The 60948-nt window shown below is 42.1% G+C and overlaps 2 protein-coding genes across 2 annotated transcripts; one reads left to right on the top strand and one right to left on the bottom strand.

Annotated features, from left to right (window-relative positions):
• The first annotated feature begins 8141 nt into the window (after positions 1-8141).
• On the top strand, positions 8142-13966 carry NUDT15 (nudix hydrolase 15). Its single transcript, XM_075850223.1, has 4 exons — positions 8142-8251; positions 9031-9240; positions 12064-12260; positions 13284-13966. Exons 2-4 carry the CDS (start codon positions 9083-9085, stop codon positions 13412-13414), a joined length of 486 nt encoding a protein of 161 aa, XP_075706338.1. The 5' UTR covers positions 8142-8251; positions 9031-9082; the 3' UTR covers positions 13415-13966.
• A 10250-nt stretch (positions 13967-24216) lies between these two features.
• Positions 24217-58346, bottom strand: MED4 (mediator complex subunit 4). The gene is made up of 7 exons (XM_075850222.1): positions 58242-58346; positions 43355-43421; positions 41118-41288; positions 38693-38750; positions 32469-32555; positions 28905-29036; positions 24217-26289 (listed from the first exon to the last, which is right to left on the bottom strand). The coding sequence occupies exons 1-7, from the start codon at positions 58310-58312 to the stop codon at positions 26117-26119; spliced, it is 759 nt and encodes a 252-aa protein (XP_075706337.1). The 5' UTR covers positions 58313-58346; the 3' UTR covers positions 24217-26116.
• Between the last annotated feature and the right edge of the window lie 2602 nt (positions 58347-60948).

The following is a 60948-nucleotide window of genomic DNA, read 5'->3' as shown; positions in this document are numbered from 1 at the left end:
CTAAAATAATATGTTGCAATAAGTTAATTTAACAGTAAAAAAACACATGTTTTATGCAATATGACTGCACAGCGTGTTAGTGCTGTGTTAATTTCCTCTTGCAGGTTTTACTGTCACAACATTGCCTTTGTTAACAAACATTATCCATACTGCTTGATGTCTCAGGTCAGTGTATTAATGTGCATATGTTTCATCGAGCGACCACTGCTTGTATAAAAAGTACGATAAGATCTCTGCATAATGCAGAATGGATTCATGAATGTAATATGGTCACAGAAAAATATAATGCATTTTTTTTATCAGAACATTTATAAAACAAGGATCTGGCAAATCATTTGACTGGAACAAATACTGTAAAAGTACAAATACAGAACAGTATAATATTAATTTCCTGCTGTTTATCCAGGTTAGTTTTCCATAACAGCGCCCACTCTTTCACGTAAATCAAAAGTTAGCTCATACTTCCACATTTATTTAATTAAAGCCCTTTTACATGGGCCAATTATAGGGCAAATGAGTGTTCATGTGTGCCTTCCAGAACGTCCTGCAGAGTTAGCAGGATTGACGCTCTCCGGCGACATTTAGCTCCATGATACAGCTGTCTCTGGACAGCTGTATCATGGAACTTCAACCGGAGACCACTCAGTGTGGTCTCTGGTCATGTGATCGTTGTGACAACATGTCACAACGATCCCATTGCTCCTAACAGCAGCGCTTAAGCGCCGACTGTGAGGACCAGTCGCGTAGCTATAGTGGTCGCAGTGGTCGCAGTTGCGACCAGGCCCCGAAGCCCCCCGCACCAAATCAATAAAAAGTTACTATAATAACTCGGGCCGCGGGCCCCTGTTACGATAGTAACTGACAGTACTTACCTTCCTGGTTCCGGAGCGCAGCGGAAGTCCTGACGTCACAGCATTGTGCGCAGCGCATGACGTCACAACGCTATGCGCCGCGCACAACATCATGATGAATGGAGTCAGGAAAGAGCTCCCGTCGCTGCTGAAGAAGAGGGTAAGATTAATATCCCTGTCTGCTGAAGCTGATTGGCGGGGTCAACTCCCGGGAGCCGGCCAATCAGCTGTTTTAAAGGGGCCGCAGCACTCGTACGAGAGCTGCTTACCCTTCATTCCGGTCACTTCATTCCGGTCACACTGTGAATCCGTGTCGGCGATTCACAGTGTGAGCGAGTAAGTGAAATGAAGGGGAAGCAGCTCTCGTACGAGTGCTGCAGCCCCTTCAAAACAGCTTATTGGCGGGTCCCGGGAGACGGACCCGACACATCAGCTATTGATGGCCTATCCTGAGGATAGGCCATCAATGTTTAGGGACTGGACAAGTCCTTTAAGCCTACGATGTAGCAGTCTTAGAGGGCCCATGAGACAGGATCACAGCTTGTGTGATACTGTCTGCTGGGTCCTGTATCTAAGCCAATCACATGGTAGGCTTAGATACATGGCCCATGTGTAATCCTGTGTGATGGGCCCTGTATTACTGTATGATATTACTCTCTGCTGGACACTGTATCTAAGCCTGTTGGACTACGTTGGATTCCAGGACAACTTCGATGAGGTTTTTTTTTACTATCAATAAAATGGTTAATGAGGGTTGTGTGTTTTTTTTTTAAATTTCAATAAAATATTTTTTCTATGTCTTTGTGGTTTTTTTTTAAACTTTATTACTACCGCCTTAGTAATGGCCGCCGGCTGATTGACAGCGTCCATTGCTAAGGCGGGGCTTAGTGTTAGTCGCTGCAGAGGCTAACACTAACCCCCTTTATTACCCCAGTACCCACCGCCACCAGGGGTGCTGGGAGGAGCCGGGTACAATCCAGTACTTGACCATCTGTAGTGATAGTCGGGCAATGGGGTGGCCGCAGGGTGGTATTAACAGGCTGGGAAAGGCCAGATACAGTGACCCTTCCCATCCTGGTAATGCTGCCTGCTGCTGCTTTATTGTATCTGGCTGGTTATGAAAAATGGGGGGACCCCACGTCATTTAAAAAAAATAAAATAAAAAAGAATTGGAAAGAACGATGTGGGGTCCCCCCCATTTTTCATAACCAGCCAGATACAACACAGCAGCAGCAGGCAGCATTACCAGGGTGGAAGGAGCCACTGTTTTTGGCCTTCCCCAGCCTAATACTACCAGCCTGCGGCCGCCCCGGTGCCTAACCGTCACTGCAGATGGTCGGGTACTGGTTCGTACCCGGCTCTTCCCGGCACCCTTGGTGGCGGTGGGTACCGGGGTAATAATGGGGGTTAGTGTTCGCCTCTGCACCTGCTAACATTATGCCCCGCCTTAGTAATGGAGGTTGTCAATCAGCCAGCGGCCATTACTAAGGCGGTAATAATAAAGTTTAAAAAAATGCAAGCACATAGAAAAAATATTTTATTGAAATAAAAAAACACAACCCCCATTAACCATTTTAATGAGAATAAAAAAACGCTGTCATTGAAGTCGTCCTCGAACCCGACGTAGTCCAAAAACCGAACTTGTAAAAAAACACAAACACACAAAAATAATTAGTAACACATAAAAAAGCAAAACAATTATTATTCTTACCTTTCCTGGGTCCAGCGCTGGAGCCGCAATGTCAGAGAGCTGAGCCCTGTATCTAATCCTATCATATGTGATATTGTCTGCTGAGCCACTGTATCTAATCCTATCATGTGTGATACTGTCTGCTGAGCTGCTGTATCTAATCCAATCATGTGTGATACTGTCTGCTGAGCCACTGTATCTAATCCTATCATGTGTGATACTGTCTGCTGAGCTGCTGTATTTAATCCAATCATGTGTGATACTGTCTGCTGAGCCACTGTATCTAATCCTATCATGTGTGATACAGTCTACTAAGCGACTGTATCTAATCCTATCATGTGTGATACTGTCTGCTGAGCCACTGTATCTAATCCTATCATGTATGATACTGTCTGCTGAGCTGCTGTATCTAATCCAATCATGTGGGATACTGTCTGCTGAGCCACTGTATCTAATCCTATCATGTGTGATACTGTCAGCTGAGCCACTGTATCTAATCCTATCATGTGTGATACTGTCTGCAGAGCTGCTGTATCTAATCCAATCATGCGTGATACTGTCTGCTGAGCCACTGTATCTAATTCTATCATGTGTGATACTGTCTGCTGAGCTGCTGTATTTAATCCAATCATGTGTGATACTGTCTGCTGAGCCACTGTATCTAATCCTATCATGTGTGATACTGTCTGCTGAGTCACTGTATATAATCCTATCATGTGTGATACTGTCTGCAGAGCTGCTGTATCTAATCCAATCATGCGTGATACTGTCTGCTGAGCCACTGTATCTAATTCTATCATGTGTGATACTGTCTGCTGAGCTGCTGTATTTAATCCAATCATGTGTAATACTGTCTGCTGAGCCACTGTATCTAATCCTATCATGTGTAATACTGTCTGCTGAGCCACTGTATCTAATCCTATCATGTGTGATACTGTCTGCTGAGCTGCTGTATCTAATCCTATCATGTGTGATACTGTCTGCTGAGCCACTGTATCTAATCCTATCATGTGTGATACTGTCTGCTGAGCAACTGTATATAATCCTATCATGTGTGATACTGTCTGCTGAGCTGCTGTATCGAATCCAATCATGTGTGATACTGTCTGCTGAGCCACTGTATCTAATCCTATCATGTGTGATACTGTCTGCTGAGCCACTGTATCTAATCCTATCATGTGTGATACTGTCTTCTGAGGTACTGTATCTAATCCCATCATGTGTGATACTGTCTGCTGAGCCACTGTATCTAATCCTATCATGCGTGATACGGTCTGCTGAGCTACTGTATCTAATCCCATCATGTGTGATACTGTCTGCTGGGCCCTATCTCTAATCCTATCATGTGTAATACTGACTTCTGAGCCACTGTATCTAATCCTATCATGTGTGATACTGTCTTCTGAGGTACTGTATCTAATCCCATCATGTGTGAAACTGTCTGCTGGGCCTTATATCTAATCCTATCATGTGTGATACTGTCTGCTGAGCCACTGTATCTAATCCTATCATGTGTGATACTGTCTTCTGGGCCACTGTATCTAATCCTATCATGTGTGATACTGTCTGCTGAGCCAATGTATCTAATCCTATCATGTGTGATACTGTCTGCTGGGCCTTATATCTAATCCTATCATGTGTGATACTGTCTGCTGAGCCACTGTATCTAATCCTATCATGTGTGATACTGTCTGCTGAGCCACTGTATCTAATCCTATCATGTGTGATACTGTCTGCTGAGCCACTGTATCTAATCCTATCATGTGTGATACTGTCTGCTGAGCCACTGTATCTAATCCTATCATGTGTGATACTGTCTGCTGAGCCACTGTATATAATCCTATCATGTGTGATACTGTCTGCTGAGCCACTGTATCTAATCCTATCAATAGTTTATAGGGTCGTAGTGCTATAGATATGCTATGCTGTCTCCTATACACACACACACACACACACATACACACATTTTTTTTGGGCGGACACATATGTATTGGGGCTATTTCCCCTGACATTTTAAGTCCTTAGTGACGCCCCTGGCTGCTAGTGCTGCATTGTTAGGTCACTTAAGAGACCCAGCGATGCAGTTGGAAGCTACGGACCGTCGGCCGTGAGAAGTATGCGGGGGGGGGGGGGGGGGGATAAGAACTTTTGCATCGGGGCCCATGAGCCTTTAGCTACGCCCCTGGTGAGGACCTCTGTGATACAGTTGACAGCATGTCACAGCGATCACATTGCGCCTCCCAGCAGCGCTTACGCGCTGACGGTAAGGGGCTCAGCTATGTGAACGCTGTGACAGCCGGTCACAGCGATCACATGCGTGCCGACCGTAAGGAGCACCATGATACAGCTGTCTAGAGACAGCTGTATCACCGAGCTTCAGAGTGGTCTCTGGTCAGAGCCTGTCACAGCGATCAGCAGTTGCATCTTCTCCCTCTCTGTCAGACTGACAGAAAGGGAGAAGAATAATGTAATGTAAAAAAAAAAAAAACACACACGCACACTTTTTTTTTTGTCAATAAAATTTTTCTCTATAAATACATTTTGGCCACGCACGACACCGGTCGACCGACCAAAGATCGATATGTCCTGTAGTCTACATTGTATGTAATAAAAGTCAATGTGGTTGTGTTGCAACGCGCAAGTTGCCACGACATGACAGTTGCAAGAAATCCAAACTGTCGTGTTGCAGATATTTGCAGGTCGCAACTCAACCACATTGACTTTCATTACTTGCGGTGTAGGATATGGGACATAGCGATCTTTGGTCGGACGACCTGTGTCGTGGCCAAAGTCACCATGTAACTAAACACGGAGTATTTTGCAGGCAGAAAAAAATCTGACTCAAAATTTCTGAAGGAATTATGAGGCAGATTTTGACCTGCCTGCATTTTTTTCAAACACTTTTTCTGCCTCCCAGCTGCCCGGGAAAAAAACAACAATTTCGGCCGTATATTGGCACTGATTCCGACGCTGTTTTATACGTCCAAATCAGCCCCAAAAAACTCTGTTTGAACTGAGCCTTAGGGTGACGTAAGATGTGGTGAATTCACTGCAAATTTTACCTGTGGATTTGCGCAGGCAAAGTCTGCAGCGGATTACAGTACAAGGCAAGTAGATGAGATTTTCCAAAACTCATCTGCATGCTGAAGACATTTTACACGGCAGATTTTAAAATCTTTGATATGTCGTTAAATTAATACCCTGGGGTCTACTTTCCATAAAATAATCATTTTTGGGGTGTCAAAGGGGTTTTCCAGTCCACAAAAATTGATGGCTTATCCTCAGGATAAGTGATGCCCCAACTCCCTGCAGCCCCGCCGATCAGCTGTTTTGAAGGGGCCGCGATGCTCGTACGATCGTCGCTTGCCCTTCATTTCCTTTACTGTGCACACTGCGAATCGCGGACACACTTGTAGCGGTGGTTCACAGTATTACAGTATACACTTGAATGGGAGAAGGCTGTAAAACTGTGAACCGCCGCTACAAGTGTGTCCGTAATTCGCAGTGTGAGCAGTAAAGGAAATGGTGGGGAAGCAGCGCTCGTACAAGCATCGCAGCCCCTTCAACAGCCAATCAACTGGGGAGCCGAGTGTTGGACCCTGACCGATCAGATTTTGATAGCCTATCCTGAGGATAGGCCATCAGTTTTTGTGGACTGGAAACGCCACAACATCTGTAATGTTCGTAAGGTGTCAGCAAACCAGCTTTGGAAATGTTTTCTCTAAAAGCCAGTTTGCCCGTTATTCATTGTAAGCGCCACCTTGCGCCCAGCGTGTAAGAAATGCGCACATATATGGTATCGTTGAAGTCGGCAGAAGTGGCCAAATATGTATTCATGTGTGTTTACCCAGTGGCATGCACCAGATGTAAAAAAAAATCACCTAAAATCACACATTCACATTTTTTTATATTTTTTTTTCCATTTTGCCTTCCATATTTTAAAAAAAAAGTAAAATATGTCTGCGAAAAACAAGACCAAATACATGTGGGTTGGAAAAATAATAGAACAATTTCCTTTTAAATTGGCACATGGCTAAAACGTAAAAATGGGCCTGGTCAGGAAGTGGTTAATTGGCTGACTATCGTTTATGCAGCCAGAAATATTATTGTTGCCGGCAGCACATTGCACTGTGTAAACAAGGAGATGTGCCGCTCATATGATGGAGGCATGACCTAGCAGATGCCTGTCGGTTTTACACGGACAGGCATAATACACTGCAATACAGAAGTATTGCAGTGTATTATAATAGTGATCGGATTATCGCATAGTGAAGTCCCCTAGTGGGACTAGTAAAAAAGTGAAAAAAAAGTTTAATAAAAAGTGAAAAAATAAATAAATAAATAAATGAAAAACCCACTTTTTCCCCCTTACGAACTGCTTTATTATTAACAAAAAAAATAAAGTAAAAAAGTTACACATATTTGGTATCGCTGCGTCCTTAACGACCCCAACTATAAACTTATTACATCATTTAACCCGCACGGTGAACGTCGTAAAAAATAAAATAAAAAACATGCAAATATTGCTGTTTTCTTTGAATCCAGACTTAAAAAAATTTGATAAAAAGTGATCAAAAAGTCGCATCCACTCCAAAATGGTACCGATAAAAACTACAAGTCTTCCCGCAAAAAAAAAGACTCTTCAAATATGGAGACACAAAAACAAATAATTTTGAAAAAAAAGTGTTGTCACTGTGTAAAAGTAGTAAAACATCCAAAAACTATACAAATTTGGTATCGTTGCAATCGCGACAATCCGCTGAATAAAGTTATTGTGTTATTTATAACACACGGTAAACGGCGTAAATTTAGGATGCAAAAAAGTGTGGCGAAATTGCTGTTTTTTTTCTATTCCCCCCCAAAAAAAAGTTAAGAAAAGATAATCAATAAATTCTATGAACCCCAAAATGGTGCTATTAAAAATTACAACTTGTCCCGCAAAAAACAAGACCTTATACAGCTATGTCGACGGAAAAATAAAAAGTGTATAGCTCTTTGAATGAGACGATGGAAAAACGTAAAAAATGTTTTGGTCATTAACGTCTAAAATAGGCTGGTCATTAAGGGGTTAAAGGGTTAATAAAATAATAGGGCAACAACAAACACGCACTCAAAAAATAAAGATGAAACTATTATTTTTAACAAAAGGTTTTTAATAAATAAAAGTCATAAAACAAAAAATGACATATCTTATACAACCTATAACATTTAAAACATCATTTAAAAAAAAAGATAATTTGTTTTTATATTTTTCAAATTTGTATTATTTTTATATACCGAAAAATTATATATATATCTGTCCGTTGTCTGTAGGCGGTATAGCTCTTCTGTCAGGCCAGGTCTTCATGGCTGTGGTTTATTTGGTAGGAATGGAGCTTTTTTCCCTCCAGTATCTCATAGATAAACTATATTCTGTATCCCTGCCATAACTATGACATAGAGACATGCTGTATATAGCGCGGGCTAGTGACTGGAATGGACACATGGGCGCCCTCCCCTGGGTACATGACACCACACCGTACACCACGCACTGTTCCCCGCGCATACACTGCCTGCTCCATGATGCTAGTGATGTCACATGCACCGCCCCCTAGAGCCGGACGAGCGCCATGCAGCTCAGAGAACCGGCTTTATTTCACAAGGAGTCTGTGGAGTAGTTGCCGCCTGTGATGTGGAGCGAGATCGATATTTCTTCGGGGATAAAGTGCAGGTATGTGGAAGGGGCGGGAAATCCCTCATTCCTGGCACTGGAGTCCATTCTCGTTTGCTGCATTCTGTTGTAGTCTGCCGCTGGCATTGGGTATCATACAGCCCGGTGTTCACACCTTATTATAAACCACTGCTTCTCAAACACATGCTGGCAAAGCTGTACTCAATATTTTGTACCCAAAATGGGTGGAGTTATATGGAGTAGTCACCGAGGTTGGGGAGATTTGCAATATAAATATAATACAATATTAACCCCTGCAGAGGCGGCAGAATTCTCTAGGCTGCAGTCACTTGTGCCGTTTTTGCCTAGTAAAACCTTACATTCTATTCCTACGGGGAAAATATTCTGCAGATTTCTCAATTGCTGTCGACTACGGTATTGAATCCCTCAAAACGACGGAACCCTTTCACAACGGTGACAAACAGAAACCATTTGCAGCGGATCCGTCACCATTGAAATCAATGGTGATGCAAACGGAAACCTCTGGTTTCCATTTGTTTCAGTTTGGATTCTCTTCATGGGTTCCCCTGACGGAAAGCTCCTACGGGGCCCACGAACGGAGTCCCAACGCAGACGTGAACGAAGCCTTACCTATACATTTTATGAAAGTATTCCGCTGGATGTAAAAATAGAACCTCCAGCGTTGGACGTGGCGGGTCCATATCTCTGCCATGGCGGTCTTTCATTTCTAGTGGGCATGGGAATCCTATTGAAGAAGCAGTCTGAACTCATCTTGTGCTATCACTCCTATGGTTTACATTCACATGTTTTTGTTACAGAAGCTTTTCGACAGCCCACAGAAGAAATATTCCATTACTTTTCTGAAGGACAATGTCGGAGTCCTCCGCAAACAGTAGACCCGGAGTTGGAGTTGGTGTTGTTATCACGCACCCTTCCTATCCAGGCTGTGTTTTACTCGGACAAAGGAAAGCAAAAGGATCGCCAGGGGCAGGCATGTATCAACTTCCAGGAGGACACCTAGAGTTTGGGTATGAGTAACCTTTATTAGCAGTACATTAGTAGGTAGCCACCCTTTACAGTGGCATGGAGATCCAGTATTGTCACCCACTGTCTGTGGCATCTGCTGCCAAGCATCAGTCCAAGCATATTAGAGGTGTGCTAAGCAAATAATGCTGGCGGAATTATTTATTAGGAATGCTTTAAAATTAATAACTTGAATTGGAAGATTATAAAGGGGTTTTCCGATCCCTAGAAATATGTTCTTACAGGTTCACAATAATAAAAAATTGTAATGTCGCTGTTCCCACACTAGGGGTCACCAGGGTGCTAGTTCACAGTGATATCATCATAGCGACCATCGATTGCCTACCACGATTACGTGACAAGTTTATTTTTTTAAATATTGTGGGAGTGCCGGTATATATTGTTAGGGGGTCACAGAACCATGTTAAAGGTACTCCTCTTACACATAGTGGAGACAGCCATGTGTATCCCGATTCCCGACCAAGGTATTCAGACTACAAAGCCGATCATAGTTTGAGTGATTGATATAATACCTTGTCTAGGAAATGCCTGTGGTTTCTACTGACCGAATAGAATGCATTTGTGGGAATAATGATTAAACTATAGAAGGGAACTTTAAAAACAAAACAAAACAAAAAAAACGTTTAAAGAGGCTCTGTCACCACATTATAAGTGCCCTGTCTCCTACATAAGGAGATCAGCGCTGTAATGTAGGGGACAGTAAGGCTTTTTATTTAGGAAAACTATCTATTTTTACCACGTTATGAGCGATTTTAGCTTTATGCTATGTACAGAGGAGTGTATGACGCTGACCAATCAGCATCATTCACTTCTCTCCATTAATTTACTCCGCGTTGTTCGTTATGTGCTGTCTTATACTGACACATTAACGTTACTGAAGTGTTTAGACAGTGAATAGACATTCCTTCCAGACAGGACGGGATGCCTATTCACAATCCCGACACTTTGCTAACGTTTGTGTGGTATTTATAGCAGAGAAAGTGTAATCTCGCGAGATCACGCTGTAAATGACAGGTTACAGCGAGATTACGCTTGCTCTGCTGAAAGTCCCACACAAACGTTAACGAAGTGCAGGGATTGTGAATAGACATCCCGTCCTGGCTGGAAGGAATGTCTTTTCACTGTCTAAACACTTCAGTAACATTAATATGTCAGTATAAGACAGCACATAGCGAACAATGCAGGGTCACTATGCGCTGACTAAATGAATGGAGAGACGTGCATGATGCTGATTGGTCACTGATTGGTCAGCGTCATACACTCCTCTGTACAACGCCCACTTGGTCAAAAAGTAAAACACACCCACTTGGGCATTAAGAAACTAATTAGCATAAAGCTAAAATCACTAATAACGTGGTGAAAATAGATCGTTTTTCTAAATAAAAAGCACTGCTGTCACCTACATTATAGCGCCCATCTCCTTATGTAGGGGATAGGCCACTTATAATGTGGTGACAGAGCCTCTTTAAGTGGAAAATTATCATTGTATTTACTCTATATGGACAAAAGTATTGGGACACACCTCTTAATCCTTTAGTCTAATTGCCACAGGTGTATACAATTAATCACCTAGCCATGCAGTCTGCCTCTACTAACATTGGAGAAAGAATGGTTCATCCTAAAGAGCTCACTGCTACTGTAATAGGATGTCACCATTGCAACAAGTTAGTTTGTGACATTTCTTCCCTCCTAGATATTCCACAATCAACTGTAATAGTATTATTGCAAAGTGGAAGCGTTTAGGAACTACAGCAACTCAGCCACGAAGCCATAAAGTTACAGAGTGGGGCCACTGAGTGCTCAGGCGCATAGTGCGTAAAAGTCGCCAACGCTCTGCTGACTCAGTAACTGCAGAGCTCCAAACTTCCTCTGACATTAACATCAGGACAAAAACTGTGCACCTAGAGCCTTATGTAGTGGGTTTCCATGGCGAGCAGCTGCATACAAGGCTTACATCACCAAGCACAATGCCCAGTGTCGGATAGAGGGGTGTAAATCACGCCGACTCTGGAGCAGTGGAAACGTGCTCTGTGGAGTGATGAATCACGCTTCTCTATCTGGCAGTCTTATGGACAAGTCTGGGATTGGCAAATGGCAGGAGAACATTACCTGCCTGACTCCATTGTGCCAACTGTAACGTTTGCTGGAAGAGAGATAATGCTAAGGGGTAGTGTTTCATTGGTTGCCCTAGGCCTCTTCATTCCAGTGAAGGGAAATCGTAATACTTCAGCATACTAAGACAATATGGACAATTTTATGCTTCAACTTTGTGGGATCAGTTTGAGGTTCGGCCCTTTCTTGTTCCAGCATGACTGTGCCCCAGTACACAAAGCAAGGTCCATAAAGTCATGGTTGGCTGAGTTTGGTATGGAAGAACATGACTGGGCCCATACAGAGCCCTGACCTCAGACACATCAAACACCTTTGGGATAAACTAGGACAGAGATTATGAGCCAGTCCCTCTCATCCAACATCAGTGTCTGACCTCACAAATTGTCTTCTGGATCAATATAAAAAATTCCCACAGACACTCTCCATAATCTTGTAAAAAGCCTTCCCAGAAAAGAAGAAGCTGCTTAAGCTGCAAAGGGGGGACCAAGTCCATATTAATGCCAATGGATTTAGAATGGGATGTCATAAAACACCTGTAGGTGTGGCATAATGCTTTTGTCCATATGGTGTATGTGAACGTCCTTTGTATTAGTATTTTTTGGTCCTCGGGGTATACTCTAGAACTATTAGCCATCAGTAGTCAATGCTTGTCACCTCATTTGTATTATGTTATGTTCCACATCTTTATTCTGTAGTGAAAGCTGGGAGGCTTGTGCGGAGCGTGAAACTCTTGAAGAATCTGGACTTCACCTGAATAATGTCCGCTTTGCTTCAGTGGTAAATTCAATCAGTATTGAACATAATTACCACTACATTACAATACTAATGAAAGGAGAAGTAGACCTGAATTATCCATCAGAACCTACAAACATAGAGCCTGAAAAAAATGAAGGTAAGAAATGTTACCATCTGTACATTATACACAAGAAATAATAATAACCAAATTACATATCCGAGTAACTGCAATAATTATGGCACGGTGCCGTCCGGGTGGATAATACAAAATCCCAGACATATCCAGCACACACTAGGATAAAAGAATTATATAACAAGTTTATTTAAATAATGTAATAACTTAAAAATAAAAAATTTCCGGTCACTGACTAAGTACAAAGCCCTATAAGAAAATGGAGTCATTTGCATGCTGCACTATTATCGCTCCTTTATATATCTGGCCCGGTTCCTTTCGTGAGCTCCATTTTATTATGGGGCTTTGTACTTACGGCCATTAACCGGAATAAAAATATTTTTAAACTATTACATTATTTAAATAAACTTGTTATATAATTCTTTTATCCTCGTGTGTGCTGGATATGTCCAGGATTTAGTTTTTTTTTCTTTATTCATCTGTACATTATAGTATAGGCTATAATCCAAATATAAGATCTGAATATTAGGGCCCATGCATAGCAAAGCTGTGCGCACGACCACAGCACACAAAGTCTATGGGTCTTTACAGGACCTGCATACACTCTATGCTGCCGTATTATAGATCCATACAACACGGGTCTGTAATACAGCCATGTGCATGAGCCCTTAGATGAGTGTAGAGCATCCCTTTAAGAAAGAAGTACATACATGTTGTATACTATAGAAATTCAAAATGTCATCAACACCACACGGAGGATATTTGTAGCGGATTCCACCTCTCATTAATTTCAATGTGAGCTAAACGCTTCTTTTTTCCACTAGCTGATTATTTTTTTCAGCTAGCGGGAAAAGAAGTGTCCTGCTTGACCTAAGGGCGGATTCCACCCGAACCTCCCATTGAAGTCAATGAGAGGAGGAACCTTCCTGCCAACAGCAGGAATAATTCCGCAGCAGATTTTGCAGCAAGACCCACCACGCAAAATCCTTCGTGTGAACTGCCCCTAAGGACTATGGATAAACATTTCTATTTACTTTTATTTTGCAGGCTGGAATTGGGTCAAGTGGGAAGAATTTCCACCAAACAACCAACTGTTTTGGGCCTTGTGCTGTTTGAGAATGCAAGGATATGACCCTTTTAGTGAAGATTTTCATCATCTTCATCCAGTACAGCAGTGAACAGCTGTTGGACATTAGATTTTGCAGTGTTTTGTACTATACAGTATATTCATGCTCTGGTTCATATAAATAGATATTTTATCACTAGTTATTGCATTTGTAAAGCCAGCTTGCTAAAAAGCAGTTTCCACAAATGTTCATCCCCTGAGTTGTAATACAGTGTGCGTGCGTGCGTTCTTACTGTATCTCTGTACACCTCCGATTTCACACGTGGCCTGCTCCTCCAGATGTCGTATGTACACGTGTTCTTCTAGGCAACCGACAAGCACCGTACAGTCGCACCGTGCTGTGGGATAGACTGTGCCTAGGGCCTCATGCACAGAGCTGGTAGTTTATTACAGTCAATATTTTTGTGTACCATATATCACAACCGCCTATTGCAATACATCACCCCTACATTCTGCATCACACAGATCCCAAATATAGTTATGTTCATCATGCAGGGCTAGCCCAAAGCGCCATACAAGCGATGCTTTACACACTGGATGCAGTATAACGTTATTACGTATATTGACGTTTAGTAAATAAACACGGTAACATGCATTTTTATTATTTACTTCTTTACAGTCCCTTCATTGCTAAATGCATAGTGGCAAAGACAACGACATTGCTGGAAGAGAGTCTTCAGATCTAATAGAATATAATTCGGTTTTGTTATGGGCACTAAAGACGCAACTCATTCACGTAGCAATGATACAGCCATATTACTTATAAATAAACTACTAACAGTAATCTGCATTCCTTGGGGCACAATGCTCTCATGCGATGAGAAAGCTCTTCTGAGTATTGTATTTTCTATGTTTCTTTACTGGATGCCTTCCCTCAAATTCTTTATCTGCATTGGCATAGCAGGTTCACAGAAGTAGGTAAAGGGGGTACTCGCAGGAGGTGGATTCCACAATGACAGAGTTCTTTAGGTAAGGCTCTCTGCACACGAATATGCCCATAATCCCGATCCATGATTACGGGCACTATCAGCCGCCGACAGCCACTCACACTTGCAGGCCATGCTTCTATATAAAGTATGGGAGCACGGTCTTTAAAAAGCAAAAAAAAAAGTGGCCCTGTCCTATCTTTTGCTACGCTTTTCTACAGCACTGACACCTTCCCCTACATATACAGGAAGTTGTCCTTGGGCAATAGAAGTATTACACATTTTATATATATATATATACACACACACGCACACGCGCGCGCATCTACGGTCTTGTGCATGGGGCCTAAATCAGGAGACGATAGGACAGCAATGCTGGCATGTTTTGAGTCGTATTCTTGTCTAGGGAGTGAGCCATGACACTAATGTCTGCCTAACGACCATTCATTTCTTTTATATCGTTTTTTTAAATCCCGCTTAAGCTGGCACTATTAACCCCTTCCCTCTTTAGCCACTTTTGACCTTCCTGACAGAGCCTCATTTTTCAAATCTGACATGTGTCACTTTATGTGGTAATAACTCCGGAATGCTTTCACCTATGCAAGCGATTCTGAGATTGTTTTCTCGTGACACATTGGACTTTATGTTACTGGCAAAATTTGCTCGATATGTTCAGTATTTAATTGTGAAAAACACCAAAAATTAGCGAAAAATTGCAAAAATTAGCATTTTTCTCAATTTAAATGTATCTGCTTGTAAGACAGGCAGTTATACCACACAAAATTGTTGCTAATTAACATCACCCATATGTCTACTTTAGATTGGCATCGTTTTTTGAACATCCTTTTATTTTTCTATGACCTCACAAGGCTTAGAACTTTAGCAGCAATTTCTCACATTTTCAAGAAAATTTCAAAAGGCTATTTTTACAGGGGCCAGTTCAGTTGTGAAGTGGTTTTGAGGGCCTTATATATTAGAAACCCCAAAAAAGTCACCCCATTTTAAAAACTTCACCCCTCAAAGTATTCAAAACAGCATTTAGAAAATGTCTTAACCCTTTACACATTTCACAGGAATTAAAGCAAAGTAGAGGTGAAATTTACAAATTTCATATTTTTCTGCAGAAATACATTTTTAATACAATTTTTTTTATAAAACAGAAGGTTTTACCAGAGAAATGCAACTCAATATTTGTTGCCCAGTTTCTGCAGTTTTAGGAAATATCCCACATGTGGCCGTAGCGTGCTACTGGACTTAAGCACCGGCCTCAGAAGCAAAGGAGCACCTAGTGGATTTTGGGGCCTTATTTTTGTTAGAATATATTTTAGGCACCATGTCAGGTTTGAAGGGCTCTTGCGGTGCCAAAACAGTCAAAATCAACCAAAAGTGACCCCATCTGGGAAACTAGACACCTCAAGGAAATTATCTAGGGGTGTAGTGAGCATTTTGACCGCACAGGTTTTTTACAGAAATTATTGGAAGTAGGCCGTGAAAATTAAAATCAACATTTCTTCAAAGAAAATGTAGGTTTAGCGATTTTTTTTCTCATTTCCACAAGGACTAAAGGAGAAAAAGCACCGCAAAATTTGTAAAGCAATTTCTCCCGAGTAAAACAATACCTCACATGTGGTAATAAACGGTTGTTTGGAGACACGGCGTGGCTGAGAAGGGAAAGAGCGCTATTTGGCTTTTGGAGTTCACATTTAGCAGGAATGGTTTTCGGAGGCCATGTCACATTTACAAAGCCCCTGAGGGGATAAAACAGTGGAAACCCCCCACAAGTGACCCCATTTTGGAAACTACACCCATTGAGGAAATTATCTAGGGGTATAGTGAGCGATTTGACACCACAGTTTTTTTGCAGAAATTATTGGAAGTAGGCCCTGAAAATAATAATCTACATTTTTTCAAAGAAAATGTAGGTTTAGCTAATTTTTTCTCATTTCCAGAAGGACTGAAGGAGAAAAAGCACCACAAAATTTGTAAAGCAATTTCTCCCGAGTAAAACAATACCCCACATGTGGTAATAAACGGCTGTTTAGACACACGGCAGGGCTTAGAAGGGAAAGAGCACTATTTGGCTTTTTGAGATCACATTTAGCAGGAATGGTTTGCGGAGGCCAGGTCACATTTGCAAAGCCCCTGAGGGGACAAAACAATGAAAACGCCCAAAAAGGGACTCCATTTAGGAAACTACACCTCTTGAGGAATGCATCTAGGGGTGTAGTGAGCATTTTGACCCCACAGATGTTTCATAGAATTTATTAGAATTAGGCAGTGAAAATAAAAACAATCCTTTTTCTTCAATAAGACGTAGCTTTAGCGCAAATTTTTTCATTTTCTCAACAAATAAAGGAAAAAAAGAACCCAACATTTGTAAAGCTATTTCTCCCGAGTACGGCAATACCCTATATGTGGTCATAAACTGCTGTTTGGGCAAACCGCAGGGCTCAGATGGGAAGGACCGCCATTTGGAGTGCAGATGTTGCTGGATTGGTTTCTGGGCACCTGTGGGCCCAAAACAGTGGAAACCCCCCAGAAGTGACCCCATTTTGGAAACTACACCCCTCAATGCATTTACCAAGGGGTGTAGTAAGCATTTTAACCCTGCAGGTGTTTTGTAGAAATTAGTGTGCGCTCAATGTTGCAGAGTGAAAATGGGATTTTTTTCCATAGATATGCCAATATGTGGTGCCCGGCTTGTGCCACCATAACAAGACAGCTCTCTAATTATTATGCGGTGTTTCCCGGTTTTAGAAACACCCTACATGGGGCACTAATCTTTTGTCTGGACATATGACAGGGCTCAGAAGTGAAGAGTACCATGCGGAGTGGAGGCCTAATTTGGCGATTTACAAAGTATTGGTTCACAACTGCAGAGGCTCAGATGTGAAATAATAAAAAGAAACCCCTGATAAGTGACCCCCACTATGGAACTGCACCCCTCAAGGCATTTATTAAGGGGTGTAGTGAGCATTTTCAACCCACAGGTCTTTTCCATAAATGAATGCGCTGTGGATGGTGCAAATTAAAAATGTATATTTTTCCCTAGATATGCCATTCAGTGGCAAATATGTCATGCCCAGCTTATGACGCTGGAGACACACACCCCAAAAATTGTTAAAAGGGTTCTCCCGGGTATGACGATGCCATATATGTCGAAGGAAACTGCTGTTTGGGGACGCTGCAGGGTTCAGGGCCGAGGGAGCACCATTTGGCTTTTGGAGAGCGGATTTTGCTTGGTACTATATTTGTTTGAGTATTGCTGGTGTTTTATAATGTGGGGGTACATGTAAGCGGGGCGGAGTATATAAGGGGCATAGTCAGGTGGTATAAAAAAAAATAAAATAATCCATAGATGTGTGTTACGCTGTGAAGCAATCGTTTCTGCACAGGCCGGTGTCGCACTGATAAATGGTGTCATTTCTTATCCCCCTTTTGGTCCACACTCCGCGCCTTTGTAGTTTGGGGAATTTTGCTGGGAAGTGTTGTCCTGGTATAATACGGGCACCGTCGCTTCCAGCGGATATGTTTGGGCTCTCCCCTTCCTGGTTCCCTAATTTTAGGTCCTTGATAAATCGCCTCTTGAAACTGAAGAAATGTTCCCCTCGGGCACAACTGCATATTTTTTTATTTCCTGACTTATTGGAGCCATAACTAATTTTATTTTTCATAGACGTAGCGGTATGAGGGCTGGTTTGTTGCGGGACGAGCTGTAGTTATTATTGGTACCATTTTGGGGTACATGTGACTTTTTGATCACCTTTTATCCTATTTTTTGGGATGCCAGGTAAACAAAAAAACGCAATTCTGGCACAGCTTTTTTTGTTTTTTTTATACAGCGTTCACCACGCATTATAAACTACATGTTAACTTTATTCTGCGGGTCCGTACGATTCCGGCGATACCTAATTTATAGCACTTTTTTATGTTTTACAACTTTTTGCACAATAAAATAACTTTTGTAAAAAGAATGTATTTTTTCTGTCGCCAAGTTGTGAGAACCATAACTTTTTAATTTTTTTGTCGACGGACGTGTATGAGGGCTTGTTTTTTGCGGGACGAGCTATAGTTTTTATAGGTACCATTTTTGGATACGTGCGACTTTTTATTGTAATATTTGTAGGGCAAAGTGACCAAAAAACAGAAACTCTGGTAACGTTTTTTACGGCGTTTTTTTACGCTGTTCACCGCGTGCAATAAATAATATAATATTTTGATACCTCAGGTCGTTACGGTCGTGGCGATACTAAATACATATGGTTTATTATTATTTTTCAATAGTAAAGGACTTGATAAGAGTAAAAGGGGGATTGTGTTTTATTTGATTACTTGAAACTTTTATTGTTTTCAAACTTTTATTTTTTGCACTTTTTTTTACACTTTTTTATACTTTTTTTACACTTTTTCTCAAGTCCCACTAGGGGACTTGAAGGTCCAACGGTCAGATTTATTTTTTTCTAATACATTGCACTACCTATGTAGTGCAATGTATTAGATCTGTCAGTCATTCACTGACAGCAAGCCGTTTAGGCTTCGCCTCCCGGCGGGGCCTAAATCGGCTTCCGTAATGGCAGAGCAGGAGACCATTGTGTCTCCTGTTGCCATAACAGCAGTCGCCAGTCCCGATTGCCTGTCAGGGCTGGCGATCTGCTAGTAACCGCTACGATGCAGCAATCGCTTTCGATTGCTGCATCGAAGGGGTTAATGGCAGGGATCGGAGCTAGCTCCGGTTCCTGCCGTTACAGGTGGATGTCAGCTGTACAGTACAGCTGACCTCCACCGCTGATGACGCCGGATCAGCTCCTGACCCGGCGCCATCTTGCCGGCAGCTACGGAAGCCGATCAGGCTCCGCCGCCGGGCGGATCTTGACCGGCTTCGGTGCTAGGCAGACCGGGAGGCCAGTATTAGGCCTCCGGTTGCCATTGCAGCCACCGGAACCCCGGCAATTTCATTGCTGGGGCTCCGATGAGCTGCAAACACCTTAAGTGCAGCGATCGCGTTTGAGCGCTGCACTTAAGGGGTTAATGGCGGGGATCGAAGCTAATTTCGGTCCCCGCCGTTACAGTCGGATGTCAGCTGTAAGATACAGCTGAGATCCGGTGATGATGGCACCGGCTCAGCTTCTGAGCCGGTGCCAAACGTTTGACGTACATGTACGGCATTTTGCAGGAAGTCAATGCTTTCCATGACGTACATGTACGTCAAATGTCGGGAAGGGGTTAAAGTAGATCTGGTAAAATGGATTTAATTTATTTTTCGCTCAATAAAAGTTCCCTGGCAATGTTTTTTTTTCGGAGAGACAAAGTTCTCAAATGTTTAACCTACATGAAGTAATATTTACAAATTTTATAGTGTAGCGTATGCCATATTCATCGAACATGGCACAATCCAATTGAGAAATATAGCATAGCTACTGGGCTACATTATCACATTTCTATATGGGAAAAAAAAGTGGTAAATCTTTTGCTCACAAGTCACAACCTCCTTTTCTGACACTTAGGGCTCATGCACATGCCTGCATTGTACAGAGCCACAATAGGGCTTCCATATAGGTGCATGAGCCCTCCACTGTACCTCTGTATGTCTCAGATTTTATACAAAGGGCTATTTTTTTTCTATCAGGTTCATACAAAATCTGACAAAAAAAAATGGGGTCATGCTTTATCAGTCTCTATAGGTATGGAGGTGTTCTCCCTAGAAGCAATGCTTCTATGGGAGAATCTTTCTGTACAGAGTCTGACGGAGCTTGTACGGATCTATACTAAAGGAGCTGTATAAGTGCCGTGCACCGTCCGTTTTCACAAGCCCTTTCAGAAGACTTAAGAGTGCCAAAAAAGTGGCAGGGGCTTAATAAATGTGGTGCTCAGTCAGAATGATATTCTTTCAATGCGGTAGAAATGCAAAACTGAACTGCTTTGATAAATATGCACCATTGCCTTTATATAAATTTCCTACTATTCTATTAAACAAAATTCCCACTTTAGGCCGTGTTCCCACAAGTGATATACGCTGCATAAAAGCTGCACAGCGTATCCAACCTAGAACCTGCGGAAAGTAACGCTGGAAAACAAAAAAAACTTTCATACTTAACCCCTCCCTCTCTTCTGTATGTAATCCGGCCTCCTAAGATGCCGTTGCAGGCCATATGACGCTGCAACCTGCGATTGGTTGCAGCGGTCACATGGGATGAACCGTCATCCCAGGAGGCGAGACGGCAGGAAGGAGAGCGTACTGAGTAAGGCTGTGGTTACATCACCGTCGCTTTCCGCTGAAGGGTTCCGTCGGAGGTGTCTGTCAGGTTAACGCCTCAGCCGAAAGGCAAACGGAAACCTCAGCCTCCGTTTCCCTCACCAATGAACTCAATGGTAACTGAAACCTAGCTAATGGTTTCTGTCTGTCACCGTTGTGACAGGCTTCCGTCGTTTTGACGGAATAAATAGCGCAGTCGACTGCGCTATTGGTTCAGTCAAGAACAACGGAACTCTGTCACAATGGTGACAGACAGAAACCATTAGCTAGGTTTCCGTCACCATTGATATTAATGGTGAGGGAAACGGAAGCTTGGGTTTCCGTTTGCCTTTCCCTTGAGTGGGGTTAAGCCGACAGAATCCAACGGTGATATGAACAAGCCCTAAGGCTTTGTTGACACCCTGACGCAGATGTCAACGAAGCAGAAGTATGTTTGTTTTTTCCCCCCGAGTTGCAATTTTTTGCGACGGAACCGCTGCGATTCCGCCACAAAAGTCGCCACATATGGCTTTCTGTTTCGAACCTCCAACAGGACAGGAACGAAAACACAGCATAAATTGACATGCTGCGGATTTAAATTCCGCACCACAAGTCAATTTATTAAAGTTTACGCTGTAGTTTTTTCCGCAGCGCGGGGGTGAGATTTTCTAAATCACAGCCACTTTGCTGCTAATGTAAATACTGCAGAATTTCCACACAAGTCGGCAGCGGTTAATCTAGGTGGGAACCCGGACTTAGGGGAACTGAACTGAAAACAAGCATAGTGCTGAAGTGGCTGCTGCAGGATTTCAAAGATTTCCTGAGGTCCTTATGCTCGGCTGCATTTTATAAAGTCATGTATTTGGCTAATGGGCCTACAACTACAGACTCATAAAATCAGTCTCTGTGGACAACAGACAAAGTCCAAGTTAGTCGAGCTGCCTGCAAGAGATTCTTCACCATGGGATGATGAAAGACAATGGATAAGGTTTGAATATTGTTAAATGAAAATTACAACAACATAGAAAAAGACAACTTTTGAAAAACTAACAAGCAATACTAATTAAATATTTATTAAAAGGTCTCCCCTTTGCTGGAGATGCGGCACGGAGGATGGTACCCTCCTTCACACTTTTTGGCCTTGCACTCAACATCGTACTGGGATGGAGTCAAGAGAGTGATCCGTGAGGTGACGACACCGGCATCACTGCAATATTCCTATCAATATATACAAAAGTTCATTGCTTCACTTCTTGGCGACGGCGGCCCATCATTGCATTCCATTGGAATGGAAACAAACCTCTCCTCCATACTTGTCCCTTTGGACTTCCAGGGTCAATGACCTCATGCACATGGAGGATTTAACATCTTCCCTCACGGATTCACATAACAAATTCTACCAAACATGGTATCAGTGGATAGATTTTCAAAGCCCTGACTCTTACAGAGATATTCTTCATGAAACCTGCATCGAATACCCACCTGCCTAGTTGATATTTGCATTGTTGTGGCCCGTTTTACCACAACGGCTCTATTCTCACACCTATATAATGGTTTTATCCGATGCAAACATTCACCCCCCCCCCCCTTTTTTCTTTTGTAATTTTCCTCGCTTTTTCTGTTCTGGTCCGATTGTTTTGCTTTCAGATATATGGACTCTATAGTGCTTTGTTGTTCCTAAACAGAGTCTGTGCCATTGAAAGTGCCCTACGTATTCTGCAAAACTGTTCATTGTAACTACTTGTTTTGATCCTTTAATTCTTTTATTGTGAAATGTAACGTTTGGTCGCAAAAATAGACAATTTAAAAAAGTATTAAAAAGTATTTTTAAAATATACTTACCGTTTCAAAGTTGCAGAGGTCTTCGAATCCTGTCTAGTGTCACGTGACTCCGCCACAGTCGGAACTTCTCTTCCACTGACATCTCGTTCGGTCTTCTTCAACCTTGACTTCTAGACTACGTCATTTGGAAGAGAAGACCGGAAGAGGAGCTAGTCTTCTTCCCGTTGCGCCTGCACGTTCCAACCTAATTATATTTTTCACGCATGCGCCGTAACCTACAATATTTTGCACATGCGCATTTAAAGCAATTTCATTGCGCCTGCACTTTTAAATGCTATTAATTACACCTTCACAGAAAATGTTTTAAGCTATTTTGATTCCACTTGACTTCGGCCATACACCTGGGTTTGAGGCATGTTATTGGTTCAACGCCTCCTCAATCGCCGCCCCATTCTTTGATTACGCCCTAGTGTGAGCACTATTTTATTTTCGTTCATGTTATCCCTCAGTGTCATTATCACTGTAGACACCATCTTTGCTGGGTGCGCGGGCACTGAGGGATAACATGAACGAAAATAAAATAGGACTTAGGACTAGCATTCAGGTGTAATCTAAGAAAGAGCAGAGGGGTATTGAGGAGGCTAGGGTCCAATAGGATGCCTCGAACACAGATGTATGGCAGAAGTGAAGTGGAATCTAAAAGACTCAATTTTTTTGTGCAGGCGCAATGAACAGACTTAATGCGCAAATATTGTAAAAATCAGGATATAAACAATATAGAGTAAAACGGATTTAAATATATAAAATTGTGAAAACCAGCCAGGGGACAATAATATAACAAGACAGAAGCATTGCAATGATTTAAAAAATAAATAAATAGTGGAAAACCCCTTTAAGAATATAATTCAATAATTTGATGCCTTAGAGAGGCTCTGTCACCACATTGTGATCGGTGCTGTAATGTAGATTACATCAGTGTTTTTTTATTTAGAAAAACTATCATTTTTGACGAAGTTATGACCGATTTTAGCTTGTGGCCTATGTCTATTCAGAATCCTGACACTTCGCTAACGTTTCTGTGGGATTTCCAGCAAGGCAAGCGTAATCTCGTTTTAAATGACAGTTTACAGCATAATCTCGCAAGATTACGCTTGCTGTGCTGTAGTGTCGGGATTGTGTTAGCGAGGTGTCAGGATTCTGAATACACATCACGTCCTGGCTGGAGGTAATGTATATTCATTGTCCGGACACTGCAGTAACGTTAGGGTTTGTGTATGTGGCTGCCCATAGCGATATAGCTATATGCTGTGTAAATGAATGGGGAGAAGTGTATGATGCTGATTGGTCAGGGTCATACACTCCTCTCCACAACGCCCACTTGGCCAAAAAGTAAAACACGCCCAGTTGTTCATTAAGAAACTCATTAGGTCATAACTTAGTCAATGATGATTGTTTTTCTAAATAAAACACACTGCTGTAATCTACATTACAGCGCCGATCACATGTACAATATAGGCCACTTATAATGTGGTGACAGAGCCTCTTTGAACCAATCTTAAACCGGCCATACACCTAAGATATTTCCATCGTCCGTGTGGTTGTTTGTGTTGCTGGTGGGATTGTTTGCACAGACAAAACAAACCGATCAGGGCGTCAATTAAAAAAAAATAAGTGACTAAGGAATGGCACACAGTAGCAAATGATTGGCCAATGAAGACATACATAAGTCATTTTGGCCAACCATGGCCAATTTTTTTTTAGCCTGGCTGATCACATTATCAGAATTCTGCCATCGGAGACGAATACTCATTAGCATTAATTTTACAAGCGATGGTCACCCAAAAGTCGGCTGTTTCGGCCTATGTTTATAAGTAACGATCAAGTATAAAAGCAAGGAAAATTTTAAGCATGAAAAAGTCTTTAATGAAATAACATTTGTCTACAATCCTATAGTTTTGCAAAAGGAAAAAGATAAAATAAAAAAGTACAAAATAACTAGCATTTCCTTATGTACATTTTCTATGCATATTCCACATCTGAACAAAAACATATATACATACACATGGACATGCAAAACAGCTTATATACAAACAGTGGCACCAACTTAGATACAAAAAAATAGTGGGTAACATCTGCAATAATGTAGGAGATTTTCACAGTTCTGTAAAGAGAATTGTCACATTGAAAATGCAGTCCAATCTGTAGACAGCATTTTTTTTTAGAGCAGGAGGAGCGGAGCAGTTTGATGTATAGTTTTGTGGGAAAAACTTAGTATAACTTGTAATTTATTCGTTTAAACCCCTGCTTATTCTGGTTTGAAGAGTCCAGTGGGTGGTCCTAATCAGTGATTGACAGCTATCTTCATATGCACACTTATACAGGGAAGGCTGTCAATCATTGATTGAGACTGCACTCTGGGCAGAACGCGAAAAAGTATTAAAATGGACATGAACTTTTCAAACAACTTATGGTAATTAATAGTAGATCTGATATATATGAACTTTGTCATTTAAATTACTATAAGGCCTCATGCACACAAGCATGCTTTTACAGCTGCAATTTATCTGCATTTTTGCAGATAAATTGCGGACCTATTCTTTTCTATGTCGCCATGCACATAACAGTGGTTTACATGGATGGGTGCAGGGGCTACAAAAACTCAGGAAACGTGTCATTTAAGGTCCGGATTTCTGGACGTACCAATACTGGTGAATTGTTGTGGATCCGTGAGTCCTGATAACACACGGATGCACAACAAAGTTTTTTTGCAGTCCGAAGGACCGCAACGGACCCATGGTTTTGCAGACCACAAAATCAATGCGGTCGTGTGCATGAGGCGTTAACATTTTATCAATGCAAATTCTGTGAAGTTACTGCCACTAGGTGTCTCATTCCTGTAATCTGCTGTCCACCCCGTTTTCAAGCAAAACCTGTCTGAAGTTACAGGGCAGATTAGATGGACTGCAGGATGTGGGGAGGGGGTGTCTATGCTGAATCACCCGTCAGTCTTCACAGCCTTCCCATAGAAGTCTATGGAGGGAGAGAGGGGAGTAGGAGCAGAGAGAGGTGACACAGGCTGCCAGAGTTATGTCACCCCCAGTGCAGAATGCTCAGCTACACTGCTTGTTGCTGCAGTATGATGTCCTTCATTCTGCTTCTAAGTGTGTCCTACAGAGATAGTGGAGTAGGATGTTTGCGGTGTACGGTAGAGATGATAGCAGTTAGGTTAGGCTCCACCAACTAGCTCTGGGAAAACAGAATTAGAAAGCCTGCAGAGGTGAAAACTGCTAAAAATGTTATATCCAAATTATATAATGGCCAGAAATAACTAGTTATTCCTCGTGTACACATGACAGCTTTTTCTGAAGTCACCTGAAAAGTTATGCTTTAAATTAATAAATTACAAGTTATACTGAATCTTTTCTTACAAAATCATACATCAATCTGCTCAGCTCCTCCTGCTCTATAACATGCTGCCTGCAGATCAGACAGTATTTTCAACTTGTCAGGTTCCCTCTTAACTATACGTTTATGGTTTTCAGTAATAGAAACGGCAGGACTGAGATGTGTAGAATTGATACGGCCCCTTTTTTATCTATGTACCACGAGCTTTAAATGTAAACGCCTGTATGTTATCTATAGCCCAATTATATATTCTACCAACAATTTACCAAGACTAGACAAAACTTCAGCTTATAGGGATGTATGAAGTAGTCCAGGCGCCAGATACGTCATCACATTTTGGATGCTAGGCTTCCATGTTCCTTTGAGAGCCAGTCTGTAAATAAATGTTACGGTTCACTGCAATTAATAATTAGTCAGAGTCACTGCTACTACTAGAGGAATCTGTCGACATTACTTCCACATCATCTTCATTTTCTTTGTTGGGTCCTAAAGATTCCATTAAGAAATCATTGCTATGGTTTGGAGGAAGCATATTCATTGAAATATCATTTGACTGCCATGGATATTGTGGAGCAAGTACATCTAAAGAAAGAAAAAAAGACAAATATAAATCTCACATAGAATATTACAAGCGTTAAAGGCATCTCTACCTAGCCCGAAAAAATAAAAGACTAATAACTTTCCAGGTTAAGTAAAATGGTCGAACATATTCACACCCTTCCCCTTATCTTTTGATGAATACCTACGCAAGCTACATCCTTGAATCTCATGCTACAGGTTAGGACTTTAAAATTGAATTACTAGTAGTTAATTTTTGTAACATTAATGGGTCTCTCAGTGTCATAAAAATATGTGGTATTCAACATAAAATGATCATAAGAGATTGTCAAAGCTCAGCTGTTTGATTTACAGACGTCTCCGCTTCCTGATTTAGAAGCTGAAAGTGTTTAGTCATGTTGAAGATCGTGATGGAGGGGCTTGTCTCTACCTCAGTCCTCGGCCAGTCACAGTAGTGTAAGTTACTTCTCATACCCCAGCATCAATGAACCATTAAACTAGGACATTACAGTGAGAAGGGCCCTGGATGGTAAGGCTTATTTTTAGGCCAGATTCACACGAACGTGTTCGGTCCGTGATATAGGGTCCATATCTCGGCCGCATTTCCCAGACAGCTCACACTGCAGGGAGCCGGGCTCCTAGCATCATAGTTATCTATGACGCTAGGAGTCCCTGCCTCTCCACGGAACTACAGTCCTGTACTGAAAACATGATTACAGTACTGGATAGTTTTCCCACAGCGAGGCAGTGAAACCTAGGGTCATCGATAACTATGATGCTAGGAGCCCGGCTCCCTGCAGTGTGTTCGGTCTGGGAAATGCGTCCGAGATGGGAACCATATATCACGGACCGAACACGCTGGTGTGAATCCGGCCTTAGTGTCTGTATATCATTGATCCTTCAGTCCACTTGTAGTTAAAGAGTCTCTGTCACCCCATTATAAGTGCCCTATCTCCTACATAAAGGTGATGGGCGCTGTAATGTAGGTGACAGCAGTGCTTTTTAGGGCCTGTTCACATCACCGTTCGCTTTCCGTTCCGGGGTTCCGTCGGACGTTTCCGTCGGGTGAACAAAGCAACGGAAAGTGAAAGAACAGCTTCCGTTTCAGTCACCATTGATCTCAATGGTGACGGAAACATCGCTAATGCTTTTCCTTCTGCACCATTGCGGCAGGTTTCCGGTTTTCCGACTGAATCAATAGCGGAGTCGATTGCGCTATTGATTCTGTCGGAAAACCGGAAACCTGCCGGAATGGTGATGAACGGAAAGCATTAGCGATGTTTCCGTCACCATTGAGATCAATGGTGACTGAAACGGAAGCTGTTCTTTCACTTTCCGTTGCTTTGTTCACCCGACGGAAACGTCCGACGGAACCCCGGAACGGAAAGCGAACGGTGATGTGAACAGGCCCTTATTTAGAAAAACGATCTATTTTCACCACGTTAGGAGCGATTTTTGCTTTATGCTAGTTTCCTAATGCCCAAGTGGGCGTGTTTTTACTTTAGACCAAGTGGTTGTTGTACAGAGGAGTGTATGACGCTGACCAATCAGCGTCATGCACTTCTCTCCATTCATTTAGTCAGCGCATAATGACACTGCGTTATTCACTATGTGCTGTCTTATACTGACATATTTACGTTACTAAAGTGTTTAAACAGTGAATAGACATTCCTTCCAGCCAGGACGGGATATCCATTCACCACCCAGATACTTCGTTAACGTTTCTGTGGTACTTACAGCAGAGCAAGCGTAATCTCCCGGCCGTTTTGCATCCGTTCCGTGTTGCCGTTTTTAACGTCCGATTTTGACCTGTTTTGCATCAGTTTTTTTCCCGGTCCGTTTTAAAATCAGATGAATTTCATTTGTAAATTTTTTGCCACACACTTCCCTATGTAGATACTGCCACAGCCCCCTTGTACGTAGTCACCCCCATAGATGGCACCTCCCCCCCTACTTTCCTATAGGGGATGGCTCCAGGAGAAGTCCCTCACTTCACTGTCCATATATGGACAGTGAAGTGAGGGACTTCTCCTGGATCGGAATCCCCGGCCACAGCAGTGGGGATTCCGCTTCAGAAGTCCCTGACGTCCAAATCTATTGCACAGTCGTGAGTGACGTCATCACACCGCGCTCTCTCAGTGTGTTTGAATGTTATAGCACGCTGAGAACCACACCACACGCCATTCCCGGCCTCCAGAAACCAGTCTCCGTACAATTGGTAGTGTCTAAATCCTGGTGCTTTGAAAGATAATCCATATATAGTCTATTGCAAAGTTAATTGAAGTTATTTGAGCAAAATATTTGTATGCCTTGTGCGCGCACACACACACACACACACACACACACACACACACACACATAATGTGATTATTTGTTACTTAGCTGTTTCTGTACCTCCCACAAACCTAAAACCTGCTAAATCCAAATAAATATTTAAATAAAATCATTTAAATAGTGATTATCACGAAGTCCAACAAAAGTTTACTGCCATGTGTGTGAACATAAATTATTTCCAGCTGCAAATTGCAAGTTCTATAAATATTCCCACAAAATCAAGCAGCCCACATTCAGAAGTGTTCACACAGCTAAAAAATCAGCTTTGCAAGGTTTTTTTTTTGTAAAGAAATAACACAAATTACCTGGAAGTCTGCCAGCTGCCAAGGCATCCCCTGGTAAATGTCCATTGACACCATTTGTAGGAAGATTACTCATTTGTCCCAACAAACCACTCCTCATTTCAAGATCTGTGGGGTAGGGGCGACGAGGATCCCCTTAAATAAACAAGAGAAATACGTCTGTTATTTAAGAAAAATACAATAGATTTTAGTTCAATATAACTAAATTAAGTTATTGCTAATACAGTCAGTTCTGCAGGTGCCCAGTTTTAGATTAATACTACAACCAAATTAAAGTAAAAAAATACTAGACAAAAAAAAAAAAAAAAAAAAAGAAAGAGAATGAAAATAAAAACATACAATGAGGTATAGGGAATAGAATGTGACCAAAGAGCCAATGCATTAGTTAAATGGGTAATTTCCAGCTCTTTGGGCATATCTATCGGCTGTGTTATAAATTCCTAATAAACCCGGGTCCCACCTCTGGGACTTTCACCTATCAGGAGACCGGTGGTCCCATGACCCCCAGTCACTGATTCACACTTTCCCTATTGAAGTCAATGAACAGGTGGCTGCACTTGCATGCATGCGGTCTTCTCTGTTGAAGTCAATGGAAGTCTTGGAAAGAGCTGAGCAAGCAGATGTATAGAATAAACAGGGAAACTAGAGAGAGCACACAAAGGTTTCCAGATCTCATTCACTTCAATAGAAAGTGGCTGCAGCCATTTCACTGCTGACTGGCTGCGGAATCAGTGTGGTGCCATTTACAAAAAAACAACAACCCTATCGATTAGACCTTTATGACATGTTGATTAGACAAGTCTTCTGTGGAACATTTAGGAGTTCCTAATAAGGTCGGATTCTCACGAGCGCGTTTGGCCTGTGATATATGGTCCGTATTTCGGTTGCATTTCCCGGACCGAGCACACTGCTGGAAGCCGGGATCCTAGCATTATAGTTATCTACGGAAAACTGTCCCGTACTGTAATGTTTTCAGTACGGGACAGTAGTTCCATGGGGAGGCTCCCTGCAGAGTGTTCGGTCCGGGAAATAAGGCCGACATACCGACTTTTCAAATCAATGGCCTAACATGTAATACAGGGATGAGCTAGGTCTGCCACAACCGCTCTTTGTTAGGGAACGAACACAGGTAGAAGTTTTGTGATGTGCAGATTTCTACGGCGGATTCAGTGGATTTCACTCATACATTTCAAAATCCAGAACATGCTCCGATTCCTGTGCAGAAACGTTTCCGTAGCATGTGGATGAGATTTGTTCAAATTGCTGGTAATACAAGCTGTTGCAGACTTTCTGTACACAGATCCACACAGAAAACCTGCAGCATTTCTGTCCCGTGCGCAGGCTTTAGTATCTACTCTCCGGCTCATAGAGGGGAGGGGGTTCATAAGCAGGGAAAACTACTATCGTCCATATGCCTTAATAGGGCACATGGAAAGAGGGGGTCTTGAGGTTTAGAAAGGTGCACCAAACACACGGATACACATTTTTATTTAAAAACCAAAAAACAAAACACCATTTCAAAAGGTGCACATATCCTTTAACCCCTTCCCGCCGCAGCCCTTTTTCAGCTTTTCATTTTCGTTTTTTCCTGCCCACCTTCCAAAAGCCATAACGTCTTTATTTTTCCGTCGATATAGTACTATGATGTACTTGATTTTTGCGGGACGAGTTGTAGTTTTTTGTAGCACCATTTATTTTGCCATATAATGTACTAGGAAACGGGGGAAAAAATTATTTGTGGGGTAGAAAATGAAAAAAACAGCGATTCCTCCATGATTTCTTGCGCACCGTTTTTACGGAATTCACTGTGCAATTAAAACGACATGTAAACTTTATTCTGTGGGTCAATACGATTACGGCGATAACAAATATATATAGTTTTTTCCACTACTTTACTACTTTTACAAGTAAAAACCTAAGTGTAAAAAAGAACATTTATTTTGTGTCGCCAAATTCCGAGAGCCGTAACTTTTATATTTTTCCGTCGATTAAGTGGTATGAGGGCTTATTTTTTGCGAGATAAGCTGTAGTTTTTAATAATACCATTTTGGTGTACATGCGACGTTTTGATAACTTTTTATTTATTTTTTTGTGGGAGATGAGGTGACCACAAGAAATAGACATTCTGCCGGTTACAATTTATTTTTTTTACGGCGTTCACCGTGCGGGTTAAATAATTATATATTGTAATAGTTCAGACTTTTACGGACGCGGCGAAAACCAATTATGTATATTTTTTTTTTTTTTTTACTATGCTCTAGGTGGAAAATGGGAAAAGGTTTTTTTTTTTTAAATATAAATACATATACATATATATATATATATATATATATACATATATATATATATATATACACACACACATAAATTTTTTTTTTACACAAAAAAAAATAAAAAAAATATATATTTAAAGAGACTCTGTCACCACATTATAAGTGTCCTATCTCCTACATAAGGAGGTGGGCGCTATAATGTAGGTGACAGTAATGCTTTTTATTTAAAAAAACAATCTTTTTTTAACACATTATTAGAGATTTTAGATTTATGCTAATGAGTTGCTTAATGCCCAAGTGGGCGTGTTTTTACTTTAGACCAAGTGGGCGTTGTACAGAGGAGTACATGACACTGACCAATCAGTGACCAATCAGCGTCATGCACTCCTCTCCATTCATTTAGTCAGCGCATAGGTATCCTGCTAGATCCTTATGTGCTGTCTTATACTAACACAATAACAATACTGAAGTGTTTAGACAGTGAATAGACATTCCACGGGATGTCTATTCACAATCTGTGCACTTCGTTACTCTGTCTGTGGTAGTTACAGCAGAGGAAGCGTGATCTCGCGGGATTTTTTATTTATTTGTCAGCCTAGGGGACTTCAACCAGCGATAGTTAGATCGCTTGCACGATATACTGCAATACTAATGTTTTGCATTATATCGTGATTCTGACAGGCACCCATTAAGCTTACATGTGTACAAATACGGCGGACCAGGGGGCCTTCATTAGGCCCCCGTGCAGCGATAGCAACCATCGCCCCCCCCCCCCCGCGATTGCGTTGCAGGGGGGGGGGGGACGCGATAAGCTATTAGAGGGGGTCGCCCCCTCTTTCTAACGATTTAAATGCTGCGGTCGTTATTGACCATTTAACAAGTAAAACTAGCGGGATCGCGCTCAAGCACGATGCCGCTCGTTACTCTGAAGTGTCGGCTGTAACAAACAGCCGACACACACATCGTATGGAGCGGGTTCACTCCGTGAGCCCGCTCCATACTTCCCCTACCCGACTTTGGCGTATGGATACGTCAAATGTCGGGAAGGGGTTAAAGACAAAAAAATCAATCTTAATTTGTGAACAACATCATCATCATAAATATAACCCCGCAATTTGCAGTATTAACTCCCCACTTTTTCGGAGGTGCACATGTATGCAGTGCTGTCTATCTACTCACCAATTGGAAATGACATTAAAAAGGAAAAACATTCCATTATTTATTCTTAATTTCAACTGCATAATGAAGATGTACAATGAACAACAAGAAGAATAAATCAAAAGTATCTGGTTACCTGGTACCCATGTCAAAGGAGCACATACTGCATTGCTAGCACTAATCCGATGGGCATACTTAATCAATTCTTCAGACGAGATTGAACCTTCACGTGACAAAACAAAATGTGTAAAATAAACTTCACAGCTAAAGATCTTCTAATACAAATGTAATACATTGGTGTCTATTTAACAAGTACTTTTTTTAAAATTTGTACAACACACCTTACCAATTACTGGGCTAATCTCAAATCGCCAATCCTGGTTTACAAACGATACGTAATGACATGATGTATCTACAATGTCATGTCACATGACTGCAGTGGCCAATCAGGACCCCCCCAACGTTCATGTTTCGTCCAAGGAAGCGTCACATCATGCAGCGGTGATCAGCTACCACAGGACATCATGTTATATACAGCTTGTAAACAAGGACTGGGAGCTGTGGGATTTAGCAGTCTGGAAATATTGCAGAACAAGTAAAGTAAGTATACGCCAATTTTTTATTTTTAACATTACCAGCATTAAATTTTTATATATATATATATATATATATATATATATATATATATATATATATATATATATATATATATATATATATATACTTTTGGGCCGCTGGGTTGCTCCCTCTGCAGGAGCGGTGCTGCTAGCCGCCATGCGGTGCTGCAACCGCTAGAGTAGGGACCCACTTTAAAGAGGTCGCCGTGAAGTGGCAAGTGGGCTTATACAGTTTGATCAAAATGTTTACAAAGAACCTCATGTTCATGTTTCTAAATTATGCCTAGCGGCTCAGATCAACGTATATACTGTGGATTGTGCGGTCCATGTCTAGTTTCTCACAATGCTGATATATATAAAGAAACATGATTGAAAATGAGTTATCCAGGATTAGAAAAACAAGGCTACTTTCTTTCAGAAACAGTGATATATCTGTCCATGGATTGTTTTATGGGATTGCAACTCAGCTCTGCTGAGGAGCTAATTGGGCTAAGCCCTTATTCACACGACTGTTTTTCCCGGCCGGGTGACGGCCGTTCCTACTGCAGCCGGGTGACGGACGATTTATGAACAATAGACCCCTAATGGGGCTATTCACACGGCCGCCCGGCTCCCATAGAAGTCTATGGGGCCAGGTAATACACGGCCATCACCGGAATGTGTCCCGAGTGATGGCCATGTATTCCGTCGTTCGCGCTCTCTCTCTCCTCCTCCGGCCGGGGTTTGGGCATTCCGCTACAGGAGAAAAGTGAGTGACTACACTGTCCATATATGGACATAGCGACGTCACTCACTTCTGAATCGGAATCCCCAACACCTTGGCCGGGGATTCCTCTCCAGGAGAAGTCGTTGACTAAACTGTCCATATGTGGACATTGAAGTCAGTGACTTCTCCTGGAAGGGGGGGGGGCTGGGTGGCATCACCTGCAGGGGGCTGGATGGCATTATCTATAGAGGGCTGTGTGTGGCAACAAATTTAAATGAAATTCATCCGATTTTAAAATGGACAGTGAAAAAAGCAGATGCAAAACGGGTTCAAATCGGCCGACACTCGGACCCGGACGTGTGAATGAGGCGTAAGCCACAATACCACATTGTTTCTGAAAGAAAGCAGCCACCTCCTTCCAATCCTGCACAACCCCTTTAATGTTTCTTAAATGTCTCCCCAGCAGCTGTGAAGAACAGTCTGACAAGGACATCACATCCCAGTGCAGAAAGTGCACCAACTACTTCAATGTGTAGAGACCTGGAGATCTTTTTCTCCACAAACTACTAAAACAAAAAAAACAAAAAAAGGTTCAAATCATCGTCATTTTACCCGAAGATATTTTATCCAATGAATAACACATTTAGAGTAACTAGATCACACTTTTCCTGCAAATAGGTAAAAAGTCAAGCTCATACAAAGGATTACGTAGAACCTAGAGTTCTATATAGTGAGCAGATGTTCATGGAAGATAATAATAATAATAATAATAATAATAATAATCTTTATTTATATAGCGCCAACATATTACGCAGCACTTTACAATTTAGAGGGAACATGAAACAAACAATATCAGACATTACATAGTGACAAAGTTCATTTACAATTCAAACCTGGGGAGTGAGGACCCTGCTCGCAAGAGCTTACAATCTATGAGGACATAAGGGAGACACAAAGTGTAATAGTGTTTGTTCTGTACAATGGTCCGGCCATTTTTATACACATGCGGTGATAACATAAAGCTGCATGAGCCGGTCACCAGCCAGTATCCGTGTATGACGGACATGAAGAGAAGGAGTGTGAGGGAATCTTATTCTGATGACTAATCTAAATGGAGGGCCATGGAAAGGAGTCAGATTAGGGAATGTTATAGGCCTGTCTAAATAGATGTGTTTTCAGGGCACGTTTAAAACTGAGGATATTGGGAATTAATCTGATTGTCTGGGGTAGCACATTCCAGAGGACGGGTGCAGCACGAGAGAAATCCTGGAGACGGTAGTGGGAGGTTCGGATTATGGAGGATTTTAATCTAAGGTCGTTGGCAGAACGTAGAGCCCGAGTAGGGTGGTAGACAGATGAGGGAGGAGATGTAAGGAGGTGCAGCACTGTGGAGAGCTTTGTGGGTGAGAGTAATAAGTTTGAATTTTATTCGGAAGGGGATGGGCAACCAGTGCAGTGACTGGCACAGGGTAGAGGCGTTGGTGTAGCGGTTGGTCATAAAGATGAGCCTGGCTGCTGCATTGAGGATAGATTGGAGAGGGGAGAGTTTAGTGAGGGGAAGACCGACTAGTAATGAGTTACAGTAGTCAAGACGAGAGTGAATCAGAGCAACAATGAGAGTTTTGGCAGTTTCCTCCGTAAGAAAAGAGCGGATTCTGGAAATGTTTTGAGGTGAAAATGACAGGAGCGTGAAAGTGATTGTATGTGAGGAGTAAAGGAAAGATCTGAGTCAAAAATAACCCCGAGACAGCGGGCGTGCTGCTTAGGAGTTATGATAGTGCCACACACAGAGATGGAGACATCAGGTTTAGGGAGGTTAGTAGATGGTGGGAACACAAGGAGCTCAGTTTTAGAAAGATTCAGTTTCAGATAGAGAGAGGACATGATGTTAGAGACAGCGGACAGACAATCACTGGTGTTCTGTATTAGAGCAGGGGTGATGTCACGGGAAGAGGTATATAATTGGGTGTCATCAGCGTAGAGATGGTACTGGAAGCCAAATCTGCTGATGGTTTGTCCAATAGGAGCTGTGTAGAGAGAAAAGAGGAGCGGACCTAGGACTGATCCCTGAGGAACCCCGATATCAAGGGGAAGAGGAGAAGAAGTGGAACCAGCAAATGACACACTGAATGAGCGGTCAGAGAGATAGGAGGAAAACCAAGAGAGAGCCACGTCCTTGAGGGCCAATAGAGTGGAGCATGTTAAGTAGGAGTTTGTGGTCTACAGTGTCAAAGGCTGCAGAGAGATCCAAAAGAATCAGGAGAGAGGATTTACCGTCCGATTTCGCCGCCAAGAGATCATTTGAGACTTTAGTAAGGGCAGTTTCTGTGGAGTGTAGAGTGCGGAAACCAGATTGTAAGGGGTCAAGAATGGAGTTAGCAGAGAGATAGCGGATAAGGCGAGAGTAGACCAAGCGTTCCAGGAGTTTGGAGATGAAGGGCAGATTAGAGACTGGTCGGTAGTTGGCAGCGCTGGATGGGTCAAGTGTTGGTTTTTTCAATAATGGGTTTATAATGGCATGTTTAAAAGCGGAGGGAAAGATACCAGAGGAAAGAGAGAGGTTAAATATTTTAGTCAGGTGACTAGTGACAGCTGGGGAGAGGGACTGGAGGAGGTGTGAGGGGACAGGATCACTAGGGCAGGTAGTAGGACGAGAAGAAGAGAGGAGCCTCGAGACTTCTTCAGTTATTGGGTCAAATGCTGAGAGTGAAGAAGAGGGAGTGCGGGGGGGAAGGGGATCGATGTTACTAGGGGACTGGGAGATAATATCATGCCGGATGTTGTCAATTTTAACTTTAAAATAATTGGCCAGGTCTTCAGCACTGAGATCTGTGATTGGCGTCTGCACTTTAGGACTAAGGAGGGAGTGAAAAGTATCAAAGAGGCGTTTTGGATTATTAGATAGTGTGGAGATGAGAGAAGTGAAGTAGACTTGTTTGGCGCGGTGAAGGGCAGAGTTGTAAGTTTTGAGCATAAATTTGTAATGGAGGAAATCTGCATCCAAATGCGATTTTCTCCACAGTCGTTCGGCACATCTCAAGCACCGCTGAAGAAAGCGGGATTGAGGCGTGTGCCAGGGTTGTCGTCGTCTTTGTCGGGTGGTTCGGAGTGTAGTGGGGGCTGCTTCATCCAATGCATTTTTGAGAGTGTTATTATAAAGTTTGGCAGCCAGATTGGGACAGGAGAGGGAAGAGATAGGGGACAATGAGGACTGTAGACTGTCTATGAGTTTCACAGTGTTAATGGCATGTAGATTTTTGTATGTCTGATACGTAGGGATGACCTGAGGAGGCAGAGAATATTTGATAGTAAAGCAGAGAAGATTGTGGTCAGAAAGCGGGAGAGGAGCGTTAATAAAGTCAGAAACTGAGCAGAGCCGGAAGAAGACCAGGTCAAGTGAATGCCCCTCTTCATGTGTAGGAGAGTTAGTAAGTTGTGACAGACCGAGGGACGAGGTTAAAGATAGAAACTGGGAGGCAGATGAGGAGATTGGGTTATCAATGGGGATGTTGAAGTCACCCATGATGAGAGTGGGTGTTTCAGAGGATAGAAACTGTGGAAGCCAGGCAGCAAAATGATCCAGGAATTGGCGGGGTGAGCCCGGTGGGCGGTAGACAACTGCCACTCGGAGGGGAAAAGGGTGAAAGAGTCTGAGGGTGTGGACTTCAAAAGAGGGAAATGTGAGTGAGGGGACCGGGGGAATGACCTGGAAAGTGCAGTGTGGGGAAAGAAGTATACCTACTCCTCCACCCTGCCTGTTCTCAGTTCTGGGGGCATGAGAGAACTGGAGACCACCATAAGATAGAGCAGCAGGGGAAGCAGTGTCAGACAGGTGTAGCCATGTTTCTGTAAGAGCCAGAAGGTTGAGAGAGTTAGAAAGGAATAAGTCATGAATAAAGGTGAGTTTGTTGCACACGGACCGAGAGTTCCAGAGAGCACAGTTAAAAGAGACAGGAGAAGACATACAAGGAATGGCAAGAAGATTTGCAGGGTTTCTATGTGTGGCAGGTATGTGGTTGAGCTTGGCAGAAGAAAAGGGAGGGCCAGGGTTGGGAGAGATGTCCCCTGCAGCGAGTAGCAGGAGAATGGAGAGAGACAGCAGATGGTTCTGTGATTTATGAGAGCGTTTTTTATGTTGGGCAGTGGGATGAGATGGGTTAAGTTGACTGAGGAAAGTGAATAGTGAATGGGAGCTGTACATGGGCGAGGCAAGGAGAGAGGGACTGATGTAGACTGTTTTTGGGCAAGTCTTAAATGGGCGATAGGATTGAAAACCAAGTGCAGCTATAATGATGAGAGCGGTGGCAAACATGTTTGTTTACAGATAGTTAGAAATCTAATATTGAGAGCGTGGGCTAGTTTGTCTGGTTTGGTAATGCAGCTTACCTGTCACTGACCCTGTGCAACTGCCATGTATAACTGCCATGTATAACTGCCATGTATAACTGCCATGTATAACTGCCATGTATAACTGCCATGTATAACTGCCATGTATAACTGCCATGTATAACTGCCATGTATAACTGCCATGTATAACTGCCATGTATAACTGCCAGGACACTTTGACAGTATGACACTTAGCCAGAGATGACTTCTGCCGTCGTGCCCCCCTGCACGAGTGCCTTCCCCATATGCTACATCTAAATTTATAGGGAGTAGATGCTCAGATCTAGGCCTAATTAAGCTCGTTCAGCTATTAATCAAATCAACTAGACACATGAGGTGAAAAGCTATGCAGAGATAAACAAACAAACTAGCAGGTCTGGATGATCATAAAACTTAACGACGATCAAACACTTTGACAAAACTTTGAGATAACATTAGACTATATAGCAAGACAGGAAAGCAGAGTACCATAAAATAAAAGTTTCAGCTTTTTGAAATGCAGCTACAGCAGAGATAATACAAAGCGGTCAAGTAATTGTAAACAGTCATCCGCTTCATTGAAGAGAAATGGCACATGGTAACACATTAGTTCCGGAGTTAAACCTAATAGACTAGTTACATGGACCCGAATGTAAAAGTTTGTAAACTGACCTTTTCTTGCTTTTTCAATTGATTTCAGTTTTTCCTTCGCTTGGTAAACTGCTGTTGCCTGAAGTAGAAAAACAACGCCCTCTTTAAAATTGTATCATCCAAGAACTGCGCTATTGATTTCTTCGGAAAACCGGAAACCTGCCGGAATGGTGACGAACGGAAAGCATTAGCGATGTTTCCGTCACCATTTAGATCAATGCTGACTGAAACGGAAGCTGTGCTTTCACTTTCCGTTGCGGGGTTCACCCTACGGAAACCTCCGACGGAACCCCGGAACGGAGAGCGAACTGTGATGTGAACAGGCCCTAACTTACATTTCGTAGGTTAGCAGGAAGCAGATGGATGGCAATATTACTGCAGGATCAGTCTACACAGAATTCATTTGTAGGTCTGTTACTATCGAGACATACACTTCATGCATGATGAACAGAATACAGTTAAAATAGAGAAGAGCTCTCAGTATTAGCTGCTTCCTCCAGCATTTGGACCGGAAAGCAGCAAAACTGCATACGGGTGACCCCCGTTGTGGAGATAGGTACGGGTCCCAAAGTTGGGACCAGCATCTTCCCGGCATTTGGGGCATATCCAAGCATAAGACATCAATATTTAAGTCCGGAATACCCCTTTAAGGATCTATAGCAAAAATTCCTCTTGAGGACCCTTTATTGCTTCCAATTTAGCCCTGATGTACATCACCAAATTTAATTAAACAAATGGAAAGGGAAAGAAATGGCAAAAAGAAGGGCAAGAAGATCACCTGATCTATTATATTGAATTATTAAAATTCAGTAAAATTACCGGTTTAGGTATAATATACAAAAAAGGGAATGGGGTGAATGGTCCCTCATTAAAGTACACCCCATATAATAGACAAACCCATTCAACCTATATATGATAAGATGGTAGAATGGGGGTGAAGGGAAAACGATGCAAGCATCAGTATCAGATGGCTAGAGTGGAGTGCACAGAGGGGCAAACAGTATGGTAATGTATATGTCCCCAGGGCACACCATTATATTGTCCTCTGGTACTAATTAATGCCTGTGGAATGAGTCTAAATAAGAGTCTGGCCTGTTGCTCGGCAACGTGCTCTCCACGTGTGCTGGAGAGAAAGGCAGCGTTCTTCAAGCTGCCCTTAATGCCAAGGAGTTACATGCACAGATGCAGGAGTGATAGCAACCCTAAGCTGAACACCAGCACAGCAGATCACAATGCTTCAGCAGCCTGTGAGCAGTGAGTTAAACAGCTGACACGCTGCTTGGGTTTCAGGCGTCTGGCTTGTTGCTTGGCAACCTGTTCTCCACGAGTGCTGGAGAGAGGTGCAGTGTTCTCTTTGCTGCTCTCAGTGTTTCCTATGTTGCCAAACACTCACAAATATAAAGTGTCACTGACATTGACTATTACATCAACACTGGTTAATTTTGCTGTGGAAAATACTTGTCAGATTTCTACCATTGACAAGGTTGCTGATAATAAAATAAATAAGGCACCTGTCAATGTTTAGCACTGACAATTACATTGGTCTGCTATGTGTGACACACTTTGCTACATTCAAGTGTGCAGCTGGCTACTTTAGCTTTATACAGACTCATTCCACAGGTATTAATTAGTACCAGAGGACAATATAATGGTGTGCCCTGGGGACATATACATTATCACATTGTTTGCCCCTCTGTGCACTCCACTCTAGCCATCTGATACTGACGCATGCATCGTTTTCCCTTCACCCCCATTCTACCATCTTATCATATATAGGTTGAATGGGTTTATCTATTATATGGGGTGTACTTTAATGAGGGACCATTCACCCCATTCCCTTTTTTGTATATTATACCTAAGCCGGTAATTTTACTGAATTTTAATAATTCAATATAATAGATCAGGTGATCTTCTTGCTTCTTGCCCTTCTTTTTCCCATTTCTTTCCCTTCCATTTCCATTTGTCCCTTTAAGGATCTATAGTGTACAGAGCACCTTGGGATCTTGTATTTGAAGGACCGAAGAGAATTAAACAGCCCTGGTACGTTATATGACGCTAGTAGGTCCAGGTTACTAATTATGAAAATTTTAGGTTATTTGTTTTTCTCATGTATATTTGCATCTATATTATTCTCAATATTTTCTTGCATTTTGCAGATTGAAATACAGAATTGGATTAGGGATGCCATACAGATGTAAAATACAGATCTGTTTTTCTCCTCAGGGTCTATTCACTAAAATGGGGGAAAAGTGTTAGATCTTATTCACATGTGTGTCAGATGTGAGCGCCCATGTTGAATCCATGTCGTTTAAAAAAAAAATAATAATAATGTGTGAATAGCCCCATTGACTTGTATGGTCAGTGTCCTGCCCATTGCTAAAACGAACAGCACACGTTTGTGTGAATAAGGCCTTACAGTGAGGCCTTGCAGGTTTGACACACTTACCAGAATGTGCTCAGCCTCCTTTAGCTGTTTCTGCAGTTGCTGGATATCACTGTCTCTTTTCTCAACTTCTTTTTCCAAGAGCTGCATTTCTTGGTGAACCTTGCCTTGACTGAAAGCCACTTTCATGAGCTCCTGAAACTCTCCATCCTTCTGAATTAATAACTCTAAAATCTGAAATGGGAGCAAACACAGAAGGGGAAAAACTCAATTCTCAAGTTTCTTTTGAGGAATCTCTTAAAAACAGACATATTTGCGAGTGGACTTGCAGATCAGGATTTTAGGCAAGGTTATATAATCATTCACTAGATTACTGCAATTTGTGTTAAAAAAATAAATAAAATAAAAAAGTGTTACCAGTTATTGAAGAATAATGCATTTCAGAAGTGCCTGATCTAAGCAAGATATATGGGCTCTCCAGGAATTACATATTGACAACCTACCCTTAGGATAGGTCATCAATATTAGATCAGTGGGGGTCCTAGTCCAAGCACCCATGCCGATTGATGGGGCCGTGGCATTAGTTGCCGCAGCCTTTTCAGTTTCCAGGCACAGCGCCAAACATTTCCACAGTGGATGTGCTTGAGATTGTAGTTCAGGTACCATACCAGGAACAGCCGCTACTGATGTGTACAGCGCTGTGCCGGGTAAACACTAAAGAGGCCACGACGACAAACACTGTGGACTCTTCCGTCCACTAGTTGGCGGGGCTGCCAGGAGTCCCACCGATCGGATATTGATGACCTATCCTAAGGATAGGTCACCAATATAAAATACTTTCTTTAATTATAAGCAAACTCAAAGCAATGGAAATTATAAGATCTGTGTTTTGTCAGTAAGGCTAGTGCTACAAGGACATATGCACCAGCAGCTACTATGGGGCCCCTGGAGAGAGGTGGCACAGACCAGGTTGGGTATACCCTTTGTGTTTGACTCCGGCCATAAAGTAGAGTTTTGATGCAGTTTTTGGTACAGGTTTTTGATCCGAAGTGGATCTAAAAGGAAGGAAAATTATAAAGAAAAGACTGATACATCTCCTTTCTTAGGTGTCCACCCCTGTGCACCAAAAACTGCATCAAAACTCTACGTGTGATTCTGGCCTACTGGGTGGAGACCCTACGCAGGAATCCCCTCGCCACATGTAATACAAAGAAAAGTGGGGGAATTGCCCAAGTTTTAACAAGTTGAAGCAGTGAGCCTCATTGAAATCTTTGCTATGGGGCTTCTTAACCTCTATGTACATTCCTGGCGACTCGGTCAACTGTCATCTTCATGTTACAACTGTATGTAATGATAATGCTTACCTATCAGGGATTAACCGCCCTGGTATCGAGTATTTGCCATAGAAAATATTTCAAACACCAGTATTTAAAACGGAATATCCTAGAGCTAGATTACTGAACTTCCATGAATAATCCTTCCTGATATTAAAGGGGCTCTGTCACCAGATTATAAATGCCCTATCTCCTACCTAATCTGATAGGCACTGTAATGTAGATAACAGCAGTTGTTTTTTTTTTTTTGTTGTTTTTTTAAAACACCTTTATTTTTGACCGAGTTCTGACTATTTTTCATTTTATGCTAATTTCTTCTAAATGGGTGTTTTTTTTACTTTTGCCCAAGTGGGTGTTTTTTTAAACTTTTGACCAAGTGGACGTTGTAAAGAGAAGCGTATGATTCTAACCAATCAGCGTCAAACTTCTCTTCATTCATCTCCAGCTTTAGTCACAGCACAGCGTGATCTTGCCAGAACATGCTGTGCTGTCACTCCCACAGTAACTTTACCGGAGAGTCGGGAGAATGAAAAGACATCGCCTCCTGGCTGAAGGTGATGTCCGGTCATTCTCCCGACACTCCGGTAAAGTTACTGTGGGAGTGACAGCACAGCATGATCTGGCAAGATCACGCTGTGCTGTGACTAAAGCTGGAGATGAATGAAGAGAAGCGTATGACGCTTATCAGATTAGGTAGGAGATTCAGCGCCTACCAGATTAGATAGGAGATAGGGCATTTATAAACTGGTGGCAGTGCCTCTAAGTTATGCAGTTTTGGCTTTACAAGGTAAACTTATCCACAGTTCTTCAATGTGATGCTGCTGGTATAAGATATCCCAATGTCACATCATCCCATGTACAAAAAAAAAAAAAAAAGAAGGAGGCATCAGGTCATCGTGGGGTTTTGTTTTTAAGGACTTGATACCTAGTTCTCTAGTCTTCGTTAGAATGTTTTGAAATACTTACTTGGTTTTCTTCTCCAGGTTGACTTAATTTCTGACTCCTAGAAAGTGCCAACAACTCTATCAGCTCTCTGAAAGACATTATAGAAAACAGCCACGTTAGAAAAGCATTGATGAGATAAAACCGCTAATGAAATCTATATTTGCACATGGACCAGAAGCGAGGAGAAGAGCAACCATATTACATTGTATGGACAAGCAAACTGTCATTTCCACATTGGAAGTTCTATTAGCACATTTTGAAATTCAAAAGTTTCACCAGATGGAGAATAAAAGATCCATTTGTTCATATTTTGTGTGTATATAGCAACATAGGAGCCACCATGGCAATCAGCTGATCTTATAGGGCACATGGACAGAGGATTGTCTATACAAGGTCAACAATTCCTTTAATATTTAACCCCTTCCCGACATTTATCGTAAGTATACGATAAAGCCAGTGCTTCACGCAAAATGTCATATACTTACGACAAATGCATGGCACTGGCTCAGAAGCTGAGTCGGTGCCATCACCCCCGGATGTCAGCTGTATCTTACAGCTAACATCCTGCTGTAATGGCGGGGACCGAAGTTAGCTTCGATCCCCGCCATTAACCCCTTAAATGCAGCGCCCAAAAGCAATCGCTGCATTTAATGTGCTTGCAGATCATCGGCACCCCAGCAATGAAATCACCGGGGTGTCGGTGGCTGCAATGGTAACCGGAGGCCTAATACTGGCCTCCCGGCCTGCCTAGCACCGAAAACTTTCAGCCCCGTCTGGAGGCGGGGCCTGAAAGGCTTCCGTAGCCACCGGCAAGATGTCGCCGCTCAGGAGCTGAGCCGGTGTCATCAGCTGACATCCACCTGTAATGGCCGGAAGCGGAGCTAGCTCCGATCCCTGCCATTAACCCCTTAGATGCAGCGATCGCTGCATCTTAGTGGTTGTCAGCAGATCGGCAGCCCTAATTGTACAATCGGGGCTGCGTACTGCTGCTATGGCAACAGGAGACCTAACAATGGCCTCCTGCTTTGCCATTACTGAAGCCGAAGTTGTAAAAAAAGTTGTAAAAAATATAATCACAGTTTCAAGTAATAAAATAAAACACAATCGCCATTTTTCCCTTATGAAGTCCTTGATTATTGAAAAAAATAAGCCATACATATTTGGTATCGCCGCGTCCGTAATGACCTGAGCTATAAAAATATTACGTTATTTATTCCACGCAGTGAACGGCGTACAAAAAAAACCCCGTAAAAAACAATGCCAGTATTTCTGGTTTTTGTCACTTTGCCGTACAAAAATTGAAATAAAAAGTGATCAAAACGTCGCAAGTATCCAAATATGGCATCTATAAAAACTATAGCTCGTCCCGCAAAAAACAAGCCCTCATACAGCTCCGTCGACGAAAAAATTAAAAAGTTATGGTTCTCACAACATGGCAACAGAAAAAATACATTCTTTTTACATAAGTAATTTTATTGTGCAAAAAGTTGTAAAACATAAAAAAGTGCTATAAATTTGGTATCGCCGGAATCGTACTGACCCGCAGAATAAAGTTAACATGTAATTTATAACACATGGTGAACGCCGTATAAAAAAAACTAACTATGCCAGAATTGCAGCTTTTTGGTCCCTTGCCTCCCAAAAAAAAATAGGATAAAAAGTGATCAAAAAGCCGCACGTATCCCAAAATGGTACCAATAATAACTGGAGCTCATCCCACAAAAAACAAAACAGTCCTCATACCACTACGTCTATGAGAAAATAAAATAAGTTAAAGAGGCTCTGTCACCAGATTTTGCAACCCCTATCTCCTATTGCAGCAGATCGGCGCTGCAGTGTAGATAAGAGTAACTTTGTTTTGGTTTTTTTTTAAACGAGCATTTTTGGCCAAGTTATGACCATTTTTATATTTATGTAAATGAGGCTTTCTAAAGTACAACTGGGCGTGTTTAAAGTTATGTACAAGTGGGCGTGTATTGTGTTCGTTACATCTGGGCGTTTTTACTTCTTTTACTAGCTGGGCGTTGTGTATAGAAGTATCATCCACTTCTCTTCACAACGCCCAGCTTCTGGCAGTGCAGACACAGCGTGTTCTCGAGAGATCACGCTGTGTCGTCACTCACTTCCTGCCCCAGGTCCTGCATCGTGTCGGACGAGCGAGGACATCGGCACCAGAGGCTACAGTTGATTCTGCAGCAGCATCAGCGTTTGCAGGTAAGTAGCTACATTGACTTACCTGCAAACGCCGATGCTGCAATAGGAGATAGGGGTTGCAAAATCTGGTGACAGAGCCTCTTTAAGGCTCCAATAAGTCAGGAAATAAAAATATGCGGTTGTCAAGCTCCAAGGGGAACATTTCTTCTGTTTCAAGAGGCGATTTATCAAGGCCCTAAAATTAGGGAACCAGGAAGGGTAGGGCCCAAACATATCTACTAGAAGCGAGGGTGACCGTATTATACCAGGACAATACTTCCCAGCAAAATTCCCCAAACTGCAAAGGTGCGGAGTGTGGACCAAAAGGGGGATAAGAAAGGACATTTATCAGTGTGACACCAGCCTGTGCAGAAAGGATAGTTCCACAGCGTAACACACATCTTTGGATTATTTTACCCCATTATTATCAGTGCGACACTGGCCTGCGCATAAAGGATTGTGTCACAGCGTAACACAAAGCAAAATCCCCCCTCCAAAAGTCAAATGGCGCTTCCCTCCCCTCTGAACCCTACAGCTTGCCCAAAAAGCAGTTTACTTCCACATCGCAATACCCAGGAGAACCCTTTTAACAATTTTTGGGGTGTGTGTCTCCAGTGGCACAAGCTGGGCACGACATATTTGCCACTGAGATGGCATATCTGGGGAAAAATATAAAAATTTACTTTGCACCATCCGCAGCGCATTAATTTATGGAAAAGACCTGTGGGGTGAAAATGCTCACTACACCCCTTAAGAGCCTTGAGGGGTGTAGTTTCCAAAATGGGGTCACTTCTCAGGGGTTTCTTTTATTATTTCACATCCCTGCAATTGTGAACCAATACTTTGTAAATCGCCAAATTAGGCCCCAATTTTGCATGGTACTCTTTTACTCCTGAGCCCCGTCAAATGTCCAAGCTAAAGATTAGGGTCACATTTAGGGTGTTTCTAAAACCGGGAAACACAGCATAATAATTAGAGCGCTGTCTTGTCATGATGGCACAAGCCGGGCATCACATATTGGCATATCTATGGAAAAAAAATTACATTTTCAGTCTGCAACATCGAGTGCACACTAATTTCTACAAAACACCTGTGGGGTTAACATGCTCACTACTAGGTGAATGCATTGAGTGTAGCTTCCAAAATGGGGTCACTTCTGGGGGGTTTCCACTGTTTTGGTCCCACAGGCGCCCAGAAACCAATCCAGCAAAATCTTCACTCCAAAAGCCAAATGCCGCTCCTTCCCTCCTGAGCCATGCTGTGCGTCCAAACAGCAGTTTATGACTACATATGGGGTATTGCCGTACTCTGGAGAAATTGCTTTACAAATGTTGCGGTTCTTTTTTCCCTTTATTTGTTGAGAAAATGATACATTTTGAGCTAAAACGATGTCTTATTGAAGAAAATGGATTGTTTTTATTTTCACTGCCCAATTCTAAGAAATTCTATGAAACACATGTGGGGTTAAAATGCTCACTACATCCCTAGATGAATTCCTCAAGGGGTGCAGTTTCCTAAATGGAGTCACTTTTTGGGCGTTTTAATTGTTTTGGTGCCTCAGGGGCTTTGCAAATGTGACATGGCCACCGTGAACCATTCCTGCTAAATTTGAGCTCCAAAACCCAAATGGCGCTCTTTCCCTTCTGAGCCCTGCAGTGTGTCCAAACAGCCATTTATGACCACATGTGGGGTATTGTTTTACTCGGGAGAAATTACTTTACAAATGTTGTGGTGCTTTTTCTCCTTTAGTCCTTGTGGAAATTAGAAAAAAAATAAATAAAAAAAAAAAATAAAAAAAAAAAAATCGCTAAACCTACATTTTCTTTGAAATAAAACATTTGATTTTACATTTTCACGGCCTACTTCCAATATTTTCTGAACCGATAAAAACAAGGGGACATATACAAAAACACCGAAAAAGGCCATACTTACAAATGGACACAGCTAGGTCAGAAACGCTGATGAAAGAGTGAGCAGGTGCTTTGAATAATAATAGCCACTCCCACTAGTCTTGAGGGGAGTGGTATGTGGTGCATGGGATGTGTAGTAAGAAATAATAAATGAATAGTGTGTGTGCAAGTGTAATACTATAAGTGAAATATAGGGGGCAGTAATAAATGAAGTGCCTCAATAGAAATAAATGGATAATGGGGTGCAAGTGAGTGAAACATGGAGGGATAGTGTGTACGTCATGAGGCACAACGTGTATAGCCAGGTAGAAGCCTATTTGTGACGCCTTGATAATTCATAGAGCGGGCTACCCTGCTTGCTATGCCAAACAACAACACACCATGCTCTCCCAGCATCAAAGACCCGGCTGTGTCCAAGAGAAGCGGATATACATAATAATGAAAAATACCTGGGGTATTGGTAATCATTTTGGCCAAAAGGACGCAAGCTCGCAATCCACGACAAGGATCCCCAGACTTGCGAGTCCCTAACTCCTAAACTGGAACAGAACGTTCCTGATGCACAAACAGAACCGATAAAAACACTTCACTCATTACTGCCCCCTATATTTCACTGCGTCCTTTTGGCCAAAATGATTACCAATACCCCATTTTGTTGCCCAGTTTGTCCTGATTGCGGCAATACCCCATTTGTGGTGAACTGCCGTTTGGGCCCATGGGAGGGCTCAGAAGGGAAGGAGCGCTATGTGTTCTTTGGAGTCCAGATTTTGCTGGATTGGTTTTCGGGTGCCATGTTGCATTTGCAGAAAACCAGAGGTATCAAAGCAATGGAAACCCCCAAGAAGCGACGCCATTTTAAAATCGACAACCCCTTAAAGGGGTTGTCCCAAGTTGACTCAAATTTTTTTTTTTAAACATTCTAAGCAGGAAATGAATTTGAAAACATTTGCTGTTAAAAAAAATTTAAAAATTCATTTCCTAAGTGCCTTTTTTTTACACTTGATAACTCAGCAAGTGCTGGTTATCTTTTCTAAAAAGGGGCGTGAGCGGCTCGATGTCAATCAAGCCGCTCCGCTCTGCAGTGTGCGCGCTCCCGATGTTGCTAGATACTGTAGTTCTAGCAACATCGGGAGAATGTTCGTCTCAAGCGGGCATGGTAAGCCCGATTGAGACGAACTTACCGTGTAGTGTAGTGTAGTGTATTGTAGATACACTACACGACATTCACCCCATTTCGGCAAACAACTTCTCTCTCCCCCCCGCCCCTGTCACTACATGTAATGTTTGTACCCGCCCCATCGGTGCTGCATCAGCACCCGGCGAACAAGTAAAAATATATAAAACAAATAAACTCACCTAAGACGTTGTAACGGCGCTCTGAACGGTCCCGTCACTTGCCATCTTCCTTCTTCTTGGCGCCGCTCGCATTCATAGTAACAATGCGTTGTGGCGCTGATGACGTAATTATATCAGGCCCATGTGATTACGTCATCTGCGCCCACCGCTATGTTATTGTGAATGGGAGAAGAAAAGTGACGGGACCGTTCAGCTCTTCGTGGGAACGTCTTAGGCGAGTTTATTTTTGTATGTATGTTGTCATGTATGTGTATATGTGCATGTATGTATGTTGTCATGTATGTATGTGTATGTTTGCATGTATGTATGTTTGCTTGTATGTATGTTGTCATGTTTGTATGTGTATATGTGCATGTATGTGTATATGTGCATGTATGTATGTTTGCTTGTATGCATGTATGTATGTTTGCTTGTATGTATGTTTGCTTGTATGTATGTATGTATGTTGTCATGTTTGTATGTATGTTTGCATGTATGTATGTATGTTTGCATGTATGTATGTATGTTTGCATGTATGTATGTATGTATGTATGTTTTCTTGATGTATGTGTATATGTGCATGTATGTTTGCATGTATGCTTGTATGTATGTTTGCTTGTATGTATGTTTGCATGTATGTTGTCATGTTTGTATGTGTATGTGCATGTATGTGTATATGTGCATGTATGTATGTTTTCATGTATGTATGCATGTATGTTTGCATGTATGTATGTTTGCATGTATGTATGTATGTATGTCTGTCGTCATGTTTGTGTGTGTGTATATGTGCATGTATGTTTGCTTGTATGTATGTATGTTTTCTTGTATGTATGTTGTCATGTTTGTATGTGTATATGTGCATGCATGTTTGCATGTATGTATGTATGTTTGTTTGTATAAATGTCTGTATGGCCATGTATGATACTGTCTGCTGGCGCCCTGTATCTAAGCCAACTTTGCCGCAGGCTTCTATACATGGTATAACAGTCAGTATCACACATGAAAGTGAAACTAAGCCTACAACATGTTTTATTTCATTTTTTTTTTTATATTTTTGTTTTTTTTACAGGTTTACCGTTTGGACTACGTCGGTTTCGAGGACTACTTAGCTGACGCTTTTTTTTCATCAATAAAATGGTTAATGAGGGTTGTGTTGGGGTTGCTTTATTTCAATAAAATATTTTATCTATATCTTTGTGTTTGATTTTCAAGTTTTATTACTATCACTTTAGTAATGGCCGCTGTCTGAGTGACAAGGTCCATTACTAAGGGGAGGCTTAGTGTTAGCCGGTACAGAGGCTAACACTAAACACCATTATTACCCCGGTACCCACCACCACCACCACCAGGGGTGTCGGGAAGAGCTGGGTACGATCCAGTACCCGACCATCTGTTGTGGTCGGGCTCTGGGGCGGCCGCAGGCTGGTATCATGAGGCTGGGAAGGGCCAAAAACAGTGGACCTTCCCACCCTTGTAATGCTAGGCTGCTGCTGCTGTGTTGTATCTGGCTAGTTATAAAAATGGGGGGGACCCCACGTCATTTTTTTTTTATTATTTATTATTTTTATTAAAAAGACATGGGGTTCCACCTAATTTATCATAACCAGCCACAAACAACACAGTGTTATTAGCCTGGGAATGTACTAAACCAGTGGCCCCTCCCACCCGTGTAATGCCAGACTGCTGCGGCCTTGTATATGGCTGGTTATTAAAAATGTGGGGGACCCAACGTCTAGTGTTAAATTTAAAAAAAAAACCGACGTGGGGGTCCCCCACATTTTTATAACCAGCCCGATACAACGCAGCAGCAGCCTAGCATTACAAGGGTGGGAAGGTCCACTGTTTTTGGCCCTTCCCAGCCTCATAATACCAGCCTACGGCCGCCCCAGTACCCGACCATCACAACAGATGGTCGGGTACTGGATCGTACAAAGCTCTTCCCGGCACCCCTGGTGGTGGTGGGTACCGGGGTAATAATGGGTGGTTAGTGCTAGCCTCTGCACCGGCTAACACTAAGTACCGCCTTTATAATGGACGCTGTCAATCAGCCAACTACCATTATGTAGGCACTAATAAAGTTTGAAAAAAAAACAAAGACAATTTTTTTTTATTGAAATAAGAAATCCCCAACAAAACCCTCGTTAACCATTTTATTAAAATTTTCAAAAAACGTAGATCTACGTAGTAGTCCAACGAATCGAAGACATAGTCCAATCGGTACATCAAAATCTGCAACATAAAAAAAAAAGTTATCAATGTGAACAATACCGATACTTATACTCACCTACACACACACACAACCACACACAAACATAAACACATACCCATATATTACACAAACACACACCCATATATACACAAACACACACATACACAAACACACACACACATACACAAACACACACACACACACATATATACACAAAACACACATATACACACACACACATATACACAAACACATATATACACAAACACATATATACACAAACACACATATACACAAACACACATATACACAAACACCCATATATATACACACAAACATATACACATGCACAAACTCCAAAAAACACACATATACACAAACACGTACACACACAAATATACATATACAAAAATACACAAACATATACACACATATATATATATATATATATATATATATCACACACACACACAAACACACGTACACAAACACACCCAAATATACACAAACACACACATATACACAAAAACACACACGTATACAAAAACACACAAACATACACACAAACCTATACACATATGCACAAACACACCCATATATACACAAACACACACAAACATATACACATATACACACAAACATATGTACACAAACACACCCATATATACACAAACCCACACATATACAAAAACACACAAACATACACACAAACATATACACACACAAACACATACACAAACACACCCATATATATATATATATATATACACAAACACGCCCATATATATACAAACACACCCATATATATATACACACAAACACACCCATATATATACACAAACACGCCCATATATATACACAAACACGCCCATATATATATATATATATATATAAACACGCCCATATATATATAAACACACCCATATATACACAAACACACCCATATATACACAAACACACCCATATATACACAAACACACCCATATATACACAAACACACCCATATATACACAAACACACCCACATATACACAAACACACCCACATATACACAAACACACCCACATATACACAAACACATATACACAAACACATATACACAAACACACACGTATACAAAAACACACACAAACATACACACAAACCTATACACATATGCACAAATACACCCATATATACACAAACACACATACACACAAACATATACACACAAACATATACACAAACACACCCATATACACACACACACAAACACATACACAAAAATATACACAAACACACCCATATATACACTCACACATAAACACACACACACACACTCACACAAACACACCCATATATACACAGACACACACACACACACAAACATATACACACTTACCTTTAGCGGAGCGCAGACTTCTCCTTGCGACAAGTGCCTTCCACTGCATCTTCTGCGCATGCGCCGAGATGCGCGTTCACGAGCAAATGACATTCTCTCCTCAGGGCGCAGAGGATGTCATTACGCATGCGCGGCCAACGCTAAAGGCAAATAGCGGTGGCCGGGAACCTAGGCAACGAGCAGGATACAAAGAGGGACCGACCGCAACTTCAATCAACGATATCATGAAAACGACATCGCTGGACGACGGACAGGTAATTAGAATTCTTCTTATTTTTACATGGGGGAGCTTTATAGCTCCATTTATCAACTTGGGACAACCCCTTTAAGACATTCATCTAGAGGTGTAGTGAGCATTTTGACCCCACAGGTATTGTGTAAAAGGTAATGCGCAGCAGATGGTGCAGTGTGAGATTTGCAATTTGCTATACATATGCCATTTCAGTGTCCAACATATTGTGCCCAGCATGCGCCACTGGAGACATACACCCCATAAACTGTAATGTGGGTTCTCCTGGGTACGGCAATACCCTACATATGGCTGTTATCAGCTGCCTGGGCACACAGCAGGGCTCAGAAGGGAAAGATGAGGGGGATAAGCTGTGCGGAGTGCATCAGGGTAAAAATCTAAGGGATGTATGATAAATTTTAAAACACTTTCATACAGAGCCCTGTTTTTTCGGGACACGTGTCACATTGATATATTGTGTCCTCCCTTATCCCCCTCTTATAGCAGACTTTGCACCTCTTTTGACTTTTTCCCTTCTTGCCAGTTTGGGGAACTTCTCCTGGAAAGTGTTGCCCTGGTGCGATGCGTGTGGCCTCGCTTTCAGAAGTACTGGGTGCCCCCCCTTCTTGGTCCCTAAAGATTAGGTTCTCGATAACGACCTCTTGAAATTCCAGGAAAGCTCCCCTCTGGCCTGCACATCGACGTAGCACGTACACATTGTACAAAGCCATCGTTATGATGTGCACGGCCAGCTTCTTATACCAAACCGCATGGCACTGTAGGGCTTCAGGACTTGATCTGACAAGTCCATCCCTCCCATGTACCTATTGTAGTCCAGGATGCAGTCTGGTTTGGAGGTCTCTGTACTGGTACCTCGTACAGGTACATGGGTACTGGTGTCATCTCCCTTGTCTTTGTACTTGACACACAATATGTTGCTGCTAGAATGTGCCCTGCTCTCACCCCTTCTGAGTGTTTGCCCAAGAAGAGTCTTAGGGAGGCCTCTCAGATTTCTTCTAGCAGTGCCCCATGCCGCAGGACTTCTGGAGGTTAGGCCCTTGAAGAGTGGGACACTGGTATAAAAATTATCCAGGTAGAGGTGGTAACCCTGGTCCAGCAGTGGGCATTCTGGGGGCTGAGCACTGGTGTCCTTCCCTTCATATATCCTAAATTTGTAGGTATACCCTGATGCACTCTCGCACAGCTTATACATCTTCACGCCATACCTTGCCCTCTTACCCGGCAGGTACTGGCGGAATTGAAGCCTCCCTTTAAAATGTACCAAGGATTCATCAATAGAAATACACTTCTTGGGGGTGAATGATTGGGAAAACCAGGCACTGAAATGGTCTAATAGGGGTCTCTGTTTATACAAACGGTCAAAACTGGGGTCATCTCGGGGTGGGCACGGCTCATTATCAGTATAATGCAAGAAGTGAAGTATTGCCACAGTTTGGTTTTTTTAGGTTCCAGTTCAGTTCTGAAGTTGCTTTGAGGGGCCCATATATTAGAAACCCCTATCAAACACCCCATTTTAGAAACTAGCCCCCTAAAGTATTCACAACAGCATTTCTAACGTTTATTAACCCTTTAGGTGTTTCACAGAAATTTAGAGCAAAGTAGAGGTGAAATTGACATATTTCTCTTTTTTTGTCAGAAAATCCTTTTTATACCATTTTTTTCTATAACACAAAAGGATTTATCAGAGAAACGCAACTCAATACGTATTGCCCAGATTCTGCAGTTTAGAGAAATATCCCACATGTGGCCCTAGTGCGGTAATGGACTGAAGCACCGGCCTCCGAAGCAAAGGAGCACCTAGTGGATTTTGAGGCCTCCTTTTTATTAGGCACCATGTCCGGTTTGAAGAGGTCTTGTGGTGCCAAAAAAGTGGAAACCCCCAAAAAGTGACCCTATTTTGGAAACTAGACCCCTTGAGGAATCCATTGTAGTTTTCTTGGGGTACATGCAACGTTTTGATCAGGTTTTATTCTATTTTTAAGTGGCGTGGGGACTAAAAAACAGCAATTCTACTATTGTTTTCTATTCTATTTTTTTTTACAACGTTCACCGTGCGCTATAAATGACATATTCACTTTATTCTGCGGGGCGATACGATTACGGCGATACCAGATGTTTATAGTTTTTTTTATGTCTTATGGCGTTTGCACAATAAAATACGTTTTGTAAACAATCATTCACTTTTTGTGTTACCTTATTCTAAGAGCCAGAACTTTTTTATTTTTCCATCAATAAAGCCGTGCGAGGACTTATTTTTTGCGTAACGAACTGTAGTTTCGATCAGCACCATTTTTAGGTACATGCGACTTTTTGATCTAATTTTATTCCATTTTTTGGGAGGTGAAGTGACCAAACAATTGTGATTCTGGTATGGTTTATTATTAATTTATTTTATGGCGTTCATCGCGCGGGATAAATAACGAAACAATTTTGTAGTTCAGGCCGTTATGGACGCGGCGATACCAATTCTGTATAGTTTATTTATTTTTATTACTAATAAAGGACTGATAAGTGAAAAAGGTGGATTTTTAATTTTATTACTTTTAAAACGTATATTTTCTTATTTTTACTTTTCTACTTTGTCGCACTAGGGAACTTGGGGCAGGAGGCCCTGATCGCAATTCTAATACACTGCACTACATGCGTAGTGCAGTGTATTAGAGCTGTCAGCTACTCACTGACAGCAAGCATAATGGGCTTCCGTAGATGGCATAGCTGGACGCCATTATTAGGCGTCCGGTTGCCATAGCAACCATCGCTGCCCGCTATCATGTAGCGGGCCGTCGATAGTGGTTTAATCCCTAAAATGCCGTGATCGCTATTGAACACGGCTTTTAAAGGGTTAATCAGCGGGGACACAGCGATCGGTCCCCGCTGTAGGAGCTGTGACAGCTGCTGTACGAGACAGCAGCTGTCACAGCTCCTGTATGTGTCAGGAAGACGGCCGAAACGGCCGATACTCCCGAGACGTACTATTAGGTCATGGAGCGCGAACGATACAGTTACCATGACCTAATAGTACGCCCAGGAGCGGGAAGGGGTTAACAGCCTGCCTGTAGACACCTGTGGATCACATTGTGGAGGCTGTAGTGCTTGTACACTACAAACTAGATAGATAGATAGATATAGATTAAAAATACCTAGTATGTGTGCTAGGCTATGTTAACACTTCTGTTGCTCTTTGACAGATATAGATATATATATATATATATATATATATATATATAGATCTATATATACATACACACACACACGAGCATGCATACACTAAATAAAACAAACAGATCCATTGAAGAAGAATGAGATCTGTCAGCATCCATCACAAAATGGATCACGTCAGTCATTGCGGCTCCTGTAAACACTGAAGCAACGAGGCCAGTGTGAACAGAGCCTAGAACCGACTAAAGGGGGTTTTACACTGGCAGATTATCATGTATATGAGCGTTCATAGAAAGCTCGTTGACAATAATTACCCTGTCTAAACAGGGGAACGATCAGCAGATGAACGAGCAAACGCTCGATCATCTGCTGGTCATATCGATTTAAATAAGTAAAAGACTATAGTTGTCGGCAGCACATCTCCCTGTGTAAACAGTGAGATGCGCTGCAGACAAAATAACGGACAGTGGGGCAAGCAATCGTAGTAACAACCGCTCGTCCCCATCCATAGCTCCATGTGACAGAAGCAAACAAGCGGCTATCAACGATGTCTCATTGATCGGCGCTCGCTGCACCGGTCGCTTATCGTCCGGTGTAAAAGGGCCTTTAGGCTTCGTTGACATCTGCGTCAGGTCTCCGTTTAACCAGCCTATTTTAGACCTTAATGACCAAGCCATTTTTTACGTTTTTCCATCGTCGCATTCCAAGAGCTATAAGAGGGAATAGAAAAAAACCTGAAATTTCACCACTCTTTTTCGCGTCTTAAATCAACGCCATTTACCGTGTGATATAAATAACACAATAACTTTATTCAGCGGGTTGTTACGATTGCAACGATACCAAATTTGTATAGTTTTTGTATGTTTTACTACTTTTACACAGTAAAAACGCTTTTTTTTCAAAATTATTTGTTTTTGTGCCTCCATATTTGAAGAGCCGTAACGTTTTTATTTTTTCGCCGATGCCGTTGTATGAGGGCTTTTTTTTGCGGGAAGACTTGTAGTTTTCATTGGTATCATTTTGGAGTAGATGCGACTTTTTGATCACTTTTTTATCACATTTTTTTTAAGTCAGGATTCGCAGAAAACAGCAATTTTTCCATAGTTTTTTATTCAATTTTTTACGGCGTTCACCGTGCGGGTTAAATAATGTAATAGATTTATAGTCGGGGTCGTTACAGATGCGGCGATACCAAATATGTGTAACATTTTTACTTTATTTTGTTTTTTTAATAGTAAAGCATTTTGTAAGGGGAAAAAGTGGGTTTTTCATTTTTTTTTTTTATTAACTTTATTAAACTTTTTTTTTTACTAGTCCCACTAGGGGACTTTAATATGCGATTCCCCGATCGCTATTATAATACACTGCAATTTGTATTGCAGTGTATTACTGCCTGTCCGTTTAAAACGGACAGGCATCTGCTAGGTCATGCCAGAGGTATGATCTAGCAGGCATTCGCTCCAGGCAGACCTGGGGGCCTTTATTAGGCACCCGGCTGCCATGGGTGACACAGTCACTCGGCGATCGTATCGCCGGGTGTCAGTGGGATGAGAGGGAGCTCCCTCCAAAACCACTCAGATGCGGTGCACGCTATTCAGCACCACATCTGAGGGGTTAAACGGGTGAGATCAATACTTATAATCGATCTCACACGGCAGAGCAGGGACGCCCCCAGCCCCAGATTTGACAGCTCCCTGCTCGGTTTACTTTATTCTGATGCAGTGCTGTAAAAAGGCTTATGCATCAGAATAAAGCCCGTTAGTGGCCGCCGTTGAAAGGCGTATTGGCGGTCACTAACGGGTTAAGTATTCCATCAGAACGGAACCCAGACTGAAACCATAGGTTTGTTTGCATCACCATTGACCCTTTGTCGCCGTTGTGTAAGGGTTCCGTCGTTTTGATGGAATGAATAGCGCAGTCAACAACAGTATTGATTCTATCAAAACAATGGAACCCTTCCATAACTGAGACAAACGGAAACCATTTGCACCAGATCCGTCACCATTGTTTCAGTCAGGGTTCCGTTTTGACGATAAGCTCCAACTGAAAGGAGTCCTGACGCAGACGTGAACGAAGCCTTATTATAACTAAGTAATATTGGATGACTTTTCAGAGTGTTTGATAATAATGACAGAGAGGGGGAGCTTAGTAAATTCTTATAATAGGGCACATTCTGAAAAGCCTGACCGTATGGGGTGCACATCCCCAGGAAACCCTTAAAACGATAAGTTTACAATGGACTTTTTTTTTTTTTTTCTACTCTGATTTCCCCTACAGTACAGTACAAGGAGAGGCTGTAGACGGTGCTCCTAAACACGTAGGGCGCATTGCTTAGTGTATATAAACGTTACTAGGAGCTTCCATCACACGTAAACCTGCTAAACCAGAGTGAATGGGTATGTGTGTGCGTAAACGTAAAGCTAACGAAAGTCCTAACCTTACACTGTCATGAGTGAGAAAACCTGCATTTACCTGGACAGCACTTCCAAATCATCCAGCACTGAGAGTAACTTCTCCTTAGTGCACTTTTCCGTGGCCGCCATCGCAGCTCTGTACTCCCAGCATACACAGCGAGGAGCAGCTCACCGTTCGGGAAAAGAGATGACAACAGCTAGGAGAAACGTTCACGTTTTACAGCAGCGCCACCTACTGCTAGATTTGCTGTAATTACGCTCTGCGGAGATCGTGGAGGACTATTTTATGTTGCGCTCGGTGACTTCACATTTGCCATCGATAGGCTTCTTGAACGCACTTTTTGTGGCGTTTTTTTTTAGCTTTTAAATAAACGCCATGAATTTCAAGCATTTTTTTTTTACAAGCTTTTTTTCAGCGGCGTTTTTTGTAGTCACACACTTTTCACTTGCGATTTTTATAAACTTCTCTCGGAAATTAAAAACACCTAAAAAAAACAACAGTAAACCATTCCAATTTTTCCCTATTGACTTCCAGCTATGATTTGGCTGCAGCATTTTTAGCCAACAAGAATGTGGGGAAAAAAACGGCACAAAAAAATATTTTCTGAACCACATCCGAGGTGTTTTAGTCAGATTTTTTTTTTCAGAATCTCCCTTATGTCCCTTCTCAAAAGTTGGCACGTATATTTATATATGATCGCTATAGTACAATGAAATGGGCTGATGAAATGTCAAGCCAATATACAGTAGTTAGCCCATTTCATTATACTATAGCCATCATATATAAACATACTTGCCAACTTTTGAGAAGGGACATAAGGGAGATTCTGAAAAGTTGCATGTAAAGTGACGTACCGAGTTAAACTTTTGCCCGTATGCGCTGCCTATTTATATAGGACATCCAATTTACAGCATAAAATCCCAAACTAAATATAGACCCAAGATCAGACCCTTAAACATATACAGCCCTAAGACCAGACCCTTAAATAAATACAGACCCCCAGATATCCTAAAAAAAATAAAGACCCCCAGACCAGAACCCCTGTAAATAAAAGACAATAGACCAGATCTCCTAAAATTACACACCACAGGTATGTTCACGCCTCTCTTATTTGAAATTAGCCTGACATTGTAGAAGTATTTGTCAGAACACAAACTATCTACTGTCCCAAATGAGGAAGGTTAATTCCCTCTGTCAGGATCACTATGAGGGTATGTTCACACGCAAAACGAAAAACGGCTGTAAAATACGGAGCTTTATTCAAAGGGAAAACAGCCTTTGATTTTCAGCCATTTTTTAACCCCTTCCCGCTTTGGCCACTTTTGACCTTCCTGACAGAGCCTCATTTTTCAAATTAGACATGTTTCACTTTATGTGGTAATAACCTCGGAATGCTTTTACCCAGGGGCGTAAATAGGAAAGACTGGGCCCATAGCAAACTCTTGACCGGGCCCCACCGGGTGCCACAAGCAGCCCCCTTTATAAATAGTGCCCACTGTAGAATGTGCCATACAGCCCCCCTGTAGACAGTGCTATATAGCCCCGCCTATAGACAGTGTAACACCCCATTTGTAGATAGCGCCCTCACCTCCCCCTTGTAGATAGTGCCATACAGCCCCCCTGTAGATATCGCTATAAAGCCCCCACTGTATATAGCGCTGTACAGCTCCCACTGTATATAGTGCCACACATCCCCACTCCCTTGTATACAGTGCTCACAGCCCCCCCCTTAGTAGAAAGTGCAGCACACAGACCCCTGTAGATTACGCCACACTCAGCCCCCTGTAGATAGAGCCACAGCCCTCCCCTTGTAAATAGTGCCATACAGTTCCCCCGTGTGTATAGTGCCACAGCCCTCCCCTTGTAATACGTGCCACACAGTTCCCCCTCATGTATAGTGCCACACAGCTCCTCCTTGTGTATAGTGCCACGCAGCTCCCCCTTGTGTATAGTGCCACACAGCCCCCCTTTGTGTATAGTGCCAGACAGCCCCCCCTTGTGTATAGTGCCACAAGGCAATGGCGCATCCGAGAAAGTTGTATCAGCCAGGGAGATGTCACTCAAACATAGAAAGGTGGGTTTGGAGGCCGGACTATGTGACTCTTCAGGATAGCGGCACCGCCCCATGACCCTCTAATGAGTAATTAGCATATAGTGGATTTAAAAGTGGATTTTAAGGATTTTGCTGCATCTGAAAATAACATACAAGGGAATGTTTGGAAATATTGTCAGGTCATGTATTACCGCATGGTGGCGGTTCAAGGGTTTAAAACTACCTGACAGGTTCCTATTAAATTTACAATGTATTGAGAACAATTCCATCTGCCCTGCAATTTTGTTATTATAAATATATCCTATATAAACTACAGATCCATAACCAAGCTCTGACATATATACAGTACCACAACCAAGCTCAGTACATAAATACAGTACCACAACCAAGATCAATACATATATACAGCACCAGAACAAAGCTCTGACATATATATAGTACCAGAACCAAGCTCAGTACATAAATAAAGCGCTAGAACCAAGCTCAGTACATAAATACAGCACTAGAACCAACCTCAGTACATATATACAGCACCAGAACAAAGCTCAGTACATATATACAGCACTAGAACTAAGCCCATACATATATACAGCACCAGAACCTACCTCAGTACATATATACAGAACTACAACCAAGCTCAGTACATAAATACAGCACCAGAACAAAATTCATTATATATATACAGGGCCGCCATCAGGGGGGTATTAGGGG

The sequence above is a fragment of the Rhinoderma darwinii genome, chromosome 2, assembly GCF_050947455.1.
Source record: "Rhinoderma darwinii isolate aRhiDar2 chromosome 2, aRhiDar2.hap1, whole genome shotgun sequence".
NCBI lineage: Eukaryota > Metazoa > Chordata > Amphibia > Anura > Rhinodermatidae > Rhinoderma > Rhinoderma darwinii.
The sequence above is the reverse complement of the archived record's forward strand: the minus strand, read 5'-3'. Positions and strand labels throughout refer to the sequence as shown.

Bases quoted from the DNA above. Each gene is read 5' to 3' on its own strand.
- NUDT15 (XM_075850223.1), top strand. From the start codon at position 9,083: ATGTCGGAGTCCTCCGCAAACAGTAGACCCGGAGTTGGAGTTGGTGTT. The intron at 9,241-12,063 runs GTATGAGTAACC...TTTATTCTGTAG, and splicing joins GGAGGACACCTAGAGTTTGG to TGAAAGCTGGGAGGCTTGTG. The intron at 12,261-13,283 runs GTAAGAAATGTT...TTTATTTTGCAG, and splicing joins AGAGCCTGAAAAAAATGAAG to GCTGGAATTGGGTCAAGTGG.
- MED4 (XM_075850222.1), bottom strand. From the start codon at position 58,312: ATGGCGGCCACGGAAAAGTGCACTAAGGAGAAGTTACTCTCAGTGCTG. The intron at 43,422-58,241 runs GTAAATGCAGGT...AATGTCTTTCAG, and splicing joins GATTTGGAAGTGCTGTCCAG to AGAGCTGATAGAGTTGTTGG. The intron at 41,289-43,354 runs GTAAGTATTTCA...CTCCCATTTCAG, and splicing joins AACCTGGAGAAGAAAACCAA to ATTTTAGAGTTATTAATTCA.